The 69,235-nt window shown below is 48.4% G+C and overlaps 4 protein-coding genes across 13 annotated transcripts; 2 read left to right on the top strand and 2 right to left on the bottom strand.

Moving 5' to 3' along the window:
* Positions 1–10,784: 10,784 nt before the first annotated feature.
* Positions 10,785–13,836, top strand: LOC105477877 (short chain dehydrogenase/reductase family 39U member 1). 2 transcript variants are annotated; one of them, XM_071100388.1, is made up of 7 exons: positions 10,785–10,846; positions 11,149–11,255; positions 11,341–11,423; positions 11,788–11,812; positions 12,451–12,580; positions 12,663–12,806; positions 13,110–13,836. In XM_071100388.1, the coding sequence occupies exons 1-7, from the start codon at positions 10,831–10,833 to the stop codon at positions 13,517–13,519; spliced, it is 915 nt and encodes a 304-aa protein (XP_070956489.1). In that variant the 5' UTR covers positions 10,785–10,830; the 3' UTR covers positions 13,520–13,836. The 2 variants fall into 2 exon arrangements, with proteins under 2 accessions (XP_070956489.1, XP_011733058.1); XM_011734756.2 differs by lacking the exon at positions 12,451–12,580 and having other exon boundaries at positions 11,788–11,909.
* A 1,372-nt stretch (positions 13,837–15,208) lies between these two features.
* On the bottom strand, positions 15,209–30,828 carry LOC105477878 (KH and NYN domain containing). Of its 8 annotated transcripts, none has more exons than XM_011734758.3 (8): positions 30,441–30,828; positions 22,677–22,894; positions 21,013–22,160; positions 20,771–20,901; positions 20,591–20,687; positions 17,450–17,557; positions 17,143–17,244; positions 15,209–16,590 (listed from the first exon to the last, which is right to left on the bottom strand). In XM_011734758.3, the coding sequence occupies exons 1-8, from the start codon at positions 30,550–30,552 to the stop codon at positions 16,341–16,343; spliced, it is 2,166 nt and encodes a 721-aa protein (XP_011733060.1). In that variant the 5' UTR covers positions 30,553–30,828; the 3' UTR covers positions 15,209–16,340. The 8 variants fall into 8 exon arrangements, with proteins under 8 accessions (XP_011733060.1, XP_011733059.2, XP_011733065.1 ...); XM_011734757.3 differs by lacking the exon at positions 30,441–30,828 and adding an exon at positions 24,177–24,531; XM_011734763.3 differs by lacking the exon at positions 30,441–30,828 and adding an exon at positions 23,615–23,683.
* Positions 24,530–26,925, top strand: LOC105477879 (cerebellin 3 precursor). Its single transcript, XM_011734766.3, has 3 exons — positions 24,530–24,829; positions 25,176–25,295; positions 25,594–26,925. Exons 1-3 carry the CDS (start codon positions 24,530–24,532, stop codon positions 25,789–25,791), a joined length of 618 nt encoding a protein of 205 aa, XP_011733068.2. The 3' UTR covers positions 25,792–26,925.
* Positions 30,829–34,515: 3,687 nt separating the features above from the next.
* On the bottom strand, positions 34,516–55,321 carry LOC105477876 (NYN domain and retroviral integrase containing). Of its 2 annotated transcripts, none has more exons than XM_011734754.2 (9): positions 55,216–55,321; positions 54,859–55,073; positions 45,469–46,127; positions 43,788–45,344; positions 42,795–42,925; positions 42,551–42,647; positions 40,717–40,818; positions 40,397–40,498; positions 34,516–39,198 (listed from the first exon to the last, which is right to left on the bottom strand). In XM_011734754.2, the coding sequence occupies exons 2-9, from the start codon at positions 55,054–55,056 to the stop codon at positions 36,348–36,350; spliced, it is 5,697 nt and encodes a 1,898-aa protein (XP_011733056.2). In that variant the 5' UTR covers positions 55,057–55,073; positions 55,216–55,321; the 3' UTR covers positions 34,516–36,347. The 2 variants fall into 2 exon arrangements, with proteins under 2 accessions (XP_011733056.2, XP_011733057.2); XM_011734755.3 differs by having other exon boundaries at positions 54,859–55,067; positions 55,216–55,294.
* Positions 55,322–69,235: the final 13,914 nt, after the last annotated feature.

Below are 69,235 nucleotides of genomic sequence, written 5' to 3' on the forward strand. Positions count from 1 at the left end.
CATCTCAGAGCCCAAGAGAAGTCACAAAAATCTATTCAAACAAAATGAAGCAGGGAACATTCACACAGGTGGCATTGGGAAGGAGCAGAGGCACTTGTCACTAGCAAATCCCCCATCCCGCTCTGCCTCTGCCCAAGCTGAGGAAGCAGCCAGGATCCCTCTCTGACTTTTTATCCTGCCCTGCAGGGCTGGCCTGATGTCCCAGAGGTTGACTGAGCTCAACTCCTTTTGTTGTTTCAGGAAGCAGCTGTGAGGAAAACAGTCCTGTTTCAATGAACAAAGTCCTTGTGATTACTGCAGACCCAGGAAGAAGTCTTTTCTTCCCAAAGGGAAAGCCAGCTGCACTCACCCCTATGCCCAGATGTGCAGATGAATATTTCTAATGTCTTGTTGTCTAAGGTTTGAATGTTTTATCTCCAAAGTGACAGATGGATGCTGAGAGCTGCAAAAAGTTTACCTAAAATAGTTCAGTTGCTAAAGGAGAGGCTACGGAGGATAAGAGAAGTTGACCCACCCATCCCCAGAACCCAGAAGAACAACAACTTTAAGGAGGTTGGAGGGAAAGATGGAACACATTCAGACAGAGCCTGCTCTCCATCAGCCTCCCTGGAGATGAGGGGCTGGCTGCTGCAATCAGAGCTCTGCCCCTGTGTACCTCCTCTTCACAAGGGGTGTAAAGCTCTGCAGGAGGTTTCCATCTCACCTCCTTGAGGATATTGATGGACAGCCACCCTCCTAAATCTATACACTAAAAGGTACCTAATGTAGTGGAACCCTCCCATTCACCTCTCACCTTCTACACTGCAACCCTCAGCTCACTGGAAGGAAAGACATAGCCAGGAGAGAAAGGAAGGATTGTCAACGTTGTTGAAGAGATGAGGAGTTCCTTAACACCTCAGGGGCTCAGCTGGGTTTCCACAGTGGAGGACAGTGAGTGGGGCTACCCCACCCCTGGGCCAGCAGTAGACACATGACTCAGGCCTGGCCAGGCAGAACACTCCACACTTGGCCACAATAGTTGGTTCGGAGATGGCACAAGACCCATAACAGTCCAAGGATAGTTAGTTCTGACATTCTTTATGGAACTAAGAGAAACAGTTTTTTTGCTGGAAATAGAAGCCAAGAATTCACCCTCACTCTAAAAGGAGAAAATCTTCCTAAGAATGAAGTCAACCATCAAAAAATAAAAGCTGAGAATTGAAAAGATGTGGATTCTTGATGACATTATGTAAGCACCTGGATCTAGCCATGTATGAAGCCAGTTTGCTTTGCAATATTACCCAATGTATTTTCCCACTCAGTGCTTCCTTTTCTCTTTGCTGTGTAAGCGAACAAATCCAGCAAGCCTTAGTTTTGACTCTCAAAAGCAAGTTGTTTTATTACATATCTAATAGCCTGGAAAGGAGGAAATTCAAGAGCAAAGGTTTTGTTCAGAGAAGTCCAAGCATGGAATTTGTTCTATAAATCAGAGGGTAGGAAAGAAACTGGCTATGATGTCAGAGCAGTTGCCCATTACCTAGCTTTCCTTGGGCTTAGGGAAGGAGCTAAAAGATTTGGAGAGAACATAACTAGATTATAAATGCTGCCTGAACCCTCTGAGAAGGAGCCTAGCTAGGGAGGTAAGGAGAGATGCTTGAAAACCTAGAGAGGTAAAAGAGGCATCTGAAAATAACAGGGATTGTACCACAATTCCCAGGCACAACTGAGAGAGTCTACAAGGATCTCAGAGAAGCCGCCCTAAATTCAACACAGAGCTTGTGTTGGTTTTAAAATGTGTGAACAAATTATTTGACTCTCTTCCCTTTAAAAGTTTTAGAGCTAAATTTCTCTCCCCTTGGACTCAGTGACTCACATCTAACAAATAGATTGTGATAAAAGTAACTGTATGCTACACTGAGATTAGATTAGTCATTAAAGGTATTGAAGCTTTCTCCTCATTCTCACTCTCTTGAATCACTCACTCCAGGGAAGCCAGCTGCCATGTCATAAGGATACTCAAGCAGCAATGTGAAGAGGTCCACATGGCAAGAAACAATCAGCAAGGAATGAAGCCTCCTGCAACAGTGTGTATGAGCCTTCTTGAAAGAGGATCTTCCAGCCCCAGTCTTCAGATGATTGCAGCCCTAGGTGATATCTCGAGCATAACCTCAGGAGAGACCCTGAGCCACACCCCACAATCACCGAGCTAAACTGCTACCATATTCCTTTTTTTTTTTTTTTTTTTTTTTTTTTTTTGAGACGGAGTCTTGCTCTGTGCCCCAGGCTGGAGTGCAGTGGCGCGATCTCGGCTCACTGCAAGCTCCGCCCCCCCGGGTTCACGCCATTCTCCTGCCTCAGCCTCCCGAGTAGCTGGGACTACAGGCGCCTGCCACCTCGCCCGGCTAATTTTCTTGTATTTTTAGTAGAGACGGGGTTTCACCGTGTTAGCCAGGATGGTCTCGATCTCCTGACCTCGTGATCCGCCCGCCTCGGCCTCCCAAAGTGCTAGGATTACAGGCTTGAGCCACCGCGCCCGGCCAACTGCTACCATATTCCTAACCCACAAGACTATATAAGATAATAAACACTATTGTTGTTTCAAACCACTAAGTTTTGAGATAATTTGTTAACAGCAACATATAACTGACTCAGAGCTAGATCACAATAAAGTGATTGAGCAGTAATGACTGTGAAAAATTACCAAGAGATGAGCCTGAGGGGACACTCAGCAAGGCCCATGCATTCCATTCTGTTGGCCAGGGGCAAGCCAAGTGTTTCTTCATCCTCCAGCAGATGCTGTGGAACCTGATATCAAGGCAAGAGCCATGGGTATCAGAAGCAGTGACCAAAATACTGCCCAGAGGTCTGGCCTAACCAGCTGCACCTTAGCGGACCTCAGCAGGCAAGATCCAAAGGCCAAAGGAGATGAGACCCTTCCAAGCAGGCACTGAGGACTAGATAATAGTGCCTGCCAAAGGGCCTGCTACACCCGGATGTCTAGCTAGGAGAAGGAAAGGAGAAAAGGGACAAGGCACGCTGAAAGACTAAGAATTTACCCAAAGAAAATTGAGTATATGAGCAGTTTTAAACTAGAAATGATAATTAACTTCGTTGGGTGAGTTTAAGTTTATACCACTTCCAAGGAGAAATGTTTATGAGCAAGTTCTATTCAATTACAGAAAATAGTTATCTTTCTATACATCTGAAATATGACAGCACATCTTAAATCCACTACACATTTTTGCATATTGTGAAATATTTCAGATATACAAAAGATAAAATGAATACAGCCTAAGAAATGAGAAGTTAAATTTCCCTGGTTACTCCTCCCTGATCACAGTAGTATTATCATCATCATTCCCTTGCATTTCTTTTTACTTTAACTACAAATATATTTAGCCCCTCAATTTAAAAAAAGTATTATTTTGCATACTTTTAATCTCTAGGTAAATAGCATTACATTGTAGGTACTTTTCTGCAACTTCTTTTTTGTTTAACATTATAGTTGTGAGATTCACTTCCCTTGAAATTTGTAATTCCAGTTACATCTAGTTAATTTAATTTCTTACTCCATTTAAATTTATTATGGTTACTGATTATTTCTATTATCTTATTTTGGCCTTTCTAGTTTTTCCTAAGCATCCTCTTTTTATCTTTTCCTGATAACTTTTAAATTGATTAGATTATCTTATTCAATTGTTTCCCTCTACTGATTTAGAAGTGCACACTTTACTTCTAATACGCAAGATTTAGCCTTTTTAAATTTACGTTTAACAAAGTTTAACATTATTCAGTATTGCTATATTTTTCATAACAATTCAACTCCAGTCAAATATTTCTCTTACTACCTATTACTTGTGACTAATATTTTTAATTTTTACCCAGAAATTAAACATTATTGTTGTTGCTTAACATAGTAAATATTTATATTTATCAACTTTATCAATTCCATTGATCACTATTTTCCTGTATCTTACATTTTCCTTTTGAGATCATTTTCTTTTTTCCTGACAAAGTATATTAAGTCTGATGATGGCAAATGCTCTCAGTTTTTGCTTGTCTAAAAAGTATCCTTGTTTTACCTTCATGTTGGGAACAGCCTTCCAAATCTGGTCATAAACTGTTCGTGAGGGCCATGACACCCACGCTGCAGGTTGTGGGTTTACCGGAATGAGGGCAAGGAACCCCTGGCCCACCCAGGGCAGAAAACCTCTTAAAGGCATTCCTAAACCACAAAAAACAGCATGAGTGATCTGTGCCTTAAGGACATGTTCCTGCTGCATAACTAGCCAGATAACTAGCCAGAGCCCATCCCTTTGTTTCGGCCCATCCCTTTGTTTCCCATAAGGAATACTTTTAGTAAATCTATAATCTATAGAAACAATGCTTATCACTGGCTTGCTGTCAATAAATATGAGGGTAAATCTCTGTTCAGGACTCTCAGCTCTGAAGGCTGTGAGACCCCTGATTTCCCACTATTTCTGTGTGTCTTTAATTCCTCTAGCGCCCCCTGGGTTAGGGTCTCCACGACCCAGCTGGTCTCAACACCTTCACTCTTGAATAATTTGTTGATAAGCAGTTCTAGGTTGGTAATTATTTTCTGTTCACGCTTGAGATATTATTCCACTAGATTGTGTTGTTGCAGCTGAGGTGTCAGGTGTCTTTCTAATTGTCATTTCTTAGGTCGGGCACAGTAGCTCATGCCTGTAATCTCAGCACTTTGGAAGGCCAAGGTGGGTGGGCCAATTGAGGTCAGGAGTTGGAGACCATACTGGCCAACATGGCAAAACCCATCTCTACTAAAAATATAAAAATTAGCTGGCTGTGGTGCCACACGCCCATAATCCCAGGTACTCAGGAAGCTGAGGCAGGAGAATCGCTTGAATCCAGGAGGTGGAGGTTGCAGTGAGCTGAGATCCTGCCACTGCACTCCACCCTGAGCAACAGAGAGACTCCATCTCAAAAAAAAAAAAAAAGGGCATTTCTTTATAGATAATCTGTCTTCTTTCTGACTACTTTTAATAGCTCTCTTTTTCTAGTTTTACTATGATGAAACTAGGTATAGTTTTGTTTTTATTTATCCTACTTGAAACTTATTTTGTTTACTGAATCTGAGGATTCATATCTTTCTTTAATTCTAGAAAACAATCAGCTATTGTTTCATCAAATATTTTCTCTGTCCTCTTCTCTGACTCCTCTCTTCTGGGACACCAGAATCTACAAAGAACTAAAACAAATTTACAAGAAAAAAAACAACCCCATCAAAAAGTGGGCGAAGGATATAAACAGACGCTTCTCAAAAGAAGACATTTATGCAGCCAAAAGACACATGAAAAAATGCTCATCACTGGCCATCAGAGAAATGCAAATCAAAACCACAATGAGATACCATCTCACACCAGTTAGAATGGCAATCATTAAAAAGTCAGGAAACAACAGGTACTGGAGAGGATGTGGAGAAATAGGAACACTTTTACACTGTTAGTGGGAGTGTAAACTAGTTCAATCATTGTAGAAGACGGTGTGGTGATTCCTCAAGGATCTAGAACCAGAAATACCATATGACCCAGCCATCCCATTACTGGGTATATACCCAAAGGATTATAAATCATGCTACTATAAAGACACATGCACACGTATGTTTATTGCAGCACTATTCACAATAGCAAAAACTCGGAACCAACCCAAATGTCCATCAACAATAGACTGGATTAAGAAAATGTGGCATGGCCGGCGCGGTGGCTCCTGCCTGTAATCCCAGCACTTTGGGAAGCTGAGACGGGCAGATCATGAGGTCAGGAGATCAAGACCATCCTGGCTAACACGGTGAAATGCTGTCTCTACTAAAAATACAATAACCCCTTTAGCCAGGCATGGTGGCGGGTGCCTGTAGTCCCAGCTACACGGGAGGCTGAGGCAGGAGAATGGCATGAGCCCAGGGGACAGAGCTTGCAGTGAGCCGAGATCGCGCCACTGCACTCCAGCCTGGGCGACAGTGTGAGACTCCGTCCCCAAAAAAAAAGAAAGAAAATATGGCACATATACACCATGGAATACTATGCAGCCATAAAAAAGGATGAGTTCATGTCCTTTGTAGGGACATGGATGAAGCTGGAAACCATCATTCTGAGCAAACTACCACAAGGACAGAAAACCAAACACCACATGTTCTCACTCATAGGTGGGAATTGAACAATGAGAACACTTGGACACAGGGTGGGGAACATCACACACCAGGGCCTGTCGTGGAGTGGGGGGAGGGGGGAGGGATAGCATTAGAAGGAATACCTAATGTAAATGACGAGTTAATGGGTGCAGCACACCAACATGGCACATGTACACGTATGTAACAAACCTGCACGTTGTGGTCATGTACCCCAGAACTTAAAGTATAATAAAAAAAATTTGAATCGTCACATTTTAATTTTTCAAAGTTCAGGTTGGTTCTTTATCAATTCTGCTGGTATTTTTTGATAGCATCTTGTCCCTTTCTCATGTTTTTAATTTCTTTTCTTTCTTAAACATTTGAAACTTAGTAATTTTATATTCTATATCTCTAAATTCTAACATTTTAAATCCTTGATTGTCTAATTCTGCTGTTTGTTGTTGTTGTTGTTGTTGTTGTTGTTGTTTTGACACTTCTTCAGAGTGCTTTGTTTATTTGTGTGTTTTGTAATTTTGGATTGTATGTTTCTGTTTGACAGGACTATATCTATTGAAATCCTGTGAAACCAAACCAAGTGAAGATTTATGTCTTCTATCTGTGACATTTAATTTAAATTATTGGGTTAGAGCCTCCTAGGCCAAGTAGGTAACAATTAATTCAAACCACAAATATGATGGAGGACAGGAAAACAGATAAAACTTCTCAGAGAATAGTAATTTTTTTTTACAACCAATCCTAGACAAGAACAAAGCCTAGAGAAACAAGTTTCCAAGCCATGTTCTTTGATACCAGGTGGACTTTTAAAGTTTAGTTTTTCTCTGAGAACACAGTCCAAGGGCTTTATGCAGGGGTCTCAGTTCCAAATTTGCTTCAATCTCAGGCATTGTTTCCTGCCACCCAAGCCTCTTGGTTACTGAAATTAAAAGCCACAAAACACCTGTTAAAGACAATTATTCAGTGACATTTCATAAAGTGAGGTAAGGAAGATTTTCCATCACAATAAGTATAGGTACCACTACAATGTGGTCTTGCAGTGGGAGAGATTGGGCTCAACTCTGTAGATGAACAATAAATAAGAGAAAAATATCAAGGGTAAGAGGGATTCTGGCTAACACAAACTAATGGGATTCATGTGAAGATAGGCCAAGGTGATCAGACATCACCCAGCGGATGGTGAAGGATGAGGGGCCTGATCAGAGATTGAGAATGATCAGATATCAAAGGTGAGGGGGTTCTTGCTAAACTGACTTAGCAAGGCTCTTTGTGAAAACTGGATTTTACAAAGAGGTGTACAAATAAGCCTAGAAGGTTCAGAAGCCTGACTAAAGTTTGGCCAAGCAAATAATCTTTATCATAACCTCAGTCCCAAGACACATTTCATTTTTTGGCCTCTGGGATTTTTTTATTTTTCTAGCTAACTTGGCAACACATTTAAACAGAGGTATGTTTAATTTTATCCAGCATATCCAGGAATTTTAAACTGGGAGTTTTTTAAACTATACATGCCACTATAATGTTCCCCTCATATGGTTTTCAAAGGTCACTCAGCTTGCAATGTGTGAAATAGTTTGGAGAGGAGAAACATGCAAAAGCAGGAAGACCTACTAGGAGACTATTGCAGATATTTACACAAGACAGAATAACTCATAAGAGGATTGTGATGGCAGAGACAGAGGGAATATGAGGAAATTTCAAAATGTTTGGGGAAAAAATGAATTAAAAGATAAAAAATATAAAATATAAACTTTATTTCCCAACATAAATTCCACCAAGTTCAAGACACTTTTTTAAGAAGTGACACCAGCCATTTAGTACACCCTAAAGAACTGAGAGTCCTGGAGACTTAATCACGTCAAAACAGTCCTTTTTACATTATTAACTGAAGAAAACTGTGTGCCCTTGACAGATGTTTTCAAGATTAGGAAACAAAAAGAAGTCAGAAGGGGCCAAATCAGGTGGATGCCTAATGATTTCCCATTGAAACACTAACAAAATTGTTCTTGTTTGATGAGAGACATGAGCAGAAGCATTGTCACAGTGGAGAAGAACTGTCTGGTGAAGCTTTCTCAGGTGTTTTTCTGCGAAAGCTTTGGCTAACTTTCTCAAAACACTCTCAATAGGCAAATTAATGTTATCATTCTTTGGTCCTCCACAAAGTCAACAAGAAAAATACCTTGAGTATCCCAAAAAAACTGTTGCCACTACCTTTGCTCTTGACTGGTCTGCTTTGCTTTGACTTCCTCCTCTTGATAGCCATTGCTTTGCTTGTGCTTTTTCTTCAGGATCATACTGGTGAAGCCATGTTTCATCTCCTGTTACAATTCTTTGATGAAATGCTTCAGGATTGTATTAGTCTGTTTTCACACTGCTATAAAGAACTGCTGGGGACTGAGTAATTTATAAACAAAATAGGTTTAATTGAGTCACGGTTCTGCATGTCTCAGGAGGCCTCAGGAAACTTAAAATCATGGTGGAAGGCAAAGGGGAAGCAAAGCCCTTCTTCACATGGTGGTAGGAAAGAGTGAGTGAAAAGCCCAGAGGAGACTGCTGCTTATAAAACCATCAGATCTCATGGGAACACCCTCACTATCATGAAGACAGCATGGGGGAAACTGCCCCGGTGATCCAATCACCTCCCACCAGGTCTTTCCCTCAATAGCTGGGGATTACAATTAAAGATGAGATTTGGGTGAGATCACAAAGTCATATCAAGGATCTTGACCCCACTTGTTTAAACTTTCCACTGAAAGCTCTGCTCTTATCTGTAGCAGATCTGAGTACAACAGTTTTGTCACCCATCAAGTGGAAAGTTTGCTCCACTGTAATTTTTCAGTCAGAATTGTGTAAACTGAACCAATTGAGATGTTTCTTGTGTTGGCTATTGTTTCTGCTGTTCTCTTCAATTAGGGCACAAACAAGATGAATTATTTTCCTCACAAAGTGATGTGGATACTCTGCCACTATCTATATCTTCAACATCATCTCCTCCCCATTTTGTTGAGATGGGGTCTCACTCTGTTGCCCAGGCTGGACCACAGTGGCTCAATCATAGCTCACTGCAACTTTGAACTACTGGGCTTAAGCAATCCTCCTGCCTCAGCCTCCCAAGACACTGGGACTACAGGTGTGCACCACCACACCTGGCTAATTTTTAAATTTTTAGTACAGATGAGGTCTTGCCATGTTACCCAGGCTGGTCTCAAACTCCTGGACTTGAGAGAGCCTCGTGCATAATCCTCCCAAAGTACTGGGATTACAGGCATGAGCCACCATGCTTGGACGTCTCCTCGTTTCTTAAAATGAGTTATGCATTTGTAGACTGCTGATTTATTTGGGGCATTGTCCTCATAAATTTTTCATAAAGCATCAATTTCATCGTTCTTCACCACAAATTCCGTGTTTGTTCTTGCTTCAATTTTTACAGAATTCAGATTGCTTTAATAGGGGCTCTTTTCAAACTGTCTTAGCCTTCTTAGTGCCTCAGATCCTGTTCAGACATGTTATATAACAAGTCAATACAAGTTTATTTTGGGGTAAAAAAATTTGGAAACCTATGTAGTTTTTAGCATAATACACATTTTCCATGAACTTTTCAAAGACTCCTCTTAGATAAACCTGAGAGAGATTCAGTATTTAAAATCAATAGGGTTTCGGATGTCCAAGAAGAGATGTGTAGTGAAAAGTTTTTATAGGGGTTAGGAGCTCAGATGAGAGATCCGAGTTGCATAGGAGATTTGGGATGTCTTCTGTTAAAGCCTGGTAACTGAATTCAAGGCATACATCCCCATCCCCGGCGTAAAGTGCAGAGTGGGAAGAGAAGCTCCTAGGACCCAGCTCTGAGGAATACCAATATTTTAAGAACTTAGCAGAGGTGGAGCAAGCATCAGAGACTGAAAAAAGGTAGGAGAAAGACCCAGAAGAGAATGTCTTTCACCGAGGCCAAACATTTTCAAAGAGAGGAAGGAATCAGCAGTTGCCCAATGATACAGACAGGTCAAGAAAACTAACTGAAAACTAGTGATTAGATTTGTTGACACATGGGAAACATGTTCTTGGAGAGTGAGGAAATGAATGATAAAGGCACAAACCCTATAGGAGTGAAGAAAGAAGTAGAAAATGGCAAACACACTTTTGGGAAGTTTGGCTATGAAGGCAAAAAAAAAAAAAAAGAATATTAGCTAGAGGAAAAACAGGTCTGGAGAAGGGTTATTTTAATATGAGGGGACCTTTGGAATGTTTAAATGCAGATAGAAAGGAGCCAGCGGGAAGAGAGAGAAGAAAAAACTGGCCGAGTGGAAAGAAATCCAGACTACCGGTGGAAGGGTTCTCTTGCATTACTGACCCGCCAACTTAATAGATATCCAGAATTCTGAGGTCTGGGTAGCTTCGGGTTTTAAGTGAAGGGTTTTGTTGGTTGAGTTTGGTTTGGCTGGTTTTCTACACTAAAACCTTCCCTCCTCCGCCTTTTCTGGGTCCATCGGTCTAATCCCTCCCACCTCGCTTGCTAGAGAAACACACAGCCTATTATTTACAAGCTTTTCCGGGTCGCCGAGAAGGGCCACGCACAGGATTGCGACCTCGATTGGAACCCGCTTCCCGAAAGGGACATGCGCAGAGAGGTCCTGGTCGCGTTTGAAGTGAGGTAAACTCTAAACCTTACGCAGGCGCGTTAGGTCCTAGTCGCTATGCGTGTGCTTGTGGGTGAGGGACTGCAGAAAGGGAGAGTGCCCGGCGGGCTTAGTCGGAGATTGAGGGCTGGGAATCCGCTTCCGGGAGGGCACTGTCTAGTGCACTGGTAACCTGGCCTTGGCCGCCTAGCCCGAGAAGCCGAATCTCCCTAATCCCTGTGACCTGTGTCACCTCTGCATCGCGGGGAGGGGGAGAAGTGGGGAGCAGTCTGGTGTCAGATGGGCTGGCGCCGGAAGAGGGGGGCCACAGCGGGGACGAAAGGCGCCCCCACCCCGACTCCCCGGAAATATAAGCAATTTGTATTTTCCGATCAGGTGGCGGGACTGGCTTCATTGGGACAGCCCTAAGCCAGCTGCTGAATGCCAGAGGCCACGAAGTGACGTTGGTCTCCCGACAGCCCGGGCCCGGCCGGATCACGTGGGTAAGTCCATCCTCTGGAAGCGGGTGGGAGGGCAGAGTTGGGCGGTGCAGGGCGGGGCAGGGGCACTGTGTGCTTTCTCCAACAGGATGAGCTGGCTGCATCTGGGCTGCCGAGCTGCGATGCCGCCGTCAACCTGGCCGGAGAGAACATCCTCAACCCTCTCCGAAGGTCAGCCTGGGCCCTAAAGCTGATACCCACTAGAGTACAGGGAGGAGAGTGTACCACTGATGAGAACCTGTGAGCTAAGGGTAATGGAACTCCCAGATTCTGAACTAAACCGATATCCCAGACTACTCATTCTGCTCCACTTCTCCACCCAGTCAGCCAATTGGCTTAAGTCCTCAGGTATAACTCAGGATGCCCAGAAAATGTATGCCCTTTCCCTCTACAGGAGACGTTGACTGTTTCTGTTAAGCCAAAATTAAGGGCTTTACTAGAAATGGGTATGAAATAGTTCCCAGGAAAAGATAGAGAGAGGGATATGTGCACCTATGTATTTAGTGGCTTTTTATTTCCCATGTTTCTCCTGCAGATGGAATGAAACCTTCCAAAAAGAGGTTCTCCGCAGCCGCCTAGAGACCACCCAATTGCTGGCTAAAGCCATCACCAAAGCCCCACAACCCCCCAAGGCCTGGGTCTTAGTCACAGGTGTAGGTATGCCCCCTAAATCACCAGCCCCTCATATTAGCCATGGGAAGGGGGTAACTCAGACCTCTGTAGCTGTGCACACACCCGAGCTCTGGTTTTTTCCAGGCAAAATGACTTCCTAGGCCCTTGATCCATGCATGTTTCTCCTAACCTTTGTGTACTTTCACTAAGAAACTGAGACCCTGAAAAAGAGTGAGGAGTGGCATCACTCTTAGTGCCAGGGAAAAGTCCACCTATTCCAAAGTCCCTTACTTCTCACACCATAGTTCTTTAGGAACAGAGTTCATGGTCACCTCTGGGACCAAGTAATTGCAAACAATTATAATGCACACACCAGCCACTATTTGAAGTGTTTTATGCTTATTATCATTTATTCCTTACAACAACCCTATGAGGTAGGTACTATTATTCCCATTTTAAAGATGTGAAAATTCTATACAGAGAGGTTAAGTAACTTGCATCAAGTCACAGAGTTAAAAATGAGGGAGCTGATTAAAACTCAGGCAGCCTGGTACCCAAGTTCCTGTTCTTAACCACTACACTCTAGCAGCCTCTAAGTTTAGCCCTGCAACCAGAGTTCCTCCAGGGAAGGAACACTTCAGGTCCTGGAAAAGTTCAAGGGGAAAATATCCAAATGGCTCTGTCTCCAAATGGGGAGATCCTAAGGGCCAAAGGAGGTGAGGCCAAGGGAAGCCTCCACTACAGAGAGCCAGGCAGGACCAAGGACACCCAGGGCAAATGAGTGTGTTCCACCGGCAGCTTACTACCAGCCCAGTCTGACTGCGGAGTATGATGAAGACAGCCCAGGAGGGGACTTTGACTTTTTCTCCAACCTCGTAACCAAATGGGAAGCTGCAGCCAGGCTTCCTGGAGATTCTACACGCCAGGTGGTGGTGCGCTCGGGTGAGAAACAGGGGCCTGGGTATCAGACAGGGTTGGAATGTCTTCTCTGGGCTGGGGAAGTGATGGGATTAGGAGAGTTGATGGGATTAGGAGAGCTGAGATTACAGAGTGAGAGGATGCTACCACTTCTAGCCAACCTGCAGATGAGAAGGTGTGAAGTCTTAGAGAGCCATACTGCTCACTTCTGTTACAGAGCCAAGTCAGCATGGGGAGAGTGAGGAAGGGGAAACAGAAACCAGGAGGAGCAGTGGGGCTGCTTCAAGGCTGAGAGGACCTCTGTACCTTCCCTCTTGCCTGCTGTAGGGGTTGTACTGGGCCGTGGGGGTGGTGCCATCGGCCACATGCTGCTGCCCTTTCGGCTGGGCCTGGGGGGCCCCATCGGCTCAGGCCACCAATTCTTCCCCTGGATACACATCGGGGACCTGGCAGGAATCCTGACCCATGCTCTTGAAGCAAACCACGTGCACGGGGTCCTGAATGGAGTGGCTCCATCCTCCGCCACTAATGCTGAGTTTGCCCAGGCTTTGGGTGCTGCCCTGGGCCACCGAGCCTTCATCCCTGTCCCCAGCACTATAGTGCAAGCTGTCTTTGGGCGAGAGCGTGCCATCATGTTGCTGGAGGGCCAGAAGGTGATCCCACGGCGAACACTGGCTACTGGCTACCAGTACTCCTTCCCAGAGCTAGGGGCTGCCTTAAAGGAAATTGTAGCCTAAGTAGGTCATGGCAAGGGCCTGAGGCCTGTCCCTCATAGGCTTCCAGGTTAGGCACTGTGAATAGGCTCAGCTCCTCTAGAGAGCTGAAGCCATCTGGTTCTTAGATTTCTCCCCCAGTCCTCTTTCCCATTGTTCTGTTGCTCCACCTTATTGTCTCAAGGCTGTAATCTCATCAGGTTGGGACATTAATCTTTTCAACTCCTTGCAAGATTTCCTAGTTGGGTTTCTCTACATGTCCTGCAGCTGCCCCACTTCTCCTTTATGCTGTGTAGAGAATGCTCTGCAGTTTAGGCAATAAAGATAAATGATCTCACTAACCTTGGCTCATCTCTCTGGCCTAGATTCGCCTACGATTTACTTCAAGGAATGTCACCCTAGATGATTCTTCCCCCAAGACGGGGTTTTGAAAGTTATAATGGGCAGTCTCTCTCATCACCCTCTCCCTTCTTGGTCCTTCAGTTGCCAAAAGAGCTTGTCACAAGTTTGGGACATCTGGTTATGATAAAGGTAGGCACTAGAAGACAGAATGATGATCCATTTCCAGTGGGCCCTGTAGTCACCCTGGATGCTGTCAGAGTGCCATTAGAATGCCAGTAGAGGAAGAGGTGAGGCCCAGGTGTAGGATAGACTTCAGTCTGTGTCACCAAATGGCAAGTGCATTACTAACCACACAGTGGTCCCAGTTTATCAGGCTGCAGCAGAACAAAGCCAACATCCCTGTCTATAAGAAGCTTAGGACTTGCCTCTCATCTGACTGGGGCCACTCAAGTCAACCAGCGCCGTTAGCACAAAAGGGCAGAAGATACTTTTGGTCTACTGTACACCCACCATCACTGAAAGTGAAAAGGGCAAGATACCAATCAAGAACTATAAACAACCCTATCCGGAGAAAAAAAAAACCTCCCAAGTTTTCATCTAAGACCCTTTTTACCTACCTAAAGCTGTGACATCTGCCATAACTTGATCAGACACAGTTCCCCCAGCCACCAGTTCAGGCCATATTAACCAGTCTCTTCTTCTCAGGGACCTCTGGGTTATCTCTGAATCACTGTCACCTCCTTGACCAGCCTGTCTCCAACACACCTGCCCCCAGCCTGGGTCAGTATGGTACAGTGGTGTAAATCACCAAAAAGGGAGGGGTGAGGACACAAGGACCCAAGGACCCTCCCCATCATCATTACATTCTCCATGCAGTATTCAACTCCCTGTGCCATTCAGAGGGAGGCAAAAGTCACGGCCTGGAAAAGATCTTATCCAGAGACTCACCACAGGGCCCACATAGAACAGAATCCAGGGGCACCTGTCCTACTTCTTTATCTGGTCTTGGATTCCAGGAAGTTGACTGGCTCTGTATTGTTCCTGGGGGTATGACCAGCCTCAAAGGTAGACGTAACAGAAAAGCATACTTTAGGCTGCACTAAAGGAAGGAGTACTGATTAATACCGTCTACACAGGGAATGTGCTACCTTGGAGATAGTAAATTCCCTGGCACAGGAGGACTTCAAGCAGACCAAGGGCAATGACCTGTAGGAATCAGGGTGGAGAGAGCATGTTAGTGACAGCAGAGTTGGTCTGGTGGCCAGTCAAGTGCCTTCCAACTCTGGTTATTTCATTTTCCAGATAATTGGTTCATCTAGAACCAACTGGTTCAACTTCCGTTAAGTCTTCCCATCCCCATACACACATACATAAAGCAGAAGTGTGCCTCACTTTATGCAACATATATCTTCCATAGAGAAAATGTTAGGGTTGGATCACATTAATATTGTCATTGCAGAGCATGGCTTCATCGATTTGGTGAAAAATCGACGTGTTCATCTCAACACCAGCAAGTGCATCTAACCAGGGATTTGCCAACAAATTTGTTAGTCTGTAAACAAACACTTGAATACAACAGGAGAGCTGCCATTTATAGGAACCCTGAGAGTATTCTGATAATGCAGTCATCCCTAATTTACCTATTGTATAAATGTGGATTTTGGAGGTTGCTCAAAAGGGATGCAGCCATTATAGGGCATGTTATAGTGAGAATGCAGTGTTAAAATCTAGGGTGTGGACCCTGAATACAAAGGACCCACATCTCTCTGAAAGTGAGGTTTTGGTTAGAGAGCCTGTGCAGCCACAGGCAGACACACCTGAGACTTGGTCCAAGCACCTTTTCTCCAAGAAGCTTTCCTCTATGTTCTCATTTCTCCTCCCAACAGGTATTTTTACCACTGATTTGTAGGCGGAAGTAAAGCCCAAGCAACTCAATCAAGGACACAAACAGGCATAGCTGAGACCAGAAGCCAAGTCTCCCTCTGCCTTCTTCACTAGCTCACTCCATTCTATCGTGGCCCCATCCACATAACGCTGTGGCCCTTCCAGGGCCCAGCATCTCCTTCCACACTCCCAGGAGCTCAGCCAGGGAGTATCCTGTCCTCTGGCCATCCACAGCAGCAGCCAGAGAGAGGAACAGCTTAACTTCCTGTCAGTTCCCGCCCACCCTGCCCTCCACCCCAGCTCAGCTTGGAGGTGGAGCCAACAGTCTCAGTGTCCAGAACTAATCCTCTCCAGCAGCCCCTACTCCCTACAGAAACCCTGTGCTAAGGCAAAGTTGAGAAGTTAAGGCTGAGCAGAACCTCTTGAGAGCTGGCTGAGGTCCTCACTCGGTAAGATCAGGTCACTTTATGGACCTGTCCCAAAGTGGCTTCCCTGATCCAAAGCATCAACTCAGGGTGCCTCTGGATCAGAGTGTGAGCAGCAGAGGGACTCTCACAGAAAGGGCTGAGCTGGAGGCGGCTGGAGCTGACGGGGCGGCAACCACTCAAGCAGGTGAGGCTCAAAAGTTAAGACTGAGCAGGGCCTCAGACAGTTGGTTAATGTCCCGGCAGTATGGCTCCCGCTGCAGGATGAAGTCCACCTTGTGATCCTGACCCCAAAACACCTCCAGCAGCTGCCGCCGGAGCCGCTCTGTTTCCCGGGTCTTCCGAATGCCACCACTACCTTTTTCCTCTTCTCTCCCGTGCTGCTGTTTACCATGTTCTGCAAAGCCCCTGGAAGGATGCTGAGCCTTAGAAGACCCTTGTGTCCTAGGAAGAAACAGACCAAAAAGAGCTGATGAGCATCCTGGGGGGAAATTAGATCTTAGTGGGCTACCCCTCTCTTAATTGTCCTGCCTATTCTTGGCTTTGGGGGAGAAACCCTGAAGTTCCTGAAGCTGACCACTGAGTGGCAGTATCAACCCACTTCTGAAGGGGAGCTGGGCCGTTCTTTTGGAACCAGGGTGAACTCTGCCACTATTATGATCTAGTTCTAGTCCTAAATGAATCACTTATGTAATGGTCAGTAGAAGGCAAGCTGAATACAACTGGATCTCAGTATAAGCAACCGTTTTCCAAATAACTCCATCAAACATGCTGATTAAGAGAAACAGGAAGCAGGTGTTTCCCTACCAGCAAGGAGGTTCTATGTCAGGATCCCCTGGGAAGCTTATAAAGGCCAAGGCAACTCAAACCACTGCAAAATTAAGATTACACTTAATTTTGCCCAAACTGAGATCACACTTCCACCCAAGTCTCTGGGCCTGCTGAGAGAGGGCCAGGGGTGGGGGCTGCCCGCAAGTAGTCTAAGGGAAGGATTACCTGGCTGGCTTCTTCAGAAATTCATCCAGGGTGGGGCCGTTTCGTCCCAGTGGGTCATCAGGTACCATGAAGAGGTTTCCCACAAAGGTAAAGGGCAGCAGGCTGGATGGCGAAAGATATGTGGTCACAGAGGGGGCCCTGGCCCACCTCCCAGACGACTGAGACCAGTATCACCAGAAGCTGCTGGCTCCATCCTTCAAGAAAACTTCACCTGCTTCCCAGAGTTTTCACCCCATGGCCAGAGCAGAGCTGGCTTTAGAAAAACATCTGCATCTGTGCCCAATTCTCAGCAGGAGGGCTCCCTCACCGTTCTCTGATGATTGCCATCCACTTCTCAGACTCCTCCGCCAGGTCCCGGAACTGGTCATTGGAGACAATTATCCCATCTGTCTCTTCAGCCAGCTTCACCATGAACCTGTCTCCAAAACCACAGCAACCAAGAGAGGGTTGAAAAATTACCTACTGGGTACAATGTTCACTATTTGGATCATGGTTACATTAAAAGCCTAGACTTCACCACTATGCATTATATCCATGTAGCAAAACTGTACTGGTATCCCCCAAATCTATAAAAATAAAAGGAAAAACCACAGCAACCATTTGAGACTCTCCAAGGCCCCAACCCCAGAAGTTTTACTGACTCCCATGAGTCACTTCTGATGATGGAGATCTGGCCCCCTACCTCACTTGACCCAGCTACAGGCAACTGACTAGATATAAGTGCCATGGGCTAGAGAGGAAACAAAGATGAATCCAAGGTGGTCTCCCAGTAGTATCCTATCTGCTCACCATAGTCCTTTACCCAACACTTTGTGCCACATTAGTGAACAGTAAGATCTAGCTCTGACTGTCTTCCACCCTGCCCAACCAATCCCTCGCAAATCCAACATGCCCTTCCTTTGAAAAGCCTTTGTGCTCTGCTCCCTTCCTTCCCAGGACCACCATTAGCACCCTAGTAATTCAAATACTGCAACTGAGATCATGCATCACTTCCCAACAAGGGGGTCCCCACCTCTGACCACTCACCCACCCTCAAGTCTCCCCTGCCCTGCCACAAGAAAGCATGCTTATCCCCTACACAAAACTCTTCCACACTTGCCCTTTATTTACCAAATAAAGTCTACACACCCAGGCCTGGCAGCTAAGGCCTTCTACAGGCCAGCTCAAATCACCCTTACAGCCTTCTCTCTCCCAATATTCCCTAATCCACTCCCAACTCCAGCTAAAATCAATAATCAGATTACACTCTGCTCTCCACATATGTCTTATGCTGACTTCCATATTTCTCCAACTATTTCCTCTATCTGGAAGGCACTTCCCAAGACTTGCTAAGGAAAACAATCACCAAGGGAACTTTTTTTAAAAATGCCTGGGCTCCACTTCAGTAATTCTGATTCCACAAGACAGGATAGGACTCATGAGGTGGTGGGTGGTGGTCTTTTTAACAGATTTAGAAACCAAGAGATCCCAACCATCCCAGTCTTCTCAACACAAAAACTCACAAATCTCTCCTTTCCCACAAAACCCCAGCCAGGAGGATGCATTCCTGTAGTGTTTGGTTTATGGTTTCTTTCAGCTCTCTAGTCAAGAATCAGATCTTGTTCCCAGTGTTCCCACCTCCTCCTGCAGGCCATGCACCTAGTACTAAGTGAGCAGTCAGTATTTGAAAGATAGTGTGGTATAGGGGGAACTGGGAGTCAGGATTAGATGTGACAGATATCAGGCTCTGAGCTTCTGTCTGGGAAACAAATTCAGAGAATGACATACAAATGTCTATGGTACACTTGGCCGGACTTGGTGGCTCACGCCTGTAATCCCAGCACTTTGGGAGGCTGACGTGGGCGGATCATGAGGTCAGGAAATCAAGACCACCCTGGCCAACATGGTGAAACCCCGTCTCTACTAAAATGCTAAAAATTAGCCAGGCATAGTGGCATGCACCTGAAGTCCCAGCTACTCGGAGGCTGAGGTAGGGGAATCACTTGAACCCAGGAGGCGGAGGTTGCAGTGAGCCGAGATCATGCCACTGCACTCCAGTATGCGGACAGAGTAAGGCTCTGTCTCAAAAAAACAAAAACAAAAAGTATATGGTACACTTATGGTATGCAAACGGTATTTTCCAGTTAAGCATATTTTACTATGATCGCATTACACAGTATGTTGTTCAGCAACATTCATTCAGTATGCCTATGCTGTGCACCACTGTGTTTATTCACTGTTATTGGGCAAATTCCCAATTTATATTATGTTATCTGCCAACCAGGTCCCACACAACTGGGCAGACACATGCCTTTAACATTCATTAAAACGAACTCAATCTTCAGTTTCAATTCTGTTTCAATGCAGGTGTGGAAAGAAGGTTCCATATCTTGGGTAATCTGTGAAATCTAGACATAAATAGAATAACATGGGAGAAAGTAAACTGCTTTTGGGTAGAATACCATTTACTTGTTAAGGAATAGAAGGTAAGTGTTTGAAAAGACAAAGTATATATCACTATGGTTTGGAAACTAATTTTTAAAAACTGAATAATGCCCTAGAGAATAAAGAACTTGTAAATTTTTTAACTTGGCTCTCTAAAATCTGCTCATTTCTCATACCACCTATGCAGACTATGGTAGAAGTGTGCCTTGTATTTTCATTAAAACCATCTGGCAGCTTTGAGGTCTAATTTCCCTTTGCTAAGACAGGTAACCATTCTGACGCTCTGTCTCCACAACTGTAGATTGGAGATATACCCACTGCTACACTTGAGTAGGTCTGTGCAAAGTTACGAAGGAATGTCACTGTACTCTTGCCCAGCACCTTAAGCAAGGCAAGCACATACCTCATCTTTTTCGTATATTCACAAGGAGGGTAAATGAATGGAGGAGGACCCTGAGACAAAGAGGTTAATTCACTAAGAAAAGTTGCACGGTCAAAGTCAATGAGTAGTGCTACATGAGGCTCAAATTCAGATCTTCCAATTCTAAATCCAGTGATCTTTCTATTATACCATGTTTTGTACAGTCCTATTATTCGTGGGTTGTTTCTTCATTTTACTTGTTATTTTGATCTTTACTCTGGTTTTTCCAGAATGTTAGGGAAGTTTCTCTGCATGTTTGGAAATTCAGGTTATAAGAAGACATCGTGTCAGCTATTTATGTAACCAGCTTTCCCACCTTTCCACTAAACCAGTATTTTCTAGACAGTAAGGCACTATACAAATATGAGGTATCATTTTGTTTGATGAATGATGAATAGGCAAACATGGTTGTCTACAGTTCGTCTCATCACACCTGCAAGGCAGGTTTACCTATCCGATCATAAGGCACACAGAGGAGTAACTGGCCCTTACCCACCACCAAGGCTTGGAAACAGTGTAAACCACCAGGAGCTTTTCTCTCTCCCTCAATCTTCCACACGGCTCCTTGAATATCAAGCCTGGGGCCAGGAGAGGAGCAAGTACCTGTCATCATAGGAGGAGATCCTCTTGCCATCCATGACTCGTGAGGGTGTGAGGGAGAGCAGGCTGAGGGAATACAGCTTTTGCAGGAAGTGACTCTCTATTAAAAAAGAACATAATAGGGTTCTCCTCAAGGTGGAAACAGAGCCTACCCTGGGACACTGAAGACCAGGCCCAACTCACCTCTGACTTTGGAATCCTTACTGAAGCGCCACTGAGGCACAAAGACAGTTATGTCACGGTGGCCACGGTCCCAGAAGTACTGCACAGCAATGGCAATGCCCCGGCTGGAGAAGTAGTGCTGAAGGCCATGCCTGCAGTGGGAGGGGGTCGGCCAGAGGAGGGGCTTGGCACCCTGGCTACAATGCCAGCCCCTCAGGACATATCCTCCCTCCCCTAGGCCCTCAGCCCCACCAGGTACTCACACCATGGCCACGTTGCTGCCGTCAATGACAATATGGCGGAGGTCTGGCTGGCCAGGCACATTGGCAAGGCACAGTGTGAAAGGATCCTGCAGGGCCTCCTTGAAACGCTGTGTGCCAGTCACCAAGTTGCCCCCTCGGGCACCTCGTTTCCATTGAGGCCCCCGACCCCGTGCCATGCCCTGCTGCTTGTCTCCCCTGTCCCCACCATCTCCCCGGTCTCCCCAGTCACCCCGGTCTCCACAGTGCCATGGGGGTTCTGGTGCAGGCGGAGGGCTGGGCACCCTTGGAGGAGAGGCATTCCCATTGTGGAGCCGCTGGAGGAGGGAGGCTCCTCGGGACTGAGCTGCCCTGTGACAGGAGCCATGGGCACCGGGAGGCTCACGGTGGACACAGACCCCTCCTCCTCCTTGAGTTACCTCCTCCTTCCCCAGGGCCTTCCCTTTCAGGGGTGCTGACTCCCTTAACCCTCCACCCACTGACTGTGGCCTGAGGGCCACTTCTCTCTCCCAGGCCTCTTCCCCAGGCAATTCCTTCCACCCCAAATCCATCTCCCTGGGACCACCCTGTTTCCCTCCCTCCTTTTCCACAGCATAATTGTCTCCCCTTGCTCCCCTGGAATCTCTGGGTCCCACAGATCCAGTGTCCAGGGACTCCCTGCCGTCACTAGGGGGAGCTCTCTCTTCTTGGCACTGAGCACGGAGCAAGCCTGAGCTCCGCCCCTCCCAAGAAGCCAGCGCTCCTGGCCCCTGCCCACTGGACGCCTCCTGCACCAGACTCAGCAGCTCCTCCTGGACAGCCAGGGGCAACTGCAGCAGAGCCTCTCTATGGGCATCCCCCGGCGACTGCAGCAGGGCAGAGAAGTCTCGCAGCACTCCAGTACACTGAGAGGCTCCGGAAGATGGTCCTGGCGTGAAGTCCCAGCTCAGCCGCTCTGTCAGCTCTTCTACCCGGCTCTGAGCCATGACAAAAGCCTCAGTCAGGCCACTGATCATCAGTGTGCCGGGCGCCCTGGGCACCAGATGGGCTGATGTGCTCCAGGCCAGACAGTCAAGGAAGAAGCCCTGGGCTCCCAGAAAGATGCAGTGCAGTTTGGGCGGGTAATGGATTTCATCCTGCAGTTCTGGGCTGCAGAGGCCCTTCAGGTACTCCTGGTTGGGAGGAAGGGAAGGTCAGGAAAAGTAAACTGCTGGAATCCTAACTGGCCTGGGTCACCTCTCCTGGCTCCTTGCTCGCTCCTGAGCTCCAGGATGTCTGAAGTATCCACATGATGTTATTCCCATTTTAGAAATAAGGAAACTGAGACTTCTATCACAAAACTGAGCCATCCTGGAACCCCAGCCTAATCCCAAAGGAAGCAATGAGGCCCAGCCTCCCACCTCACAGTGCATTCCTTGGTGGGGCCAACTTGTTCAGCCAGATCTCTCTACTCTACCAAAGAGCACAGAATGATTTTTGCGAGCCTGGGCTATCACAGAAGAAATTAAGCTGAAACTGAAAACAAATACAGAGTTGGAAAGTCCCTCAAAACTCAGGGGCACTGAGGTTGCCAGTGAGACAACCAAGAAGTCGAGATCCTCCCCAGGCCCCTCCTCTTCCCTGCTCTCCTCCGCCCCGGGGGAAAGCGTCCTTGGTGCCTGGAGGGATGGGGGAGAGAAGAAGTTCACCTTGGCTCTGCTGGCGTTTTCCTTAGGGCCCTCCAGCTGCAGCCAGATGTGGGGGTTGTCCGGACAGTCCTTCGGAAGGACACTCACCCCCACGCTGAAGATGCGCTCCACATGAGGCTGCTGTTCCCGAACCTTGTTCTCAGCCTCCGCAGACACCGCAAAGCGGTCTGGGGACGCGGGGCGGGCCTCCCAGGTAGGCATGGCTGCTGCCCCCAGCCCTGGAAGGGAAGAAGGCAGCTCAGAGCCTCACTGCACCCTCAATCCAAATCCTGGTTTGTGGGACTACACCAGCTATCAACAGGTCGCACCTAGTTAAGGCTCTGGTAAACAGCCCCAGTAGGTGACAAGCATCTGAGTCCACTGGAGGTAGGGAGTATGTCATGCAGGCCTTTCCGGAGAGGAAGTCCCGGTAAACAAGGCTGTCTACCGAGGGTGGGCGTCTGGGCTTTGGAAAACGAAGACCACAGTCCTGAGCAAGAAGGGTGGGGGGCTTCAGCTCTCGGCCTGGAGGCCAGAAGGAGTCTCCTGGGGGACTCTGCAGCTTCTTAAAGACGAATCCTCAGCAGGGGTTTGAACTAGGCTGTCCTCTGGGGGCCCTGGTCTGCCATTTCCAAGGTTCAAGCCACTCCCACCCCTCCCCCAGCCGTCCGCTGCCCCTCTCCGTCACGCCACGAGCACCGCCCAGGGCCCAGGGGCCGGGCCGGGCCGGGCCCGCCCACCGCGGACTGGGACAGCCACCCCGGGCCAGGCCTACTCCGCACCATAGCCCCTCTCCCCTCTCCCGGGCGCGGGGGAGGGGCGCGCCTACCGCCTCCGCCGCCCGCGCCGGCCTCGGGTCCTCTCAGCGCCCGCCGGGGGCCCCCGCCTTGCCCGCGCCCCTAGCCCAGGGGACAAGGGCAGGGGGCCCGAATCTGGGCGGTCCTTCCCGGGTTCCTCACCCAACGGGGACCTCTCTTGTCCACATCGCACGCAAACTGTTTCTTGAGTCACTTCCTGGCCTGGGGCGGAGTCAGCCCAGCTCCTCCCGGCTGCGCGCCCTCCTCCCAACCCCGCCGCCGCGCCCAGCGGCCCCGACGGGCCCGCTCGGCCTAGTCCCCTCGGCGGCTCCAGGGCTCGCTCCTCGCGCTTCTCCACTCTGTCTCCCCGCCCTCGGGGTCCTCGCGCATTCTGCGCAGTTATTTCTCGGAAAGTGAAACCATGCGTTGAAAGTTGTTTCCCGCGAATAAAGATGTGGCCAACCAAAGAGGCAGCGTGACTGGCTCCACTGGTGCTCTAGGCCCAAGCACTTTCCACCAAAGCAATCGTGGCGGAGGCGAGGGAGGGGGTACCCCGGGTGGAGTACCCCTTTCTTCCAACAAATGGAAAGATGCCACGAAGAAGGGCTGTTGATTTGTGGGGGATTTTGAAGAGAGGAGGAATAGGAGGAGGGGGTTAAGGGGGCTGCCTCTGGCATATGCACACACTCACACATTCTCTCACACCCCTCACACACACACATACCGTGTTCTCCATCCCCCCAGGTCCAGCCTTCAGTGCAGTCCCGTCCAGCAGGGCTGCCCTGAAGCTCTGGCTGCAGCCCTCCCGTCCAGCGGGCGGGCGGCTTCATCCCTCCTCTCTCTCCCAAAGCCCAACTGCTGTCACTGCATGCTCTGCCAAGGAGGAGGGAACTGCAGTGACAGCAGGAGTAAGAGTGGGAGGCAGGACGGAGCCGGGACACAGGTATGGAGAGGGGGTGTAGCGAGCCTAGAGAGGGCAGACGATCAGGGTGCTGGCGGTGAGAGTCCAGAGAGAGGAGCGGAAACAGAAGAGGAGCAAAAGACAGGGGCACTTGTGGGTTGCAGAGCCCCTCAGCCATGTTGGGAGCCAAGCCACACTGGCTACCAGGTCCCCTACACAGTCCCGGGCTTCCCTTGGCTCTGGTGCTTCTGGCCCTGGGGGCCGGGTGGGCCCAGGAGGGGTCAGAGCCCGTCCTGCTGGAGGGGGAGTGCCTTGTGGTCTGTGAGCCTGGGCGAGCTGCCGCAGGGGGGCCCGGAGGAGCAGCCCTGGGAGAGGCGCCCCCTGGGCGAGTGGCATTTGCTGCAGTCCGAAGCCACCACCATGAGCCAGCAGGGGAAACCGGCAATGGCACCAGTGGGGCCATCTACTTCGACCAGGTAATCCCCCTACCCCTGTCCATGGGACCTGGAAGGACCCTGCAAGGACCTGGAAGCAACTGTCCAAGCCCACTTTGCTGTCCCTGAGGCTTTAAGAAAACAGCTTCCTACATCTTTCCCTAATCTGGCCTGTTGCTGCTCCACCCCACCAATGATTTCCCCTCCCTCCACCCATACGCAGCCCCTCCTTGCCCCTTCTCACCATTTCTTTTGAATCTGTTCATGCCTATTAACTCCTACTTGCCACTCCTTCTATTCATTACTCACTGCCCCTGCCCAGTCCCCATGGTACCCCTGAGCCATGGGCATTTCCTGAGCCCCACTCAGCAGGCTCTGCTTCCCCCAGGTCCTGGTGAATGAGGGCGGTGGCTTTGACCGGGCCTCCGGCTCCTTCGTAGCCCCTGTCCGGGGTGTCTACAGCTTCCGGTTCCATGTGGTGAAAGTGTACAACCGCCAGACTGTCCAGGTGACCTCAGCACTGGTCCCCATCCCTGGCTCAGGAGGGGAGGGAGGGGGAAGAAGTGGAGCCCAGCTGACCTCCAGGTGGACCCTCCACTGACCTGTGTCCTGGAAGCCAGGACCAGGGGAGGAATGGGCCTGCCTTGCATTGAGTGTGGAGGATGTGCAGAGTCCAATGCTGGCCACCCCTCAGCCCTCCCAGGAGAGCCCATTAAGACCCAGCTTCCCAAGAGGAAGCCCCTGGGAAAGTGGGGGTCCTCAGCTAAGGACTGGGGAATGGAGGCTAACTGGGCTCCCCTCCCCAGGTGAGCCTGATGCTGAACACGTGGCCTGTCATCTCAGCCTTTGCCAATGACCCTGATGTGACCCGGGAGGCAGCCACCAGCTCTGTGCTACTGCCCTTGGACCCCGGGGACCGAGTGTCTCTGCGCCTGCGTCGGGGAAATCTACTGGGTGGCTGGAAATACTCAAGTTTCTCTGGCTTCCTCATCTTCCCTCTCTGAGGACCCAAGCCTTTCAAGCACAAGAATCCAGCCCCTGACGACTTTCTTCTGCCCTCCTTGCCCCAGAAACAGCAGAGGCAGGAGAGAGACTCCCCTCTGGCTGCCCATATCCCACCTCCTTGCATGGGACCCTGTGCCAAACACCCAAGTTTAAGAAAAGAGTAGAGCTGTGGCATCTCCAGACCTGGTCTTTCCACCCACCCACCACCAGTTCCCCTCCCAGCCACCTGCTGCATCTGTTCCTGCCTGCAGCCCTAGAATCAGGGCAAGGTTTGGCAAGAAGGAAGATCTGCACTACTTTGCAGCCTCTGCTCCTCCTGTTCCCCCACCCCAGCTTCCTGCTCAATGCTGTTCAGGAACAGGTGGCACAGGTGAGCCTCACAGGCCCCCACAGGAGCCCAGATGGACAAGCCTCAGCATACCCTGCAGGCTTCTTCCTGTGAGGAATGCCAGCATCACAGATCTCAGCCAGCACCGTCAGAAGCTGAACCAGCACCGTATGGGCTAGGGTGGAAAGCTCAGTCACAGGCAGAAGTGTGGGAAGGGCCTGGAGTCTGTAGCTGGTGAGGAAGGAAGGAGGGTGTATTGTCTAGTCTGAACATGGTACACATTCTGCATGTATAGCAGAGCAGCCAGCAGACAGCAATCCTGGCTGTCCTTCTATGCCAGATCCCAGATAGACTCTGGCCCTTACCTCCCCACCTGAGACTAGGGTGAGTGTGTTTGCTCTGGCTGAGAGCAGAGCTGAGAGCAGGTATACAGAGCTGGAGGTGTACCATGGAAAACATCGATAACCATACATCCTCTTGTTTGGCCACCTCCTGAAACTGCTCCACCTTTGAAGTTTGAACATCCGTCCCTCCACATTCTGACTGCTGCCTCCCTCCTCCCAGCTCTCTCACTGAGTTATCTTCACTGTACCTGTTCCAGCCTATCTACACCATCTCTCTTTCTCCTGATCTGTGCTGTCTTATTCTCCTCCTTAGGCCTCCTATTACCTGGGATTCCATGATTCATTCCTTCAGACCCTCTCCTGCCAGTATGCTAAACCCTCCCTCTCTCTTTCTTATCCTGCTGTCCCATTGGCCCAGCCTGGATGAATCTATCAATAAAACAACTAGAGAATGGTGGTCAGTGAGACACTACAGGATCATTAAAGAGAAGATGCCTCTGGAGTTTGGATCGGGTGTTACAGGTACAAGTAGGTATGTTGCAGAGGAAAATAAATTTATTTTTTTTTTTTTTGAGACGGAGTCTCGCTCTGCCGCCCAGGCTGGAGTGCAGTGGCCGGATCTCAGCTCACTGCAAGCTCCGCCTCCCGGGTTCCCGCCATTCTCCTGCCTCAGCCTCCCGAGTAGCTGGGACTACAGGCGCCCGCCACCGCGCCCGGCTAGTTTTTTGTATTTTTTTAGTAGAGACGGGGTTTCACTGTGTTAGCCAGGATGGTCTCGATCTCCTGACCTCGTGATCCGCCCGTCTCGGCCTCCCAAAGTGCTGGGATTACAGGCTTGAGCCACCGCGCCCGGCCTGGAAAATAAATATTAAACTGTATACTAAAGTTACATTTTAAAAGTTGAATAATGTTTGAGTTAAATAGGAAATACCAAGGTGAATTTGTGGTTCTAAAAATAAATAACTTTTTGAACTGTCACTAACACTAAAAACAACATCAGGAACAATCTGACATCCATTCTTAGAAACTGGATCTTTGCTTCAAATATCAGTCACCATTAAAAAAAAAAAAAAAAACCTCAGGTTCCTTGAAGAATAGCTGCACACCTTAAGTAACTCCAGGCCCAGAAAATGTTGTTGATGACAGAAAGCAAAGATACTTTTTAAATGTATAAAGTAAAGCTGAAAGGCAAAGGAATCAATTTAAAGAGGCTCCCACTTAACATGCTTTGACAATTTGATTATCAAAAGGAAAATAATATAGCTAATTGGAACAAGGTGAATTTTTTAAAATCCATGCATCTATAATGATATTCAAAAAGAAAGAAGTCACTATAAAGTGTGCCAAAAGGTAGTTAATATACTAAGTGAAAAAGAGTGAACGTAATAGGCTATTTTTAGTGAGTCGCGATAAGTAGAACATAAATATAGTAGACATTTTGTCTATTTGCAAGGTACGTTTGTTTTTCTTTATCTGTGTAAGTAGGGAGGGGTGAGTACAGAGAACTGTGAGTAATTCCAGGAAGATCTGGCACTGTGCCAAGAATGAAAGATACTGATGGAACTATTTGGGCATATTTTGCAACTAAGAAGAAAAACAGTCCAATGGTGTGTTATAAGACAATGGATTAGTCAAATGTCCAAGACAACTGTTCACTGCTCAGGCTTGATTGTTCATCTCCTGGAAAATGGATCCTCTGTATTACCCCACTTATTATAATGAGATATTAATTAGGCAAAATAATTAAGAGTAGGTTTGGCTGTAACAGTAAAACCCAAAATAAGAATAGCTTAAACAAAATAGGAATTCATTTCTGTCTCACATAGAAGAATCTGTAAATAAGGGTCCAGGGATGGATGGCAGCCTTATGATCATTTGAAAGCCCAGTCTCCTGTCTTGCTGTTCTACCATCCTTAGCTTGCCACCTCATGACCCAAGACGGCTCCCTGAGCTCCAGCCATTACATCAGCCTAACAGGAAGGAGGAAGGAAGAAACAGCACATCTCTTTCCTTGAAAGAAGCTTTCTGAAAAGTGCACCAATATGTCTGATTGTGTCTCAGTAGAATTTAGTCGCCTGGGCTCACCAAGCCAGGGAGAGAGGCTAGGAGCTATAGGGTTTATTCCAGGCAGCCATGTCCAGCTAGAAGTTGGGAGTTTTATAATAAAGAAGAAGGGGAGATTAGCTATCAGGGAAGACAACTGAAAGTTGTTTTTTGTTGTCGTTTTTTGAGACAGTCATGCTCCTTCGACCAGGCCGGAGTGCAGGGGCGCAATTTCAGCTCACTGCAACCTCCGCCTCCCGGGTTCAAGCAATTCTCATGCCTCAGCCTCCCGAGTAGCTGGGATTACAGTTGTGCGCCACCAGGCCCAGCTAATTTTTTGTATTTTCAGTAAAGATGGGGTTTCGCCATGTTGTCCAGGCTGGTCTCAAACTCCTGGCCTCACGTGATCCAATTACAGGTGTGAGCTACCACATCCGGCCACAAAGTACTACCAACTTGGTGGCTTAAAGCAACTATTTATTATCTCACAGTCTCTGTTGGTCAGAAGTCCAACAAAACGTGACTGGCTTCTCTGCTCAGGGTTTCACAAGGTCAAAAGCAAAGTATAAGCAGGGCGGCCTTCCTTACTGGAGGGGAGGAATTCACTTCTAAACTCATTTAAAGTTCAGTTCCTTATGGTTGTAGGACTTAGGTCCTGGCCCCCTCCATTCTCAAGCCGACAATGGCAAGCCAAGTGCTTCTCACGCTTTGAATCTCTCAGGCCTACCTTTCTACCATCTCTCTCTGACTTCAGTGGAGAAAGTTCTCTGAGTTAAAGGACTCATGTGATTAGATTGGGCCCACCCAGATAAGCCAGGATAATCTCCCTATTTTAAGGTCCACAACCTGAATTGCATATTTGAAGTTTGTTTTGCCATGTAACATAACATATTCATAGGTTCCAGGGATTAAGACATAAGACTAAGACATAGACATAGACATCTTTAGGGACATCTGCATATCAGAGTCACTAAACTTAAAGATGGCATCATGTAGAGAAAAGGCATCTAGCTACAATACCACTGCATGGAAAATGTATGGGCTTGAAAATTTCCCATGATGTGTACAAGATAAATATCAGTTCAGATTTTAATCATTTTAGAAGGTGAACCAATTCCCAGGTCCCAACCAAAAATTCATTAATTAATAATCCAAAACTTGATCTACATTGAGATATATTTTAATTTTAGATATCTAAATTCAAAAATTGGCCTGAGCTGAAATAATATCTCTCAGGTCTACAGCCCATTTTTATAGTGGATTTAAGTATAGGTGTCATAAACTTTATAATCTTTATAATGGTGTGTGTCCTTTATCAAAATGAAGCTTTTAGAGAAACTGATGTATTCGTGATTCAATTGAAATATTTAGGAGGATTTGATTGTTTTTAATCAATGTTTAAATAATTTTACTTGTTAAATGTAGAGATTTTGATTTGCTGGTTATAGAAATTGTGTTCAAATATTTAGACCATTTTTCCTTCAGTAGGTTTGTGAATAGATTAAACAATAAATAAAGCACAGGTGATGGTGAGTGATCCTCTTCAGGTACCAAAAGCTCCTCAGACTTTAAGGATCCTAACAGCAGACTCCAACTGTTCACCTTCCCTATGCCCATGGCCTGGCAGCTGATTCCTACAGAGAAGTCCCACTGATGAAGGATTCAGTGTGGATCTAAATCCATGGCCTCCAGCCACATCTGGTCCTCAATCCTGTAATCCTCAGTCCTCTGACTCTTTACTGGTTTCCTTTGCCTGCTGCCCCTCATCTTCCCCAGAATCCACTGCCGACTTCTGTTCACTCTTTAAGCCTTTTGCCCCACCGGTTCTGCTCCTATGGCCCATGGTCAGCGGCAGACAGCCTCACCTTCCACCTCACTGAGCACACAGAAACTCCAAGCAGGACCCTGCCCACCACCACACTTATAAACTCACCTTCCTCCCCATCTCTGCTTCCTCCTGTCTGTCTTGATGGGAGACGAGTTCTTCCTCCTGTCAAGGCTGCTATCCTTATCCACCAGTCTTGGATCCAGTTTCCTGCAGACATCCTGCCATCTATCACTCTCCTTTCTACTCACTCCTTCCCTTCAGCAGCTTTAAAGTTTAAGAGCTCAAGTCTCTTAAATCTAAAAGAGAAGATAGGCATGGAGTAGTTGTAGATACAGATATAGCTATCCTCAGCTCTATCTATTCCTGCAGGTAGTTAGCGTCAGCTCATCTCCTCTTTAAAGCAAAATATCGTAGTACAAATGCCTACACTCTCCATTACACCTCGTAATCACCAGTGAACTATGGCCTCCACTGCTCCACCTGAACTGCCCTCAGCCATGGCTCATAACTTCCGTGTTACTGAAGCTGGTGAACACTTCCTAGTCCTCCTGTCACTCAGACTCTCCCTAACTTGACCCTGCTGACTATGCCCTCCTTCTAAAAGCACTCTCTGCCCTGACTTCCCTGACTGTGCGCTCCCTGGTTTTCCTCCACCTCTCTTCCTGTGCCCTGCGTCTCTTAAGTGTTGATTTTCGTCAAGGTTCTGCCCTAGCATTCTTTGGTCCTAAGACCCTCTCAAAGGCACAAATGACCATCCATATGCTGACAATGTTGTCTCTATCCAGGATCGCCCTTTCTAAAACTCAGACTCATACATTGAATATTCCACTTTCAAGTCTACATGCTGAAACCTGAAATTATAGTCTTTCCGCCCTAAATCTGTTCTCTTGCCCTTGTTTTCTATATCTGTAAATGGAACTTCCCTGTTGCCCAAACCAAAAATGGCCATTATCCTTAATTCTTCCCTTTCCCATAACCCTCATATCTAGTCACTCACATCCATCGGTTCCATTCATTTCTTTCCATCTGCCCTGGCTCAAACTAACAATCTTTTAGCTAGATTTCTATGAAAACCTCTTAACTGGTCCTGTGGTCTCTGGTTTTTCCCTTCAATTCTCCAGACTGCGGTTGCCTTAGTGATCTGTGTAAATAAACCTCACTGCCTAAGGCCCTTTGGGGGCTCCAGGTGGGCCTCAGAATGAAATCCATATTTCTTACCATGGTTTTCAAGATCCCTCACAATTCATCTCCCAGAATCTCCACTACTTCATTTTTCACCATCTACAAGAATGTACAGACCTAAGAAATAGTGCCACTTATTAGCTGAGGGGAAACGGCCCTCTTTGGAAAAAGAGAGTACAGCGTTTCAGTCAAAACTTATCAGGACCAAGAGAATAGATCTTGGACTCAACGGAGGTAAATCCGTTTTAGTTTATGAATCATCTTACTGAGAACCAAACTTTAATGGAGGCATCTTAGCGGACACTATGTAGTGCATTAATAACAGATGGAGAGACCATAAATTAAGTGAGGGGAGACTAATTCTAACAACAAAATGAATGTACTTGTGTCAGAGGCAGTAGTATAGTGGTTAAGATGGTAAGCACAGAGGCCGGGCACAGTGGCTCATGCCTGTAATCTCAGCACTTTGGGAGACCGAGGCAGGTGGATCACCTGAGGTCAGGAGTGCGAGACCAGCCTGGCCAACATGGTGAAACCCCGTCTCTACTAAAAGTACAAAAATTAGCCAGGCATGGTGGCGGGCGCCTATAATCCCAGCTATACAGGAGGCTGAGGCATGAGAATCGCTTGAACCCAGGAGGTGGAGGTTGCAGTGAGCCGAGATTGCACCATTGCACTCCAGCCTGGGCAATACGAGCAAAACTCTGTGGCAAAAAAAAAAAAGAAAGAAAGAAAGAAAAAGAAAAGAAAAAGATGGTCAGCACAGGGGTCAGTGCTCAAATCCAGCCTCTCAGTGGCTGTACATGACTTTCAGTGAGTTACTTCACCTCTCCACGCCTCATTTTCTTCATCTATAAAATGGAGATATTAATTGTAGGCACCCCACAGGGTTGGAAAGCATTTAGAACAGTACCCAACACAAAGCAAGTACTCAGTATATGTAAGTTACTGTTACCAGATGACTTAGTAAACAAGTTAAAACTTGGGCCTGTCCCAGGGATTCTTGGACAATCTTTTAAAAGCAGGTAGGATTTTTGATTTATTGTAGCCATTTACCTGTTACAAGGATTTTGTCTTCCAAGTGTGTTCACTTTCATTCATGAACGCACGGACTTAGTAAATAGTTGCTAGGAAAGCATGGTATTGCAAGTCTTAGGTGGTCCCAACCTCACCAGATAGTTTATGTAAGTTTTAACAAGGGCACGAGATAGGGATATTCTTTATTTTTATTGTTTGCTTATGTCATGGGATTGTCTGGATACTGGCAACTTTGTAATTTCTCTGTTAGAGACTTAGGGAAGCCCTCCTGCCAGGGCCCAAATAAGAAGGAATAATTGTGTTGGTGTAAACCAGAGAAGCACTGACTGGTTGCCTAGAGTATCCGTGGTTCTTTACTATGGACAAAACTCCTTAATTCACCCCTCCAAAAATAGGAGGAATCTCAAACTTCTGTTCAGACATGGTAGATTGTTGAACAGCAAAGAAGAAAAACCTCACTGTCAGAGGACTTAGAAGTCAGTGTGAGTAAAATCTGATTCTTGCTTAAAGTCATCTAGAGTAAAAAATAATAGGATTTTGCCAAGCCACCTTTCCAGTCAGCCTTCCACTTTTAGAGTGCTGACCCTTTCCATTGCTGACCTGTGCTGCAAACAATTTATTACTTTTGACGAAGGGGCTCAGGCAAGACCTCTCTGACTGTCATGTGGGCTGAAGGCCCCAGGCCCCTGCACCATGGGCTCCTGAGCCACATTGTTTCCCTTACCACCCTGAACTGTATTTGTTTGTTGGATTGTCTGTCTCCCTCACCTGACTGTAGGCTGCAAAGAGGCAGAGACCGTGTCACTCCTGTTACCTGTTAGTCATCCCACACCTAGGCGGAGCCTGGCATATAGTAGGTGTCCTATAAATACTGAATGAACAATGGTATGCACATGAGCTGGGGAGTTCCCAGGAAGGATGGTCCCCACCCCTACCCATATGCCAGCCAGTGCTGAGCAGAACCCTGGGCAGGTGAGAAAGGCAGCAAAAAGCAAAGGTCTAAAGTCACGAAGCTTGACCTGGGTTAAGAAGGTCTCTGACCCTAAGGGGAGAGAACAGCAAGAGTTCCCAGGGCAGCAAGAAGAGTAATGTTAGCTACATGTGATGAATGCTATTCCATCCCAAGCCATACTGGCCTCTTCAAACAGATTATTTCATGTAATCCTTGAACCATCTCATAAATTAGGAATTGTTAACCCTGTGTTTTACAGATGGGGAAACCGAGGCTCCAGGAAACAGCCTGCCATAGGTAGCAAATATAGACACAAACCTAGGTCTATAATTTTTCCAGTACAATGAAGCTGGTTCAGCACTAACACCATTCTCTCATCATTCATTTATAAATTTTCTTTTCTTCTTTTCTTTTCTTTTTGAGATGGAGTCTCGCTGGAGTGCAGTGGTGTGATCTTGGCTCACTGCAACCTCTGCCTCCTGGGTTCAAGCAATTCTCCTGCCTCAGCCTCCCGAGTAGCTGGGATTACAGACTCCTGACACCACACCCAGCTGATTTTTGTATTTTTAGTAGAGACGGATTTCGCCACATTGGCCAGGCTGGTCTTGAACTCCTGGCCTCAAGCGATCCACCCGCCTTGGCCTCCCAAAGTGCTGGGATAACAGGCATGAGCCACCATGCCCTGCCTCATCATTTGTTTTCATTCCCACCCTGCCCACTTCCAAGATATTAACTGCCAAGGGTACCAGCTTGGAAGGCCAAAGGTGGGACTCTCCTTCTATCCCTGCCATGAACCAGCTATGGGGCCTTAAGCATATCACACTCTGGGCCCTGGTCTCCTCATCTGCACAGTAGGAGCTTAGGGCAGATGATCTGGAAAAGCTACTATCCAGGTCTTCAAATCTGCAAGTCTATCTGGGAAACATATAGCAGCCATACCCCATGTCTGCCCCACACTCCTCATTTCCACAATTGAGACTGAAGCTAAACAAAACACTGGACATCAGCTCCAGTTTGATTCGTTTATTGACAAATCAAATGAAAAAAATTCACTTAAAAGAAGGGTATGTGATCACAAATGTAGCTAACAGGGGAAACGCATACAGCACCAGGGAGGGAGAGTGAGGCTGGACATACCATCACAGAGAGGAGGAAGAGAAAGAATGGCACGGGGAGCAGAGGAAAGAGAGCACCTGCCAAAAATCCCACACTTTCCACTTCTCAGCTATCACTCAATCATTTTTCTGGACAGGGTTAACAGCTAGAAATGGTTTAAGGGCAACATCCAGGTAGTTTGTCTGGAAGATCAGGGAGATGAGGAGTTGCAGGGAATGTGGGTGTAGGATTTTGAAGGATTCTCCAGCTTGAACCTATTGCCAGAACCCTTTTCATGGTGAACTGGGGGTCAGGAAGCTTAGTCCTGGTCTCAGCTCAGCCATGAACTCGCTGTGTGACTTTGGGTGAATCACTTTCCCTCTGTGATCCTCTCTCCTCTGCTGTAAAACAAGTCGGCAAGTTCCGTACTGGCTCTAGCACTCTGCAACACCAAGCCTTCTGGCAACCTGGGCTAGACCAGGAGACTGGCTCAGCTTCCAGAGAAATGAAACTACTCAGAAGGCCAGCCAGAGTGACGTGGCACTGGCCTTCATGTGGAGCCCACTTCTTTGGCAGTGGCAGCAATTCAGAGGGTGAGTGTACACACACACACACCTGCGAGGAACTCACTCTCACTGCAAGGGTGCTCTCTGCAAAGAATGGCTGTGAGGGAGCCTGGGTTTTGCTCTACACAGAAAGCAGGTCCACATGACTGGGGGGTGATACAGATGAAGCAATCACACAATCTGTAGGGTCTGAGATGCAGGATACAGTGGAGGTGGAAGGAGCAGAGGGCTGTGGGCTTTGGGATGGGATTGGGAGAGGTTAGGAGGTAGAGCCACGCCAGCACTTCGCCGTGTGCCACTCTCATTGCAGACGCCCTCCTCGCTTAAAACAGAGGCCGGGGCCCCTGGGTCTAACAGAAGCAGCTCTTCAGGTAGAGTTGCCACACTTGGCATCAATATCCTTGATTCCTGTGGGGTCAACACCATCAAAGCAGGGGTCAGGAATTGTCTCCATTGGCTGGAGTCAAATGAGGTAGGCCAACTCATTTCCCTCTTGCCCTTCCCGTGCTGACAAGCCGGTGGCTTGTGGCTGGCCATTCTCCCACTCCATGACACTGTCCTCGAGGCCTGGGAAGATGGCCAGCCCTGCCCTAACAGCTGAGCAGGCCACACTTGGCTTAAGAAAGCTGTGAGGCTAGGAGGCAGTGGCCTCCCCACAGCCTGCCCAGGTTTATGTCAGCTGTGACAGCTTTAAGGGCAAAGGGTCCCCAAAAGAACAGGTTGGAGGGAGGAGCCCTCATTTGGGGTTTCTGTATGGGAAAGGGCTGTGGTTCCAATTCTGAGGCCCACAGTCACAGTTTCATGGCCAAGATAATAAGATTCTGGGGTGAGTGTGTGTGCACACCACCACACACCGACATGTGAAGGGGAAAGAGGATACTTGGGGAAAAGACACAGAGCCTGGTATATCCTAGAGGAGCACTCTACTTCCCAGTGTAAAACTGCCAGGGACTCATATCTGACAGCCTTTGGCAAATTCTCCAAGTACCCCAAACTAGGGATGTTTCCATGGGGATGTTGGTCCCTAGTTCAAGGCAATTCAGCAAAGCTTTACGAAGCAACTTCTCTACAAAAGGCACAACTGAGGGCTCCCAGTGGACTGAGAGAACTGCTGGGACGGGGGAGGCCTAGCAGCAGAAACCCAGGGCCCTGGGGCAGGGGCACCCCCACTGTTCCCACTCACTGCTCCAAGACCTTGAAGGACAGGGGGGTGCCACTCTTGGCAAAGGCCTTCATCAGACTGCTGGGATAGATGCACCCCAGCTTCTCTGGGGTTGGGAAGCCCCATATCCTATAGAGTGACAGGCTTAGACGGTCCCCAATATAGAAGGGACCCACCCATTTGGCACTGCTGCCATTCCTGGGGAGGGACAGCAAAAGCACCTGGTCACCCACATTCCACTCCTTCTCCTGGCTCTCCCGCTTGAAACGCCTGTTCTCGGCCTTTTCACTTGCCTTGTCAGCCACCCTCCAATGGAGCTCCAGCAGCTCCCCTATCAGCTGTAGCAGGAAGACGTCCATCTTGAGCCCTTCAATGTTTGCAGAGCTCATCTCCCACCACAGGGGCTCTGTGAGCCTTGACTCACCCCCAGTCAGGACCTTGAATGGTGTGGCGTCGGTGGAGGAGGCCCTAAAGGCCAGGTGCAGCAAGGGCAGGGAGGCCGCCCACTTCTTCCCATGCAGGAAGATGAACTCCTTGAGGGCCCTCTTGAATTCCCAGTAGGCTCCTGAGCTCGTCAGGCAGGGGAACTGGAGGTCCCTACTCAGGGAGGCTACTTGGGCTCCCAGGGCCAGCCCACAGCTCACAAGGACATGCCGGGCAAATTGGGGCCCCTGGGCTGCCTCCAGCCTCACAGGAACACCCCACCTTGCAAACACATGCTGAAGCAGCACCTGGGCCACAGCCGTGTGTGTGTAGGGCTTCAGGGGGAATGCCTCCACCCACCTGGTGTTCGGGTCCGCCACAATAAGCACATGCTTATGGCCCTCCTCACTTATGGTGACCGGGCCCACCACCTCGATCTGCAGGTTCGACCAGGGGGCAGTCGACCTGAGTGGCCATGGAGACTCAATAACCTTCAACTCGCTGCCTATGAGATTTCGAGGGATGCAGAACAAGCAGCTCCTGCAGTAATCTCTCACATGCTCCTGCATCCCGGGCCACCACCCCAGCAAACGCAACTTCTTGTAGGTCTCTTCAGGCCTCTGGTGGGCCCCCAAGGGAATGTCATGCACAGAGAAAATCAGATCCCTCCGGAGTTGCGTCGGGACTACCCAGACCCTGGGCTTCTTATCTCCCTTGAACATAAGCAGGCCACTCTCCTTGTCGAGGCTGAGTGAGTTAAAGGCAGAACTAAACGGTGAGGAGCCGGACAGTTTCTGCCCAGCCTGCAGCCTGGCAATGATATCGGCCAGGGTGCTGTCGCTCAGCTGTAATGCCAGCAAATTGGGCCTCTTGCCCATGGCATGGGGAGTCACTGTAGGGGCTGGCACATCCTTTGGCAAACTCCACCACTGCCCACCCCCCTGGGCACCCTGCTTGGCCAGGGTGTCCACTGTCACAGCAAACAGAGAGCCCCGGTAGGAGGTTCGGTAGATAAACGGAAGGGATGAGAGGCCAGAGGTGAGGGATATAATGTAGGAGAGCAGGCTTGGGTGAGGGAGTGGAGCCCCATCGGAGGACAGAAAGCCCCGAGCCCTCCAAAGGGGCAGGAGCTCCCACAGAAGGCTGAAGATCCAGTTGCAGTGAGTGAGGAAAACCACTGGGAGTGGGGACTGGCCAAAGCGCTCCAGGCCACAGGCCACAGCTGCCAGGTGGGCATAGGTTGGTGTGTAAGGGGAGCAGGAGAAGGAAAGGGAGACAGGGGGACTGGTGGGCGATAGAACATAGAGACCAAAGCCAGCACACCACTCATCCTCCCGGTAGAAGCAGTAGCCCGACATGTGGATGCAGACAAACGTGGACAGATCAGAGAAAGGCGGCAGAACCTGGAAGAAGCGAGGCATGGAGGCCGCAGGGGTCAGCAGGCGGTTCTCCCCCAGCAGGCCCTGGAGGAGAGCCAATTCCAGGGCCCTCTTGCCTTTGTCCTGAACCAAGAGGGACCATCGGATCAACCAAGCTTTGGAAAACCTGCGGCCCTCCCGCACCTCAGGGTCCACCATGGTCCGGGAGGCATAGGAAAGGTCCAAGACCACGGGGGTGTCTCCGATGCAGCGGGAAAAATGCTTGAGGGCCCAGGCCACGGCATAGGGGCTGTCTCCCCCTGACTGGGGGCCCTGGCTCTCCTCGTCAGGGAGGAGGGGTTTTGAGGTATAGGCTATGGGGTGCTTCCTCCCTGAGTGCTCCTGATGGAGGATGGCCGTCAGGGCCACATGGCTCACGGTCACCTCCAGGCGGAAGGGCAGCTGGGAGTTGGGGGCCGTCAGGCAGAGGGCAGACACCAGGGCTCGCTTCAGGGCCAGGAAGGCCTCCTCATGCTCCTGGTCCCACTGCCAGTCAGGCTTCTGCTTGAGGAGGCTGTGCAGGGGGCCCACAAGGGCTTCATAGTCAGGGATGGCATCCCTGTGGGAGTCCATGAAGCCCACGAAGAAGGAGAGTGCGGTGAAGTTGCTGGGGATGGTGAGCTGGGCCAGGTGGGCAAGAACCTGCTGGCAGGGAGCCTGTCCATCCCAGGGGATGCCCAGGTAGGGAGAAGCTGCCCCCGGCAGAAGGTCAATGTCCAGGGCCCCATCGGGGGGATCATGAAGGCTGAGGCACCGCAGGATCTCCTCTGAAAGGGACGGGCACTCCACCCTGAACACTGATGCCAGTGAAGAGTCAAGGTCGTCTTCCTCAGCCGCCTTCTGCATGCCCCGCCCCTGTCTCTGCTCCTCATCCTGCCTCTCCTCCTTCTCTTCCCTGACTTCTTCCATATTCGGCGGACTCTCCAGGGGCCCAGAGTCAGCGTCCTCACTCAGCTCAGTGACACTGGCTGAGCTGGGAGGAAGGGTCTTCCACACCTTCAGGAAGTTGCCAATGTCAGTGTCCAACCTACACCAAAACAGATGGAAGAGGGAAGGCAGCCCCATTCCGAGCAATCCTCCAAAGGGAAAGCACCTCTGTGGAAACCCCATTCCAAAGTGTCCTGAGGCTGGGCCAAGTGCCAACAACTTGCATGGCATAGGCACAATTGGGCCCCTGCCTATAAACACTTCCTCTACCCCCTGCATGGGCCAGACCCCCAATATTAGAAGTTCATCTGTGCCTTAAAGGCTCATCCAATCAAAACTTCACTGACCAAGTAACATTTAAACTAGCTGTAAGCCAACGGTTTGATAAGAGATGACTGGTGGCTTCCAGCCTAACCCAGGATGAGCAATCCTGGAAAAGGCAGGGGAGCGGAGGGGTCACCAAAGCAAAGGAGAGCCTGACAAGGGACTTGTGAGGACACAGCAGACAAACCTCATCCACATCACTTTTTCCAAACTGGCAAGGTGAGACTGGGGGATCTGGCCCCAGGAAGCAGTGCTCTGCCCAGAAGATTCTGACCAAGGTCCCCTGCCGGCCCTAGGGAACTGGCAGGTGGGCAGCCGAGGATCCAAGTTACTGCAAACCAGTTCTGCTGGCATCAGCAACGTGACCTTGGAAAAGTCACTTGAGTCACAGATTCCTCATCTATAAAATGAGGACAGTGGTCATTTACGTATAACTCAAGTTGTGAGGATTGAATGAGATAATAAACATAGAAAAAATCCTACTTGGTGAATATTCTAGATGCAGCTTCCCTTGGATACAAAGAATAAAAGCAAGGCTGTTCACTGCAGCCTTGGACCCAACAGCATATAATGGAAGTGACCAAATGGCCCTCAACAAGGAAACAGAAAAATCTATTGGGTACTCATGTAATGGAATACTATATGACCATTAAACAGAGCTACATGAATTAGCATAGGATACATCTGAAAAAACTAATAAATCATTGAGTACAAATGCCAGTTTGGAAAGATACATATAGTATTAAAGGATGCACATAGAATGTTAAAACTACATTCTACATATGTGCTTTCATGTCTGTATTAAAACCTACTGTAAGTGGTTTATGAACACATAAACGTGGCACAAGTATAAAGACATGAAAAAGTCCGATCACTCCAATCATTATTACACACTAGATGTTGGCCAACACTAAGGGGAAGTTTCTGATCAGCCCCAGGAGGGCCTGGGAGGCTGGGGAGGCCTGACCCATTACCTGTTTGGCTTCTTCAGAAATTCATCCAAGGTGGGGCCATCACGGCCCAGGGGGTCATCAGGCACCATGAAGAGATTCCCCGCAAAGGTGAAAGGCAGCAAGCTGGGCCCAGGAGGAGAAGAGGCACAGTCACTGTGAGCCCTTGACCCACCCACACCCTGTTGTCGCCTGGCTTCTCCATGGGGCTAAGACCCACATCCTGGCAGGTGCTGGTGGGCACTACTCCAAGGCCTCTCTTCCTGCCCTAACCTCTCCCATGCCAGGGGCTGCCTGACATCCAAGGGGAAGGAATGGCTCAAGTCTCTGGGGAGCCATCTTACCGATCTTTGACCATCAGTTTCTTGGAATTATTCATCAGGATGTGAATCTGCTCATTGGTAACAATGATGCCATCTGTCTCCTCTGCCAGCTTTACCATGAACCTGCAGAGAGAGGGGAGTCACTAATGATCCAGTAACTAGCCCCTTTACTTCCTGGGTCATCTGGGAAAATGAACTTGCAGCTTCACATTGAGGTGTGTCAGACAAAGGCACTGCCCTTCCTACTCAGAAATCCAGGACCCCCCAGCCCATCCCCTCCTCTATGCGGCCGTGTGAGATCACTGATAGGGATCGAGGTCATCCAAGGGTGACTTGGATGCACACACTCCCAGCTGTATACACAAACACACACCCCTGTTATACACATAGGCACACACGTACACGTGCACAGACACAGAAACTCACATTCATCCACATTCACACATGTATTTTTACTTCTTCCGTTTTTGCATCTGTAAAACAGAGACCCCCGTCTCTACTAAAAATACAAAAAATTAGCTGGGCGTGGTGGCGGGCACCTGTAGTCCCAGCTACTCAGGAGGCTGAGGCAGGAGAATGTTGTGAACCCGGGAGGCGGAGCTTGCAGTGAGAGGAGATCGTACCATTGCACTCCAGCCTGGGCGACAGAGCGAGACTCCGTCTCAAAAAAAAAAAAAAAAAAGACAAAATACCTACCCCATGTTGCTGTGAGGATTAAACTGAAGGAGATAATGCTTTTAAGTGTCTAGGTAAGTGCCCACCACATAGCAAACACATATTCCGTTATAATGCTTCACCAATGCACAATATTCATATACATGCCAAGACATACATACATATATACACTAACACATATAAGCACACATACCTGAATAAACAAATCCACTTTTCCAAGGATCACCTCTCCTCTAAAGAGGGCTGTGACCAGTAAAGAAAGCAAAGGCTACCTACTTCTCAGTATTCCCTGAAACTTTCCATTCCTGCTCCCCAGAGCATGCTATTCCACAAGCGCCCAGCAGAGGGACTGTCCGCAGAAAAGGCATCTTCCCTCAAACCTACGCCTGAACTTAGAGGTCCTTAAAGACTAGGGAGGGGACTAGCTCTACAAGGAGGGATGCGCCAGGCTCTCTGCCCAACCCTTCCCAGGCCTGGTTGGGTGCCATGTCTTGGGAAAAGTGTGGAGAAGCAGAACTTCTCCCTGCCTGGCATGAGAGTTGACTATGTGAAACCAAGATCTCTGTCTGCCCAGCATCAACTCCAACCCAGGACCAGTGACTATGCCAGGGCCTTCCCTGCCCTAAGAGAGGTGGGGTCACAGGCTTCCCCTGAGTACAGTGGTCCTGCAGCCATGCCGAAGAGTGGGCGCTTAGGATTGACAAGCAGGCAAGCATTCGGGGTTTACGCATTCAGGGCTCTCCTTTTTCAGAGCCCTGCCCAGGGCTCCATCCACATCAGCCATGCATAGACCTCCACCAGTGCCAGGGCCCCGAGGGAGGAAAAGATTAAAGCAGTCTGGAGACATGAGCCTCAACCGAAACGGGCACCCAAAACCCTGGGGAACCTCTGATGTTCACAGGTCATGGGGGAAGAATGGCTGTTAGCTAAGGCAGACGGACTCCAGAGTCCCAAAGTCAGGAACAACTCCGGGCTTGGGGAGAGCCAACCTCCAGCCCTTTCCTCACTGTGACCATCCCTCTGCCAACAGAGGCCCGTGCTCCACCCCACCCTCTGCACGACCTGCACCCCCAACATATTTGCCTGCACTTCCCCAGAGAAGACAGGCCGGACTCCACCTGACACACCAGCCAGACCCAACTCCCTGAGCCCAGGAGGGCAGGCCTGGGGACCGGCACACCTATAATCGTAGGTGGTGATCTTCTTGCCGTTCTCCAGCTGGGAGGGCGTGATTGAAAGCATCTTGAGCGAGTGTAGCTTCGTCAGAAAGTGGCTTTCTGGGGGCAAAAGGCAGAAGACAGAAATGGTCAAGGGAGGGCTAAGTGGAAATGGTCACTCTGGAGTGGTGGAGGGTGGGGGCAGCAGGGCAGAGAGAAGAAAGCATAGTGACACTGCGGAGGTTGGGCAGGCAGCGGACACCTCACCTCTCACCCTCCGGTTCTTCTTCAGCTGCCAGGTGGGTACAAACACAGTGACCTCTCGGTGTCCCCGGTTCCAAAAAAACTGCACTGCCATGGCAATGCCTCGGCAGGAGAAGAAGTGCTGGAGGCCGTGCCTGTGGGGTTGTGGGACAAGGAAACACCCTGCCTCACCACTCCTCCCTCAGAGCCAGCCCTGGGGCAGCAAGCAGGCAATGCCAGCACCAAGGACACTAATGATGCCCTCTCCCCTTCCCTCCATACTCATTCTGTGAGCATCTACTGGGTGCGGGGCACTGCCAGAAACTCTGTGTGTGTGCACGCATGTGTGTGTGCATGTACTTGTGTGCCAGCATGTGTGTAGGGACACTGAGGGCAAGAGGAAGAAGGCAGCCCCTCCACTCAGAGCGCTCAGTTGAGAGCTTAAAGCAAACAAAAATTCCCTGGCCACCGACTGTGTGCTGGGAGTGTGCTCTGCACAGATAACTACTCTATCATGTGGCAAATTCAGTGGCATGCACGTGTTTATGCTAACACCTCTACAGCAGTAAGTGCTGTGCAGGAAGGGCAATCGCTAAGGACCAGCACGGTCAGGAAAAGCTTCACACCAGAGATCTATGCTGGGCCTTGAAGTTTGGGCTAAAAGTTTAAAAGCTGGCCTGGGAAGGGCATAGACCTTGGCAGTGGACACATCTGAGCCAAAAGGCCAGCTGGACCCCTTGCTGGCTCAGGGACCTTGGGCAGGATTTCTCACCTCTGAGCCTGTTTCAGCATCTATCAGAGAGGGAAACCAGAAACCTGCCCTTGAGGGCTGCGGTGAGGATTCCATGCACACTGCCTGGCATGCAGGAGCCATTCAACAGGGACCACTTCCCTCCCATTTCTTCCCCATGTCACCCATCAGAAGGATGGGAAGGCATGCCCACATTCTGTCCCCCTGGGATGTCCTGCCCCAGCTCCACAGCATCCCCAGCCCGCCCCGCGCCCGTCACTACTCACACCATGGCCACGCTGCTGCCATCAATGACCACTCGCCGCAACCCCTGGTTTCCAGGTTCCCCTGACAGGTTCAGCTCGAAGGGTGTATTCAGGGCCTCGTGGTACCTCTGGAAGCTGGTCACTGTGTTGTTCGCTTGCAGGTGGCGAGGCGGCTGCCTTGGGGCCCCCTCCCAAGCCCCCAGGAGCCCCTCCATCTGAAACTGGTGCTTACTGCTGAGGGCCAAGGTGCCGCTGGGCTGGGGACCCTGCCTTCCAGCCTGCCCCTGGCCCTTCGGTAAGGAGGCACTAGCCCTTGATGTAGGTTGGACCTCACTCAGAAGTTTGGCTACATCCAAGGTTGGCCCTGCATCCATGGGCACCTTCTGAGCTGCAGGCGTTTTGGGAGCCCTGGAAACTTTGGGGGTCACAGGTCCTTTGGGAGCTGCAGGTGCTTTGGAAGCTGCAGATGCTTTGGAAACTGTAGCTGCAGCCCCGGCTTGAGCTTTGGGTGTTTTGGGACCTGCAGGTGATGTTTTCGCTACAGGCATCTTCTGAGCCTGGGGAGTTTTTGGAGTTGTGGGTTCCACTTGAGCTGCCAACACTGGCTGATTCACAACTGTTTTTTGAGCTGTGGCCATCATTTGAGCTGCTGGCTTTGTAGGAGCCGAAGGCACTTTGGGAGCTGCAGGCTCTGTGTGCGCTGCCGGCATCATTTGGGATGTAGGCACTTTGGGAGCTGCAGGTGGCACTTGAGTTCTGGGGGGATTTTCAGCTTTGGGCACTGCTGCAGCCATGGGCACTTTGAGAGTTTCAGGCACTGTTTGAGCTCCAGGTACTGACTGATCTGTCAGTCCCCCTTGAGCCATGGGCTTCCCTTGCCCTGCTGGCAGGACTGGAGCGGGTCCCTCTTCCAGTCCCTTACAATCCAACTGCATACTCCCTTGATCCCCCGACTCACCTCCAGCCTGTAGTTGGGGTGTAGAGGTCAAGGGTGGCCCTATCTGTGGAAGATCCGAGCTGACTTTGTCTTTTACATCTGAGCTCCCAGGCACCACCAATAAACTCGTAACTTTTGTGGGAATCTCTGGCCTTGGGCAATTCTGCAGGGCTGCTTCTCCTCCCAGCCCCCCATCTGGTCTACCAGCTGGGCTCTCTGCACTGGGCAGAGGAGCCAGCTCCTTCTGCTTCCACTCCAGATTTAAGGGCAAAGGATTCTGCCCTGGCAGCTTCAACTGAATGGGGCCCAGAGGCCTCTGCCAGAAGGGGAAATTGAAGCATGCCTGGGACAGGAGCCAGGCCAGATGGAGAGAATGCAGCTCATTGATCCTCCAGAAGGTTGCAGCAATAGCCCCCGGCCACAATGGCCCAAAGGCTGGCCCCGGGGTCCAGGCCTTCCAGGATGGGCACACACCCAGGGCTGATACTGGAGGTTGGAAGAGGAGTTTATCTTCTATCCTCTGGACCTGTTTTTGCTTCAACAAGGCTTGTGTGTGGTTCGTGGAGTCCTGGCTGCTGGTGGCTTGCACTGGCCCTTCCTCTTGAGCACTGTCCATACCACCTTGGCTGTTGGAACCGACCCTGGAGGAAGCCCAAGTTCATTGAAAAGGTGGAAGGCCAGTTTGGTCCCAAACTACTACTATTTCTTTGGGGTAGGGGAGCAGGGGTAGGATCAGAGAAGCCAGGCTCATTCTCCAGAACTTACCGTACCAGCTGGTTTGCTGCCTCCTGCGGTGTACTCTGGGCTGGGATCAGGGACCCAGTGGCTCCCAGGCTAGATAATCTCTTTGAATTTTCTGGGACCCTGTTCTGGAGGGTCCCCATGTCCACAAAGGGTCCAGGACTCTCTCCCACAGACACCATGGCTGGGGCTTCCTTCTGCTGCTGGGAAGGGCAGATTAGAACCTCCGGATCAGAGTGGGAGTCAGAGATGCCGAAGCGGCTGAGCCACTCGATGATGTCTTCCTTGCCCGCAGCATCCCGCACCAGGCTCAGCAGCAGTTCCTGGACTGCTGGGGGCAGCTGCAGTAGGTCCCCTGCATGCTGGTCACCACGGATCCAAACCAGGGCCCCAAAGGCCCGGGTCACCTCAGCCTCCCAGATCCCCCGGGGGGTCAGCAGAGGGGCAGGGCCCCAGCGCAGTCGCCCCACCAGCTCCTCCAGCCAGTTCTGTGTCATGATGAAAGACTCAGTCAGCCCGCCCACCATCAGGGAGCCAGGGGGGCCCGGCACCAGGTAGGCCAGCGTGCTCCAGCAGAGGCAGTCCAGGAAGAGGCCTTGGGCCCCAAGGAAGGCACAGTGCAGGATCGGTGGGTAGCGAACCTCCTTCCACAGCTCCGGGTTGCACAGGCCCTTCAGGTATTCCTGGGCACAGCGGGGAGAACACAATGAAGTCAGCCCGTTAGGGGCCTGTCCTGGGATCTGCCCTTGCCACCCAAAAGGCCAGTCCCTCACTAACCATGTGGCCCCACCACTACCACCCCCCATCCATCATGAGCCAAATGACTCCACCATGGCCAGCCACTCTTTCCCTGGTCCTGCACCCTCACACACCCATTTCTTTCCAGGGAACACCAACAGAACAGGGAAGCCTGGGAGGGAGGAGGGAAAGAACCCAGGTTGCAGCTCCAACTCAACCTCAACTGATTAGGTTAATTGTGGGGCATTTATCACCTTCTCAGCATCTCAGTCTCTTCACCGAGAAAAAGGAAGATTGAACTGGATGCTCCTGAGGTCTAGTCCCAGTCTGGCATTCCTGAATAGTGTGACAGCTGGGGGGAAAGTGGCTGCACACTTCTGAGCACCCTCCATAAGCTAAGAACTGATGCAATGTGGGGCAAGTTATTAATCACACAACACGCCTGCCCCCATGCCTGCGGTTCCTCATCTGTAAAATGGGAACAGTAATAGTTCCTGCCTCATTGGGCCACTGTGAAACTTCAGTGAATTAATATGCAGAAAGTACTGAGGATGACACCTGGCACAACCTGTTCCCATTTTGCAGGCTGAGAAGAGCTGTGCAGCTTGTCCAAGGGCACATAGCTAGAGGCTCTGATACCAGAGTTTTTTCCACCTGCTCTGGCTGACCACAGTGACTACAGGGTAATCATGTGAGACTCGAGCTTCATCCCTCTCCAGAATGCCTCTAGCACAACCTGTACCCCCAATCATAGTAACTGTGTTGCCCAGAGGGGACAGAGGAGGAGATAAGCCACTGGGCCAGTGTCCAGGGGAACCCCTGCACCCGCACATACACGCAATAGCTAACCAGAAGGAAGACCTCTGGCTTTCTGGGCAGACCAAGTCCTAGAGTTCACAGAGCTCACAGGGCACACACTCGCCATCTTTAGCAGTGGCTGGGGTGGGTGAGGTTGGGGTTCCTCCACTCTGGCTGAGTTCCATCAGTGTGGTCCCATGAGCTCTCTCTCCGATCAGCCACCCCATGTAGACTTCATATGCCCCCAGGCCCCTCCACATCTCCTTTCTTTGACAGTCATCCCTCTCATCCCTCTTCCTGCTTTCCCCTGGCAGTCCCATACTCCATTTTGGATCTCCAACAGCCATCCTGAAGACCACCCAGGTGCCCCTGCTCAGTCCCTGGGCCATCCTTCCCTGCTCAGGCCTACCTGTCCCTCTTCCACCTGGCCAAGGCCACAGACCTGCAACGTCTTCCTCAGAGCCTGAAATACATGTCTAATCCCTTTTCAGTCAGTCCAAAACCAGCTCAAAACCTGATGGACATCCCAAGCTAACCCCTCCTATGCCAACCTCATCTGGTCCCACTGCCTAGCAAGGTTAAATCCGAGCAGGTGTGGGCTGTCTCAGACCTTAACAAATATTCCCCACCCCATGCACCCCCATTTCAATGACCTGAAAACAACATGAAACATGGAGAGATGTGCTGGGGAAGAAGATTATGGGAGGCTTCTTTCTCTTTCTGCAGAGAGCTTAGAATAGTTATGGTTCCAACAATTGTTCAATATTTTATTTTATTTTATTTTATTTTATTTTTTATTTTATTTTATTTTTTGAGACAGAGTCTCACTCTGTCACCCAGGCTGGAGTACAGTGGCACGATCTCGGCTCACTGCAGCCTCTGCCTCCTAGGTTCAAGCAATTCTCCTGCCTCAGCCTCCCGAGTAGCTGGGACTACAGACGTGCACCACCACACCCTGCTAATTTTTGTATTTTTAGTAGAGATGGGGTTTCGCCATGTTGGTCAGGCTGGTCTCGAACTCCTGGCCTCATGTGATCCACCCTCCTCGGCCTCCTAAAGTGCTGGGATTACAAGTGTGAGCTACTGTGCCCGGCCCGATATTTTAAAATTAAGAAATAAATAGGAACTGTGATAATTTTTAAAATAATAAATCTGAACTAATATTTAGTGAGAGCTTATCATGTGTCAGGCACTTTGCACACATTGTCTTATTTATTCCTCTCTCTGCCCTTTAAGGAAACACTATTATCCCCATTTTAGATGAGCAAGGAAGGCCATATGTCCAAGATCACACAGCTGGTAGGCTGGGATACTCAGGCACTCTAGCTCCATAGTCAGGGGTCTTCACCATGATGCCGTCTGTACTGTAGAGGGAGAGAAGATAAGGAAACAACAGGCATTTACAGCCTGAAAATACCTGAACAGCTTTTCTGCCTAAAGCCAACCCAGACCTTCTTCCTCCAAGAGGAGAAAAAGTAGAGAAGAGGCAGGAACAACTAACAACTAGGTAGAAAGATGATACGACTGAAGAGAAAGGGGCACAGAAAAAGTGCACTGTATTTGTAAGAATATATTGTCCAATACCGGCAGGTCGTTAGTCAACTTGTAAGTTAAATAAAAGCATTTATATGACCTATTTTAATACTATTCTATACTTGTCAAGGTGCTTCATTACTTAACGCCTAACTTAGGGTTCTCCTTTCTCATAAGTCAGTTATCATTCACTGTCTACCTTCCAGAACCACCCCAATTTACACTGCATGATACTCAAAAGACTCAGAAAACAACAACAAGAAACTCTGGAATTGGAAGTGAAGGGGAACATGAAAAACCAGGTTCTTTGAGGAGCAGTTAGACCTGGGAGTCCAACCACTCCCCACACACACGCACACACACACACACATTCACACACATTCACACACACTGACATTCTCACACAGACACACACACACATAGGCTTGGCAAGTACCTTCCCACTCACTGGAGGGCTGTTCTCCAGGGAGTACAAAACAAGGTCTTAGGAGTAAAGGTTGATCAGCATAATCAAAGGTGTGAGTACCACACAAAAAACATGGAGGGACTGAGGACGGCCAAAGAATGATGTATACAATGCAAGCTAAATGCAGAGAAACTCATTCTGCCCACTCAGAGATTCGCTTGGCAGCCAGACCCTGACCCTCCAGGCCAGAGAAGAGAGGCATACATTCTGGAAAACCTGGCCAGCCCAAGAGCAAAGACTTAAAGATCACAAAACAGGGTCCCTAACCGACAGCACCTGCAAATCTCTGTACAATCAAGTTCAAAATCAACAAGTCTTGCCCACAGCCTCCACTCCCAATCAGCTTTTTGTCCTTCACTCTTTATCATGCAAGGATTATCAGGCTTATGAGAAAAACTTCTAATGTGAAACACAGAGACCAAACCATACAGGGAAAAAAAAAAAAAAAAAAAGGCAACCTGAAAGAAGAGAAACTAGGTGGGGAGAAGAAAACTTCAAAAAGCTTACTGTCATTTCTCTCCTCAGAGAGATAACAGAGAATATGGTACACACTAAACAAGAATAGAATACATAAGTTTCAAATTTTATTTAAAAAGCATAGGATACTGCTTTTTAACAGACAGAATATAAGTGACTTCTAGACATTAAAAATTTGATGGCAGAAACGAAAGACCCAAGAAAAGGCTTCAAAGATAAAAATAAGGAAATCTTCAGAAAGCAGAACAAGAAGTTGAAAAAGAGGAGAAAACATAAGAAAAGTAGAGGACTTCCAGAAAGAGAGGACAGAGATGGCATAGGAGAGGAAATCATCCACTAAATATTTCCCCCACATTTCCCAGATCTGAGGAACATGAGCGTCCAGATAGAAGGCCCCCTAAGTACAACAAGAGTGCCTGACAATGGAGGAAAACAGACCCACACAAAGGGGCCTCACTGGGAGACTGCAGAACACCGGGGAAAACTGACAACTTCCAGAGAGAAAAAAACATCTGACGCAAATGACCAGGGACCAGAATAGCTTCAGGCTCCTCCAAATGGAGCACAACCCTCACATTTCTGAAGGAAAATAATTTTCCTTTTATAATTCGATATCAGCCAAGCTATCAATCAAGTATCCTTTGGCTATGCAACGTAGACATGCAACCTCAGCATTTTTCCTCCTGTAAAACCTTTCCCAGGAAGCCACTGGAGAGCAGTTTTCCAGCAAACCAAATAGGAAAGAAGCAAAGACCATCTCCAGGATGACAGTGAAGAGAAATCTCAGAATTTATTCATCCATTTGATAAATCATTCTTCACTACATGCCAGGCACTGTTTTAGGGCGACAATGGTCATTACACAGGACAACTAGTTCAGATTGGAGGGTATGACTCAAGAAACAGACATGTTGAAAGCAGGCATGTTGAAAGCAGGCATCTGCATACACTTTGCTGCTGCGCCATCTTTTTAACTTGAGGCTATAGATGGATGTGTTCCATCAACCCAAGAAAGAAAAAGTTTCAAGGTCCAGGACATGAGTATTTAGCAAAGAAAAAAGGCAAAGGATGCCAAGAACGACAGCTGTGTCAGCCTGGAAAGCAACTGACCAGACAGGAGAGATGGCGCCAAGAAAAAATGTAGAACCAAAAGAACACCTTGAACTGATAGACTGACCTTGTAGAAAACTGTACTGAGAGGCTACTGGAAGTGGCGAGAATTAACAATAGGTACAAAGAAAGGCAAATTGAAAAACAAGGAGTACTTAACCTCAATGACCTCAGTGAAACCAAAAAGTAAGAAGGAAAACAAAATCATAGTACACTTCAGTGCTTCAATGTGAACGCTATGTGCACAGGCATAATGAGGCAATGCTAAATGTAGATTTAGCAGATAATTGAAATAGAACTATCTTGAGAAGAGGGACTGGCAGGGAAAGGGAGCTAAATCCTCACATACAATAATGGGACCAAAAAAAGGTAACACCAAAAATCGATTAATTAAAAGACAACAGTGTCTACATATTCTTTTAGAAATGTGGAGATGTGTAAATGCCAGAGCAAATACTGTCAATGGGGATGGTTGTTGAAGGAGGAATTGGGAGGGCCAGGGCAGGGAACCACTGTGTGCTCTTCTAAGCCTTTTGGTAATAATTGGACTTTCCAAATGTGTATGACTTTGATAAAAGAAAATTTAAGTTTAAAGAAAAAGAAGCATTCAGTGCCCAAACACAAGTAGGTGTCCTGGTAAATGTTTAACAATCAGCTGGGGGTGGGGGGTAACCTTGATTTGTCACGTTTGCCAATTTTTGTGGCATAAATACTCCCACCATGGCTGCAAATACTCCTCCACTCGCTTGCACAGTTCCCGAAATTTTAACAGTGGGTCCATAGGAGCCAACTGCAGGCACTGACCACAACCAACTCTCACGGTACTTCTCACAGTTAGTGTGCAGCAAAGATAGTTCAACTTCCATCTGACAGCCAAGCCAGATGTCAGCAGGCCACACCCTGTCCCAGAGCTCCAGAACCCAGGCTCCAGAAGGTACTCTTGCCCACTACCACTGCCTTTAGGCTCCCCATCACCTCCCGCGGTGGTCACCTCTCTTCTCTGCCGCCCACCCCATCCTCACCTCATTGCCAAAGGGCAGAAGGGCGGAGCAGGGCTTGTCCTGGGCCTCTTCTGATCATTACTAAAACCCGCCTCCCCACTCACTGATTTCACCTCAGAGAGTCCTCCCCAGTGTTTGTTTTGCTGCCTGGGAATGTGTTTCACAGTAATGTCTTCAATGTTTTTTAATCCCACCAAACAAAACAATTTAAAGCACTCAAGTTTTACAGAGATTTTCCTGAGAAACCAACCACGTAGAAACACACTCAGGCCCTTCTCCAGATGAGCCTGTATCCTTCTCGATCCCTCCTCCCTTAGACCCCAGCAGGCCACCCTCACCGTCAGCCCTCCCAGCATCCTGCAACCTGTGGTCTCCCAGAGTCCTCTCTGCCTGTTGGCTTATGTTCAATAGGCCATTAACAAAGTGCATAATTCTGCATCCCTACAGCTGAGATTGGAGCCAGCCACACTACCTCCCTATGAGAACCACAAGAGATCCTTACACTTGGGAAATGTTCATGTGTCAGATCACTGGACCTTAGCATTTAATCCAAGACTTCCACTTTACAAACAGGGAGATCGAGACTCAGAGAGGGAAAAGGACTTGCTCAAAGTTACGCAGCTAGTTAAAAACAATAGTAGCTAACATCTATACTCTATAGCTCTCCACATTTTATGAAAGTATTGTAACATGCATGATTTCCGCAGACTGTCACAACCTCTTCATGAACCAGGTATTATTATAGTCTGTTCCACAGATGAGGGAAATGGCTCAAGAGAGGATAAATTATTTGATCTGGTCACCCAGTTAACAGGTAGCAAACCCCAGTCTCATACTCTAATCACCATACCCTTCCTATCTTGGTTGTAACTTGGTGACAGCATATCAAACCCAGATCCCCTAACCCCTGAGACAAAACTTTATCCCCCTCCAACTTTCCTTCGTCCTCCTCCAAATTGCCAACAAAGTTTCCTTTCTGCTCATTGTGTACAATATGTCAGGGAGGCCGGGCGCGGTGGCTCAAGCCTGTAATCCCAGCACTTTGGGAGGCCGAGACGGGCGGATCACGAGGTCAGCAGATCGAGACCATCCTGGCTAACATGGTGAAACCCTGTCTCTACTAAAAAATACAAAAAACTAGCCGGGCGAGGTGGCGGGCGCCTGTAGTCCCAGCTACTCGGGAGGCTGAGGCAGGAGAATGGCGTAAACCCGGGAGGCGGAGCTTGCAGTGAGCTGAGATCCGGCCACTGCACTCCAGCCTGGGCGACAGAGCGAGACTCCGTCTCAAAAAATATATATATATATATATGTCAGGGAGCTACCCAGAATCCCCACATGCTGGGTTCCCACTTTTCAACAATGCCTTTCCCAAAGGGAAGACAAAGGGAAATGGAGGAACAGGGCTAGGAATCAAGGGAGCCACTGATTCCATTACCAGGGCCTACAGTGGGAGCCTGAGGTGTGAGATCTGTGGCCTGAAGAACCCTGAAGCAGCAGAGGGAGAGGGAGCAGGTAGGCCTGGAGAAGCCAATCCAGGATTTGAGCAAGGAGGGAGGTGTGGAGCACCTCCGAAAGTGTGAGTCCTGACCCGGAACAGTGGTTCATGCCTGTAATCCCAGCACTTTGGGAGGCCAAGACGGGTGGATCACCTAAGGTCAGGAGTTCAAGACCAGCCTGGTCAACATGGTGAAACCTCATCTCTACTAAAATACAAAACTTAGCTGGGGATGGTGGCAGATGCCTGTAATCCCAGCTACTCGGGAGGCTGAGGCAGGAGAATCACTTGAACACGAGAGGTGGAGGTAGAGGTTGCAGTGAGCTAAGACCACATCATTGCACTCCAGCCTGAGCAACAGAGTGAAACTCCATCTCAAAAAAAAAGAGAAAGAAAGAAAGAAAGAAAGAAAGAAAGAAAGAAAGAAAGAAAGAAAGAAAGAAAGAAAGAAGGAAGGAAAGAAAGAGAAAAAGAAAGTGCGAGTCCCCTAAGAGGGTGAGCTGCTGCCTTTCAAAGTAACAAAAAGATTAAGAACCCAAAGAACCCAAAACACTCCTCTTGTTAGCGTACCCTACCCAGGCTTCTGAAACATCTTCCTCTCAAGGCCTCCTGCACATCTGTTCTCTGGAAAGACACCCACCCGGAACTTCCCTCTCCTAGCACCTCTGTCAAAATTGGAAAAACTGCTGACCCAGCAGCTGCACAGGGGGGTTGAGGGAGGAACTTCCCAGCCTGCATGCCTACCAGCCTGGCTGGCCGAGTTCTGGGCCTGTCTACCCAAGGCCTTGACCAATTAAGTAGGTGTGTGTGTTGAAGGGGAAGGTGGTGGTGGTCTGGGGCAGAGGGAGACTGTCGAATTTCCACAAAGAAGTAAGATAAAGGAATCTAAGGGAAGAGGTAAACCTTGGGGGACAGGGGAATCTAACAGGCCCAAGGGGAGGAAAAGCTTGTGAGAGAAGCCAGGGAGATTGCAAGAGAGGTGTGCTGTGATCTGGCCTGTCCAAGGTCCAGCCCCACATAGCAAGCCCTTTCATCTGAAAGCCCACAGCCCTCCTCCCACATTCCCAGCCCTTGGAGATGGGTGGGAATCTGGGAAGAGGGCTGCACGCCACTCAGAACCCCTGCAAGAGGCTGAGTGGCATCAAGAGTGTGGGGTAAGGAGCCCAGAGCCCTGGCTTCTGGTCCAACCCCCACCACCTCACCTACCTGACTCTGAGCACTCAGCCAGGCCCCTTACCCTCTCTGGCCACCAGTACCTCATCTGTAAAATGCCAGTATCACTCTAGAAGGATCTCTAAAGGCCCCTCCAGTCCTAATACTCAGAGGCTCCAAGGGGCCGCCCAGGATTTAAGGAGACTTAAGAGGAGACAGAAGGACCTGGGCCTTTCAGTCCTGGTGGAGAACAAAGAGGTGTGTTGCAGAGGCCACAGAAATACAGCGCCTTGAGTTGCTGCCCAGATGGAAAAGTGGGGCTGCGGATGCTGGGGCCCTAGCCAGGGAAGTCTCATGGGGGGACACACACCGAGGAGGTGCTCTCAGTGCACTTGAGGGACAGAGGTGACACGTAGGGAAGGGGTGGGGCAGGAAAGGAAGGAACCAGAGGGAAAGAGAGGGCATGGAAGGAGCGCAGGCTGATCTGGCGAGGCAGGAGGAAGGCCCAGTACCTGCCCGCCACACTGCCAAATCCAGGCGGGGGCAGGGTGGGTGGTGCCTCTGAGGACCACCATTTCCCCCAGGGGAAGGGGAGAGAGTGATCTGGCTGGAAGAGATGGGTGGGGGTGGGGAGAAGCTGTTTACCTTGGCTTTGCCCATGTTCTCTCGGGGCCCCTCGAGCTGTAGCCAGAAGTAGGGGGTGTCCGGGCGGCTCTGGAAGGCGTTCAGCTTGACCCTAAAGATGCGCTGCACTTGCAGCCGCTGCCGCTGCACCCGAGGCTTCGATTTTGTCTGCACCATGAACCATTCCTGCGCCGGAGGATCGCCCCCCGACAGGAGCATGGCTGCCCCGCCTGCTCCTGGAACGAAGGAGAAGATAGTGTCACCCTGGTCTCGGCGCCGCAGGCGCCCCAGCCCCCAGCCCCAGGCGCCTAAGCCACGCCCCCTCCTCCCGCGGCGCGCCCCCCGCACGGCCTCCTTCCTCCAGGCTGCCGGACCCACCCGGCACGGCTCGGGCGCCCGCCCTCTGGAGCTTGGTCCCCTTCGACCGCCGCTCCCGCGTCGAGCTCTTCCTGCCCGGGGTTGTAGGAGGGGTGGGACCGGTCGGGCTCCTGCCGCCCTTTCCTCCGCCCCCAGCCTTCCCCCTCCAGCACTCCGCCAGCCCCTCCTGGATCAACTCTGTCTGCGTCTGCTGGATAGCTTAAAGGGGCGCGGAGAAGAGGGAGGGGGAGCCGGGGCGGGGAGGAGGGGGCGGGGAGGGTCCCGGAGGCCTCTGCCTTCCACCCAAGTTTTGGGCCCACAGCCAGAATCCAGGGTTCAAAGTTAGTTTCCTTCCACGTTCCCCTCTTGCTAGTGGAAGGACGGGGAAAGAGGAAGGAGGGGAAGATTGGTTTCCGGGACCCTTTTTTGAGATTTGGAACAGGGATCTCTCCCTTTTACCCTCACCTTTCCCCCCGAACCCCTAATCGCCTCTCCCAGGCGTCCCAAGAGAACGGGGACCTCGGCCACTTCTTCCCTGGGAGGAAAGGGTTAAGGTAGAGTAGGGTGGGGAGCCCAGGGAGGCCGGGGCCTAAGGAAACTCTGGGCTGGAGACCAAGCAGGAAGGAAAGGGTAACAGCACTGACTCCCCACCCCCCACTGAAGTCTAGGGACAGCCTGGAGCTGGCGGGCAGCCCAGACCCTCCTGAAGCCCCCCAGGGCTGGAGGGGCGGGAAAGCTGCCAGAGTTTTCAGACTTGAGTTGTTTATGAAAGCCCTTTTTAGCACGTTTGAGTTATGCTGTGAGGGGAAGGAGATAGAGGGTCCAGGCAGTAATGTAACCTCCGAGGTCTCCTGCAACACCTGACCAGCCAGCCAATTGGCATGAGTGCTCTGGGACTAGCCCTGGGCTAGGGGGCCACCTTCAACACCCAGGCTCTGGTCACATCCCCAGCACAAAGAACACCTTATACAGCCCTGGGCCTGAACAGAACCTGGCCCTCTGGAGGGCAGGGCCTATGTCTCGGCCTCAGTGACCTTATTTTCCAGATTAAAACGAAGAGCCACAGTCTGATAGACACAAGTATACCTATGGGGTCAAAAGGCATCAGACTTTAAATTAGGCCTGCCCTGGAACATCTGGGCTGCAGGGTCATCATATGTTTGTGTGCAGGCAAGGGACCAGGAGCACCCCACTGCAAGGAAGGGGCCCAGCTGGGGGCAGGGAGGGGCTCATGCTACTCCTGGTCTCACTGGACCACGCTTCATCCCACACACCTGATTCTTCTCCCTAGATTGGAATCCAGAAAAGGAAAAAGTCATCTGTGTTACTTCTGGCTCCAAAGCCTTCTACTCTATCCTGCCTGGTCCCCCTGTCCTGCCCCTCTACAGTACCTTGAAGCAGAAGGCCTTTGGGGTGAATCTCCATCTCTGGCCCTCTTTCCACCTCTGACTGCTCTCCTTTTATCAAAAGAGGCTCCTGCCTGATTGTGCTTCAGTTTCTGTTACAAAGCAAGATGAGAGTTACATACCCCTGTTCCCTGCACTTTCCCTGAATGAATACTTAACTCTTGTTGCCCTCCTCTATCTGATCGTGAACCCCAAGCATGGTGGCCATCTTCATGGAGAACTCCGGGGTTTAATTCTATGTTTAAAGAGGCCATGTTGAGGGTCAGAAGAGGTCAAGCTTAGGAGTCAAGTTATGTATAAATGGACAAAAGCAGACAATTTATTTAAACTCTTGCATCCCTATTTCCTTAACTCATGAAAACTGGGATGATAATACATACAGCAGAGGGTAGAAATCAGACCACACAGGTAAAGCGCCAGGCACAGTGCCTGACACAGAGTAGATACCCAATATATGTTAGTTCCCCCTTTCAAGAGCTTATCTCTTCTCCCCAACCTCAGTTCTGGCCAATGTGTCACCACACCTTCGTAGAAATCCTCTCCTCACCCTTCCTACTAACCCATCCCCCAGCTCCTGCCTCTCCTGGAGGTAGAGATTTGGTTAGGTAGCCTGATTTTAATCCCAGCTACGCTCAGTTCTGGATGAGTTAATGAGTTAATGTGGATTCAGGCAGGTCACTAAGTCCCTTGAACTCTCTGGGCTTCCTCATCTAAATTCACTCATAGGACCAAATTCATTCGCTCATTCAACAAATTTAACACGTATTCACTGAGTATCTACTATGAGCCATGCCCTAAGAGTATGGCATTGAGTAAGATGGAGATCTCCCTGCCCCCATGGAATATGGAAGAAAGAAAAAGGAAAGAGTGTGATTTCAGAGAAGGAGAACTACTCTCCTGGAAATAAGACAATGTACCGTGATGGAGAATGCCTCCATGAGGCCTCTCTGCTGAGGGGATGTTTCAACTAGAGGGAGAGCAAGAATATGGGCACTGAGATGGCAACCAAGCTAAGCTCTTAGCAGTTCTTGATCCAAGGCTCTCTTTATCTCGAATACATTCAGTGATTCCTTGCCTACAATATTAGGTTAAAACTGGTTTGATGTGTTGGAGGCCTTCTGCAACCTGGCCCTCGTTTACTTTCCTAACCTTGTATAAAAGGATCCCAGCTTAAGTGTAAGTAGAATTCGATATGTCTAGGCATGTCTGGCAACAGGGGAGCACACCCTGTCACGAGTCTGTTTGCATGAGGAGTGAGAAACCTCCAAGAAGAAAGCTCATCTTGCTTAAAGGAAGGGCCTGCCCTGTGAGCCTGACAGAGTAATAGATCCTTATCCCTCCAAAGCTCCAGAGAGAGAGGCAGTTCTGTCACTCAAATACGTGGCCCAGATCCACACCTATCCAAGTTCTGGAGATGGGGCAGGGAGCCCTGGAACCCAGGCAGCCCTGCTTGGGACTTTTGTGTAGGAGTAGCCCAGAGTGGAGACAGGCTTCTCCCTGACTTTGCCATTGTCCCTTAGCAACTTGCATTCCTTCAGAGCCACAAAGCAGAAGTGCCCTCCCAGAGGCATTTGGAATGGTCAGGACTTAAGGTGGCTCCAAGTAAGCACTGAGGGCTAGAGTCAAGGAAACCAGAGGTACTCTCTGTGTGTCACTCAATATGGTCCCCAGAGTGGTCAGGATCTCAGTAGGAAACACAGTACTTGCAAATGAGAGGACTGAGGGAAATTTAAAGAATGGATCTTTCATGGGGATTTGAGTGGGGTTAAGGAAAACCAGTAAGAGACGGGTGCAGTTCTTGAGGGCTAGGTATCAGCAGGAAGCTGTTACCACCAGTAGGCCTGAAGGGGAAAAGGCAGAAGTGGTTACTGCAACCAAGCACTGGGCAAGAGCTGGAGCCATAGGCCGCAAGACAGAAGCTATCGGCCTGGGTAACGATCGCAGCCACCAGCAGGCTGCCAGCCAGCATGGAGGGAGCCACCTTCCTGCAGCTCGCAAATGCCCAGCAGTGGACAAACCCAACCAGAAGCCAAATGGCAAGGCCATGGAAGGCTAAGTCGTCCCTTGAGGTCAACCTCCTGAACACAGAGCAGGATGGAGAAGAGTGAAGAGTACACACATAGAATATTCAGTACACTCCATCTCTTAACGCCTACGGGCTGGGGAGGCTTAAGGAAACTAAGTTATACTAATTTCCCCTACTCTTCGCCTCATAAACACTCTCTCTTAGGAACAGAAATGAATAATCCTGTGCTCCCATTCAGAACACAGGACTCAGAGTCAAAGACTTGGGTTAAAATCCCAGCTCTGTCACTGTAGCAGTTTCCTAGGCTGCTGTCATAATTTACCACAAACTGAGTGGCATAAAATAAGAGAAATGTATTCTTGCCCAGTTCTGGAGGCTAAAGGCCCCAAAATCAAAACATATGTTAAAGGTACTCTGAACAATTGGTGCATAAATAAACTGTTCAATGGAACAGACTAAAAATCTAGAAAATAAGACCAACTATATACTGAAATTTAGTATATGGCCAAGATCGTTTTTGTTTGTTTTTTGCCAGGAGGTATTCTCCTCTAATCAAGATAGTTTTTTAATCAGTGGAGATAACATGGATTTTTCAATAAATGATATTGGGACAATAGGGTAGCCTTCTGGGATAAAATAAAATATTCATACCTAACACCACACAGAAAAACAAATTTCTGAAAGATCAAACACTTAAATACTAAAAATGAAATCATAAAAGTACTACAACAAACCATGGAATAATTTTTATATTATTACATTTGGGAGAGGCAGGCCTTTCTAAGAATAATACCCATATCAGAAGTCATTTTAAAACTGTTTAATACTTTTAGTTACATAAATATAGAATGATTTCCCATGGAAACGTAAACACCATAAACAGAGTCAACAGACACATGAAAAGCTAGGAGAATATATTTGCCAATCATACCACAGATGAAGGGCTAATTTCCTAAGTATTTAAACAACTCTTACAAATAAGAAAAAGATTAACCCATAGAAAAATGGACAAAGTATAAAGAGAGTCCACAAAAAGGAAACTGTATATGGTTCTTAAAATATAAAAGCATGTGCCACTTCACTTTTAATAAGAGAAATGCGGATTAAAACTACAGCAAAGTACTATTTTTTTAACCTACAGAGGTAAAAAAAAAAAAAAAAAAAAAGGCTGCAAGAATCAGCAATGTTTGCTAACACACAATCTTGCCCACTCTCACACCCTGCTGGCATGTTCTCACAACCTCCAAGGACAGCAACTGACAATATCTATCAACATTTTAACTAGACATACTCTGTGACACAGCAATCATACTTCTGAGATGTATTTTACAGATATATTCTCACAAATGCTAAATATCCATTTGAGCAAGGATATTCTTTGCAGCATTATTCACTATGGCAGGTTGGAAATTATCTAAATGTGGATGTTCATACAACGGAATACTATCACTCAAAAGAAGTGGGGGAGCAGGGTAGAATTAGGCACCTCTATTTGTCCTAATATGGGACTATCTCCAAGACATGTAAAGGTAAACTTGAAGCCAAGTGTGAGGAGGGAGAGCTGGAGGAAACTCTTTGCTGCTGGCTGCCCCTATTCACGCCACAGCACCCACATCCCCAGGCACAGCGTCTGCTAAGGAAGCTAAAGTTTCAGGTCACTTGCAGAGGCCCCTGCCAAGGCCCTGGGAGGGGACCCAGCAGTGTGTTCACATGGTCCTGTGCTTTTATAGAATTTGCAAAAGATATTTTAATCACAGTTGTTCAAGATGATAGTGTCTTTCTCTTCCAAATTCCGCTCTGTCACACATCACCTTGTGTCAAGTGACACTGGAGCAGCCACAGGCTTTTCTGGGACCTAGCTGTGGGGAAGGTAAGTTAGAGACACATTCACTGTGGGTTCAGTGGGATGTGTTCACATGCAGTAACTTCCATGCATACTTATTGTTTGCCATCCTGTGCTGAAAAGCCTCTCAGATATATTCCTATTGTCCACTGTGCCACCTCACCTGGGATGGCCACACAAAGGTAGAGGTCACAAAAACTGCATGTCGGGAAGTTTATTAATTTTTTTTTAAATACCATGTGATTTTTCTGGAATTTATGGTATTTTTGGTACTTATCAGTTTTTTTTTTAAATGTGTAACTTGGTTTGTTTTTTGGTTTTTGGTTTTTTTTTTGAGACGAAGTCTCGCTCTTGTCCCCCAGGCTGGAGTGCGATGGCACAATCTCGGCTCACTGCACCCTCCACCTCCTGGGTTCAAGTGATTCTCCTGCCTCAGCCACTCGAGTAGCTGGGATTACAGGCACCTGCCACCACGCCTGGCTAAGTTTTGCATTTTTAGTAGAGACGGGGTTTCACCATGTTGGCCAGGCTGGTCTCAAACTCCTGACCTCAGGTGATCCACCCGCCTCAGCCTCCCAAAGTGCTGGGATTACAGGTGTGAGCCACTGTGCCCAGCCGATTTTTCTATTTTTTCTACCAAAAATTAAAAAGTAAAATGCAGAATACCATGTTAACCTTTGTCTTTAATTAAAAAAAAAAAAAAAAAAAAAAGACCTGACACAGTGACTCATGCGCATAATCCAGCACTTTGGGAGGCCAAGGTGGGACCTGGGCAACATAGCGAGACCCCATCTCTATAAAACAAAGAGAGAGAGAGAGAGAAGAGGAGGAGGAGAAGGAGAACAACAACAGCTACTACTACTGTCAGGAGTGTCCTTCCGATTGTTTTAGATCACTGGAGTCCGAGTTAGAGGACAGGTAACCTGATACTACCCTGTTTGCCCCCTCAAAAGGGAAACTTTTGTTGGTAGAAAACTCATGTTCAGCACTTTATAGTGGCCTTTTGTCTCCCCTACAGAGTCCTCAAAGTAAGAGTTTCTCATATATACCTTAGTGGTTGGCTTCTCATCTCTCTTCAATTATATTAAAATGGATTGTCTCTAGTGTTTCACTACTGGCAAACAATCCTATCATGAACATTTATGTACATACAGTGTTTCACGCTAGTGCCAGGTGTTTCTGTAGGACAGATTCCTAGAAGCAGAATAATTGCATTAAAGGCTGTGCACACTTAGATTGTTCTCCAGTATTGTGGTTCACCCATACCATGGTAAATTATGTGGCCAATAAAAATCGTGAAGTAGAGGATACAGCAATTCCTAAAGGAGGGGGGTGGTGAGGAGCACAAGGGCACAGGCTGCAAAACAAGATATATGGCATGCCTTTAAGATGAGAGTGAGTAGGGAGTACAAGAGGAGGCTTCCACTTCCTGCTTCAGAGTCCTTTATTTTTCCAGAATTTTAAAAATAAGCAGATACTATCATTATAATTTTTTAATATTAACAGAAAGAAGGTACACCTGTTGTTACACAACTATATCAATACTTACAGGGGAAATTCTTCTTCTGTTATCAGGAATGTTCTAACTTTACATGAAGAGGCTGGTCCCACCTCTCTCTGGGACTTGCTTCTGAAACAAACATTATCCCCAGGACTTTAGAATTACTGTTTATCTTGGCTTGAGCTGGCAAAGAGAGTCTGCCCCCGACATCACACCAGATACGGTGATTTCTGCCTTGCCTCAGTGCTGGCATATTTCCAGCCCTTCTTAAAATAAGCCTTGGGGCAGGTTCAGGAGGATCTATCTACTCCTTGGCTGCCCAAGGACACCAGAGGACCCTGGTGGTTCCCACACTTACCCATATTTACTACCATGAGGCACTGCTGTACTTTGGGTGATTCATGAAGACAAAAACAGGAGCAACAATGTTTCAGAGCTCGAAGAGTGTTGGGCTGGGCTTCCAAGCTGTGTGAGGGACATTTTGGGGGAGTATCTGCAGGAGGCTGGAGGTCTGAAGGTGGGTCAGTGAGCACAGCGGATGAAGGGCACATGCCTAGGAGCCACTGATGGCAGCGTGAGGGCAAAAGCTGGTCCCGTGGAGGCTGAGGGGTCTCAGGCCATTAGTAGTCAAGCAGAGAAGGACAGGGAGTGGGAGTTCTGGGGTGTCTCTAGCAAGGGTATGACTAACCAAAGCCACTCTGAAGCTAACCACCCCCCACTTCTCTCAGCCAGTCAATCATTAAGTCCTGTGAGTTGATTGTTTCTCCCTTCTTCCTTGTACTAAGAAGTGTCCGCCATGTGCCAAACCATTCTAGGTGCTGGTGATACATCAATGAGTATGTGCCCTGCTGTCACGGAGCCTATGTCTAAAGTTGAAAAAAGCAATTGCATAATTATGTTTTGTGACTATATTGTAATGAAGTAAAAGCAATGCTGTAAGTCCTGCAGTTTTTTAAAAAATCAACTTTATTTACCTGAGTTTCCTAAACTTACCTCAGAAATCATCCTCCTCCTCCATTTTTCGTGTATATAAAATTTATTTCTAAAGTGGTTTTAAGTTTACAGGAAAGCTGAGTGGAAAGGAGACTTCCCATATGCCTCTAGTGCCCACGTGTGCACAGCCTCCCCCACTATCAACATCCTGCACCAACGTGATACTTTTGTTAGAATAGATGAACCAACGTTGACACAACATTAACAACCAAAGTCCACAGCTTACATTAAGGCCTCTTTTTTTTTTTTTTTTTTTAACATAACAATGTGTTACCACTGAGACTGGCAGGTATAGGCAGGAGGGAGCCTACAGAGTTTCTCGGAGGGAAGTGGCACACTTGGATTAGTATTCTCTGCACAACCAGTTCACTCATTTCTCCTTGTCTGACCCAAGAATGTGTCCTTACCTTCTGAGTTCCATTTGGTTCAGATGCTACAGACACCTCCCTGGCCCAGGCTACTGAAATGACTTTCAAACTGATCTAGCAGCCACCAGACCATTCGCCTCCCTCACCCCTATTCAGCTCTGAATCCAGAGCCCTAGTTAATTGAAGAGCATCACTTGCTCTGTGACATGAGCTTACTCAAACTTTTTCAGTAACTCCCCACCAGTGGTTTCCCATGTAATTATCCATAGAGCCCATTTGGTGATGGCAGTTGAATATAGTGGTTAAAAACATAGGCTCTGATATCGGTAGCCCAAAGACTACTACATCCTAGCCCTGGAAATCCCAATTTCCTCACCTTTAAAAAGTGGTAGAGGGGGCCGGGCATGGTGGCTCACGCCTGTAATCCCAGCACTTTGGGAGGCCAAGCCAGGCAGATCACGAGGTCAAGAGACTGAGACCATCCTGGCCAACAAGGTGAAACTCTGTCTGTACTAAAAATACCAAAATTGGCCGGGCGCGGTGGCTCAAGCCTGTAATCCCAGCACTTTGGGAGGCCGAGGCGGGCGGATCACAAGGTCAGGAGATCGAGACCACAGTGAAACCCCGTCTCTACTAAAAATACAAAAAATTAGCCGGGCGCGGTGGCGGGCGCCTGTAGTCCTAGCTACTCAGGAGGCTGAGGCAGGAGAATGGCGTGAACCCAGGAGGCGGAGCTTGCAGTGAGCCGAGATCGCGCCACTGCACTCCAGCCTGGGCAACAGCGTGAGACTCCGTCTCAAAAAATAAATAAATAAATAAATAAAAATACCAAAATTAGCTGAATGTGGTGGTTCATGCCTGTAGTCCCAGCTACTCAGGAGGCTGAGGCAGGAGAATCACTTGAACCTGGGAGGTGGAGGTTGCAGTGAGCTGAGATTGCACCACCACACTCCAGCCTGGGCAACAGAGCAAGACTCCATCTTAAAAAAATAAATAAATAAAGCAGTAGTGGGGAGGCCAAGGCAGGAGGATATTACTTGAGGTCACAAATTCAAGATCAGCCTGGAAAACAAAGCAAAACTCACCTCTACCAAAAAAAAAAAATTAGCTGGAGTGGTGTGTGCCTGTAATCCCAGCTACTCTGAAGGCTGAGGCTGGAGGATCATCTGAGCCCAGGCAGTCGAGACTTCGGTGAGTCATGATCATGCCAGTGCACTCCAGCCTGGACAACAGAACAAGAACCCAACTCTTTAAAAAAGAAGTGGTAGAGACTACGATGGAATAGAGATAGAATGTCCAGTCTAAATGGCACAGCAGTTACTCAGCTCCAGTGGCTTGTTGCCAAATCTCCCCATTGTTAAGGAAAAAACATTGTAAACTTGATGTTTATGTGAAATCTAATTTTGTTTTGCTGTAGCAGCTGTAGTAGAGTGCAACATATGACCACAAATTCCTCCCATCTCTATCTGCCCACCCTTTACAATGTGACATTGCTGCTCCTCCATCAGAGATGAATTCTGTTCCTCCTCCTCCCCATTCTAGCCGGGCCTTGTGACTTGTGTTAGCCAATAAGATGCAGTGGGCGTAGCATTTGTAACACTGAGTCGAGACCTCAAAAAGTCTTGAAACTTTGGCTTTGACCCTCTTGGAATGCTCTGCTCTTCTGTAAAGAGGCCCAGGATAGCCGGAAGGAAGAAAATTGAGATACCGGCAGAAAGAAGTCACATGGGCAGACAGAAGCAAACTCATCTCAGCCATTTCAGCCGCCCCAGCTGAGGTTTCACACTTGGGAGTGAGGCTGTCTAGGACCAACTAGCTAAACTGCCAACTGAATGCAACCACATGAGTGTGCCCAGGTGAGACCAGGAGGAGAATCACCAGGTTAAGCCACAGAATTGTGAGGAAAAGTAAATCATTGTGGTTTTAAGCCACTAAGTTGGGGTGATTTGTTACACAGCCATAGATAGCAGACAGAAATGAGCCTTAGATAAGAGACAGAAATGATTAATGCACCTTTCCAACCAACCAAACAAGTCCAGTCACCAGTTAGTGATCTCTTAGGTGTGAACTGCTTGAGGACAGGAATCATATCTTGTTGATCTTGGTATCCTGAGTGCCTACCATTGCCTGATAATTAACACATAGTAAATCCTTTGTGAACATATAAATGGAGCTATAAGACAAGCTCCTATCACAGCTGCAACAGCCTTGAGGATAGGGCTTTATCGTATGTGCCTTTCTAATCCCAACAGGCACTAACATTTTCTCCTGCAGTTTCTATAATCCTGTGTTAGGGTTCTCCAAAGAAACAGAACCAATAGGAGAAACAGAGAGAGAGAGAGAGAGATTGATTATGGGAATTGGCTCATGTGATTAGGGAGGTCAGGAAGTCCCACAATCTGCTGACTGCAAGCTGGAGAACAAGGGAAGTCAGTAGTGTAATTCAGTCCAAGTTTGAAAGTTATTTCAGTAGCCTGGAGAAGGGCAGTGTCTGTAGCATCTGAATCAAATGAACCTCAAAAGATACGGGCACATTGATGGGTCAGACAAGGAGAAGTGGGTGAACTCATTGTGCAGAAAACACTAATCTACGTGTGCCCTTCCCTCAAGAATCTGCAGCTCTGATGTTCAAGGGTAAAAGGAGATGGATGACTGGGCTCAAATAGAGAGAATTTGCCCTTCCTCTACTTTTTTGTTCTATTCAAGCCCTCAACGTATTGGGTGATGTGGACCCACATTGATGAGGGAAGATCTTCATTTAGTCTACCAATTCAAATGCTAATCGCTTCCAGAAACACTCTCACAGACGTACCCAGAAATAATATTTTACCAGCTATCTGGGCATCACTTAGCCCAGTCAAATTGACACATAAAATTAACCATCACAAATCCTTATTTTAAAAAAGTTTGTTCAGTGATGAAGTAGTGCAAATAGAATAACAAAATAGAGTGGCTAATGAACAATGGAGCCAAAAAGAATTGTGACATTTTGCTACATCTTGGGAGAACAAGAGAATTGTTTGCCTTGACCTAATACAACCTCAAAGAAACAATAGGGAGTCTTGATGGAGGCAGAAAATGAAGTGAAGCCAGATCCGCCCCAAACTGGGAAACCCCAAACCAGGCAGGACTATGAGCAGTAGCCAATGGGTGCTAGGTTAGGAAGTGTCTGAATTTTGAGAATGGAGAAAATAATACAAATGCAACACAAGATAAAATTGAGGCTGGGCACAGTGGCTCATGCCTGTAATCCCAGAACTTTAGGAGGCCAAGGTGGGCTGATCACCTGAGGTCAGGAGTTCAAGACCAGCCTAGCCAACATGGTGAAACCCATTTCTACTAAAAATACCCAAAAAAATTAGCCAGGCATGGTGGCATGCACCTGTAGTCCCAGCTACTAGGGAGGCTGAGGCAGGAGAATCACTTGAACCCAGGAGTCAGAGGTTGCAGTGAGCTGAGATTGTGCCATTGCACTCCAGCTTGGGCAACAGAGTGAGACTCTGTGTCAAAAAAAAAAAAAAATTGAAATTTACCTACTCTGTCTTGGAAAAACCTTTCATGCTAGGGACTGGGGGTTGACAAAGTACCAAGGCTGATGGAGCCCTTGGGCATCTGCCTTCCTCTGCCCTTTGCCATCATGAATGAAGAAGACTTCACTCGAAGGCTGAGCAGCATCTTTCAAAAAAAAAAAAAGAATGCAGTAGGGAAAGGGAGTGCGTGGGGGCTAAAAACCAGCCTCATTCTACGAACACTCAGCCCATATTCCCCTCCCTGACTCTAACTTTTGTTAGAGTGTCCTATATTCTATCAGGTCACCCTGAGTGGGAGGGTCCCCTTCTGCAGGCTCCTCTGCAGGCTGTTCTTTTGAAACATAAACTCCTAAGTGTTAGAATTGGAAGGGATCTTAGACACTGTTTGGATCAATCCAACCCCATTCATTTTACTACTTAAGAAGTAAACAGTGTCCAACTGGGAGCATGAATCCCAGAACCTTTGGTTAAAAGTCTGAAGTTCGATCTCTGGCCCGTCTGGCTGCCTCATTTGAAGACTGCCCTGGATGTTTACTTTTCATCTGATTTCACCCATGTGATAAGGAATTGGCTGCAGTGTTGTGGAAAAGATCGCCGGACCTGGAGTTAGGAAATAGACCTTCAAATCCTAGCTCTGTCTCTGGCAAGCTGTGGAACTCCAGACATTACTTACGCCCTCCGTGCCTCAGTTTCCTGACTTGTGAGATGGTAATAATAACGGGACAAACTTTTCAGGATTGTTGGGAGATGATTAAATAAGATGAGCTATGTATGTAAAGGGCTTGTCAAGCCTCCTGGAACAGATAATACTCCTTAACATGTTTTCTTTCTTTGTTGTTTTGTTTTTGTTTTTGTTTTTTTTGAGGTGAAGTCTCTCTTTGTCATCCAGGCTGGAGTGCAGTGGCACAATCTCAGCTCACTGCAACCTCCGCCTCCCGGGTTCAAGCAATTCTCCTGCCTCAGCCTCCCAAGTAGCTGGGATTACAGGCACCTGCCACCATGCCCAGATAATTTTTGTATTTTTAGTGGAGATGGGGTTTCACCATGTTGGTCAGGCTGGCCTCAAACTCCTGACCTCAAGTGATCCACCCACCTCGGCCTCCCAAAGTGCTGAGATTACAGGCGTGAGCCCCAGCGCCCGGGCTCCTTAACGTGTTTTCTTCTTCTTCTTCTTCTTCTGCTGCTGCTGCTGCTATTTTTAATCAATTGCTCTGAGCCTTGGTTTAGGAATGCAGCAAATGTAGAATTAAAACATGTAAAGTGGGTGGGCCATAGTGGCTCACACCTGTAATCCCAGCACTTTGAAGGTGAGGTGGGTGAATCACTTGAGCTTAGGGGTTTGAGACCATCCTAGGCAACATGGCAAAACACTGTCTCTACAAAAAATACAAAAATAATCCGGGTGTGGTGGTGCACACCTGTAGTCCCAGCTACTTGGAGGCTGAGGTGGAAGGATTGCTAGAGCCTGGGAGGCCAAGGCTGCAGTGAGCAATGATCATGCCACTGCACTCCAGCCTGGGCAACAGAGTAAGACCCTATTTAAGAAAAAAACATTTCTTTAAATTTCAACACTTTTTAAGACTCATGGTTAGGTATTTTGTAGAATGTCCCCCAATCTGGGATTGTCTGGTGTTTTCTCATGAAAAGACTAAGGTTGTCGATTTTGGCAGGTGTAGCACAAAGGTGATGCCCTTCTGGTTGCGGTATACGGGGGCACATGATGTCAACATGATTTATCGCTGGTGATCTTCATCTTGACCATTCGGTTCAGGTGGTGTTTGTGAGGTTTCTCCACTGCAAAGTTACTCTTTTTCTCTTTCCATAGTCTGTAAGAAGCAGGTCCCCAAGTCCAGAGCACACTCAAGGCAACAGGAAATAAGCTGCACCTCCTGGAGAAAGGGAAATCAAAGAATCTGTGATAGTGTGTGAACACCACTCAGGTATTCACGTATTTGGGGGCAGATACTTGAAGGTTTTGCAAATGTCCTGTTTTTCCTTAAAGTTTTATCTACTGCTTTTAACATTCCTCAATGGATCTTGCCTGTAGCAATTATTATTGTGATGATCTAATCGTGATTTTGTATTTTCCTTATTCCTGATACATTTATAATTAGAATTCTTTTGCAAGTAAGATTTATCCCTTCTCTCTCATTTAGTTATTTATTCAATACTTTATTTACATCAGTATGGATTCATAAAGATTTATTTTACTCTTGGAGTTATAATCCAATATTATTATCTCTTACCATTGCTCAAACTGTTCCAGATTTGGCCATTGGGAGCTCTTTCAAGTTGGCTCCTGTGTCCTTTTGATATGCCCCTTACGGCCCTTTTTTTTTTTTTTTTTTTTTTTTTTTAGCACTTCTTTATTTTC

The sequence above is a fragment of the Macaca nemestrina genome, chromosome 7, assembly GCF_043159975.1.
Source record: "Macaca nemestrina isolate mMacNem1 chromosome 7, mMacNem.hap1, whole genome shotgun sequence".
In the NCBI taxonomy this organism is placed as follows: Eukaryota; Metazoa; Chordata; class Mammalia; order Primates; family Cercopithecidae; genus Macaca; species Macaca nemestrina.

Excerpts from the sequence above, each read along its gene's own strand:
- LOC105477877 (XM_071100388.1), top strand. Across the intron at positions 11,813-12,450 it reads ATGAAACCTTCCAAAAAGAG|CAGCCTCTAAGTTTAGCCCT; the intron begins GTTCTCCGCAGC and ends ACTACACTCTAG. Across the intron at positions 12,581-12,662 it reads GATCCTAAGGGCCAAAGGAG|CTTACTACCAGCCCAGTCTG; the intron begins GTGAGGCCAAGG and ends TTCCACCGGCAG.
- LOC105477879 (XM_011734766.3), top strand. The coding sequence starts at position 24,530 with ATGTTGGGAGCCAAGCCACACTGGCTACCAGGTCCCCTACACAGTCCC. Across the intron at positions 24,830-25,175 it reads GGGCCATCTACTTCGACCAG|GTCCTGGTGAATGAGGGCGG; the intron begins GTAATCCCCCTA and ends TGCTTCCCCCAG. Across the intron at positions 25,296-25,593 it reads ACAACCGCCAGACTGTCCAG|GTGAGCCTGATGCTGAACAC; the intron begins GTGACCTCAGCA and ends TCCCCTCCCCAG.
- LOC105477878 (XM_011734757.3), bottom strand. The coding sequence starts at position 24,531 with ATGGCTGAGGGGCTCTGCAACCCACAAGTGCCCCTGTCTTTTGCTCCT. Across the intron at positions 20,688-20,770 it reads TAAGGATTCCAAAGTCAGAG|AGAGTCACTTCCTGCAAAAG; the intron begins GTGAGTTGGGCC and ends CTTTTTTAATAG. Across the intron at positions 17,245-17,449 it reads ATGGCAATCATCAGAGAACG|CCTGCTGCCCTTTACCTTTG; the intron begins GTGAGGGAGCCC and ends TTCGCCATCCAG.
- LOC105477876 (XM_011734754.2), bottom strand. The coding sequence starts at position 55,056 with ATGCTCCTGTCGGGGGGCGATCCTCCGGCGCAGGAATGGTTCATGGTG. Across the intron at positions 46,128-54,858 it reads AGAACATGGGCAAAGCCAAG|GAATACCTGAAGGGCCTGTG; the intron begins GTAAACAGCTTC and ends CGCTGTGCCCAG. Across the intron at positions 42,648-42,794 it reads GAAGAACCGGAGGGTGAGAG|AAAGCCACTTTCTGACGAAG; the intron begins GTGAGGTGTCCG and ends TTTTGCCCCCAG.